Source organism: Rhineura floridana, chromosome 9 (assembly GCF_030035675.1).
Source record: "Rhineura floridana isolate rRhiFlo1 chromosome 9, rRhiFlo1.hap2, whole genome shotgun sequence".
NCBI lineage: Eukaryota > Metazoa > Chordata > Lepidosauria > Squamata > Rhineuridae > Rhineura > Rhineura floridana.
In genome coordinates, this window is record NC_084488.1 from 75637635 (window position 1) to 75709723 (window position 72089).

At 42.5% G+C, this 72089-nt stretch overlaps 1 long non-coding RNA gene across 1 annotated transcript; it reads right to left on the bottom strand.

Moving 5' to 3' along the window:
• Positions 1 to 22257: 22257 nt before the first annotated feature.
• Positions 22258 to 55664, bottom strand: LOC133364354 (uncharacterized). The gene is made up of 3 exons (XR_009757918.1): positions 55585 to 55664; positions 32686 to 32721; positions 22258 to 22482 (listed from the first exon to the last, which is right to left on the bottom strand). It is a non-coding gene; the product is annotated as an uncharacterized LOC133364354 (long non-coding RNA).
• Between the last annotated feature and the right edge of the window lie 16425 nt (positions 55665 to 72089).

A 72089-nucleotide genomic window follows, 5' to 3' on the forward strand; every position in this document is an offset into this window, starting at 1 on the left:
TTACATTTTTATACTGCTCTTCACTAAGCAATTGCATCATGGTTCACAATATGAAATATACAATAGCAAAATAATACTTAAACTTAGAGTTTAGAGGGGGGAACCAGAACATTGACTCATACCTGTTAACAAATCCAAATCCAACGAAATCATTTTAACTCAACCCGAAACATGCTCAATATGGGAGGGCCAGTTAAAACCCTAGATGCTGGGTTCTCATCAGGGAATTTGCATAGTTGCCGGCTGTCAGCAGAATACCCAATCACACAGTATTAGGACAATATACATGGCTTTATAGTTGAGTAAATACAACTTATCTTCCCATTGATGCCACCCAAAGGTTGACATAACCTCTGTAACCTCTAACATGCTTTGCAAGGAGTTTTGGACCATTGGATCCAAGTCCGAAAGGAACTCTGCACATATTTCCTAAGGGCTTCCAAAAACTGCTGTTGCACTCTGCTTTCAAGCTTTTCATAGGCAACTGATTGGCTACTGAGAGAGCAGGATAGTAGACTAGATGGGCCATTGGCCTGATCCAGTAGGCGTCTGTTATTCTTATATATCTGAAAACTTATTATCCATTGCAGTCTTACATCATGCATATATACAGCCTACTGATGACAGGTTTATGGGTTTATGGTCCAGCACTATTTGAGTTACAGCCCCCTCAATCTAGACATTTCTTTCCTAAAGAGGAAAAAATCTCCATCATACCGATTCGTCTCTAACTGCAATCCCAATGAAAATAATTTATGCTTAATTGCATCAAAATCATGTCTGCCTTCCATCATTTCAACAAACTAGTTCAGAATTGCCCATTAGACTGTTTATTTTAAGACCCATTACTCATAATTGTATCAAACTTTGTCCTCTTTTAGTCTTCAAGATAGTAAAAAATTACCCATTAGACCATTTGTTTCAAGAGATATTGCTCTCCATTCTCCTGTTACTACATCACAGTGCATTGTGAACATTGGTGTTGCCCTTGGACTCCTTAATTAAGCTATTAGTTAATTAATTCAGACCTAACCAGAACACAAACTAACATACAATGTTGTTGTAACATTGCACTTCCTTCCACAATAATTAATATCAGTCTATTTCTCTTTGGTAGAAGGATGTGCATGTGTGGGCTTTATGAATGCTTCTTGGTCTACCTCATGCCCCCACACTTTACTTAACAAAACTGAACATTTACACTCTGTACTAAAACAATTATTTAAATATGAATAATTATTTCATTGAAGTATATAGGGAACCCAGAACACAATTTAAAAAATGATACTGAGGCAGCTTTATCTAAATACTTTAGGTTGCTATAATGATGTACCAAGTGGATATTTATTAGATACAGTAGGGCCCTGCTTTGTGGCACTCCGCTTTGCAGTGTTCCACCGATACAGCGGTTGTCAATTGTAGAAAGACCCCACTCCTATGGCACTTGTTCCGGTTTTATGGCATTTTTTGGGCGTCGGGTGCCATTTTTATCAATGTTAGTCAATGCATTCCGCTTTGCAGCAGATTTCGCTTTACGGCAGCGGTCCAGAATGGAACCCGCCATATGAGCGGGGCTCTACTCTATCAGGTTATAGTGGACATTGCCTTTCTGGTGGTAATGTTTGCAAGTATCATGTTGTGAGTGTCTATGCATCAGCTCTCTTCTGGGGGCTCTGTGTGTATGCATGTGTGCATGCATACATGTTGAGGCCATCACACAGTCAGAGCTTGGAAAAGTTAATTTTTTGAATTACAACTTCCATCAGCCCAATCCAGTGGCCATACTGGCTGGGGCTGATGAGAGTTGTAGTTCAAAAAAGTAACTTTTCCAAGCTCTGTACACAGTGAGTACTTGCAAATGTTATGGTTCATACAGAAACTGCTGGCAAGCAACAGGGAGATAATCCACAGAATACTGCACAGCAACTACTAATGTGTGTCTTGGCTTTCAATTCTAACAACAAAAAATAGTTTATTCAAATTTCAAGGTCATCTAAATTATGAGTGTCCCCATGCAACTGTATGTCACGTAGGTATGGACTAAACAGCCCAATTCCATCCTACTTCAATTTTGCTGGCACTCAGTCATAAATCTCTTCTGCCCATTTTGTGCAGATTGTTTTTTTTCCAAAGAACACATGGATAGTCTGCATTTGAATTGTGTGCTTTTTGAATGAATTTTGTACACTTTTTACATAAAATATATAGTTTTATATAAAATACAATTTTCCCAATGCTTGTTAATGCATTTTCCCCATATAATATTAATGTTGTATGCATTTCTAAAAAATATAAAATACATATTTTTCACTTTGTACAGTGAAATTGCACTGTGATTTCTGGAAATGTGTACAATCCAACTGGGAATTGTGTTCCAATCTGCAAGCAAGTTTGAGTGTCAGATTGGGTTGGTCTGCTGTGAAAAGCAGACCAAATAAATTCCTCTACCGTTCCCTAATGGCAAGAGAACACAAAGAGAATTCCCATTTATTCAGAATTGATTTTATCCAAATATTGTGAGTATGTAGCTTACAATTAACACAACTGTATTGTATCATGGACATTATAGTGAACATTAGTAACCTGGTAAATATTGACATTTATTGGCAACACATACCATGTTTATGAGCCTGGGAAATATAAACAAGACTTTTTAAAATACACCACATTGTTGTAAACAGGCTTACATTTCAATTTGGGAGGGAGCATTTGACATTCTCATTGACAAGCTGGAACAGAATGGGATCCCTCTAAGCTTTTAAGGGAATTCTTTCTCTACAGAAGAACGCATGGCAGTATATTATGGCTTTGCCCTATGCTAAAAAAAGCACAAAACCAGATTTTAAAATTAGGCAAAATATGTATGTATGCAAATCAGGTATTTTGTGTGCATATGGCCAGTTAACTATCTGGCTTTTAGCCAGGCAGCTGTATGTAGAAAGAAATTAATGTACTGAGTAGTAATTGTTTAGAGCTACAGCACTGGGGATCTTTCAAGCCTAGAGATGAAATAGCTTCCATATTGTCTCTCAAAATGGTTTTGAAATAATGTGGTAAGTGATCGGCCTAACCCACCATATGTCAGCATGGATGAAGAGTCAATTTGTGCTTAAATCTAGTGTATGGACCCCTATAGACCTGAATCTGAGATTAATGTCCAAAGTGCAAGAAAGCTGAAAACCCTTCAGTTTGTGACAAAACAAAAACATCCCACAAATCTCTCAATGAACAAATCTGCACATTCAAATTTGATTGTTAATCCTTAAAGTTATTGAATGTATGTGGAAGTAAAAGTGCATTTTGAGGGTGAAACTGGGGATTTAGAAAATGGCCTGATATGCACCTCTTGGACTAATGTGCAGATTAGAATTTGGGTATTCAACAGATTTTTTGCACTTCTTTGAATGTTGTGATGCAGTCTAAGCCATTTAATATGTCAAGTTACAATTTAAATAACATTTTGAGAGAAAATACACATGTAAATATTAGGGCTGTGCATCAGATCTAAGGCCCGAAACATCACCACGCTGGCTGGATGTTGCTTCACCAGTGCAATCCCTGTGGGGAATGTGTTGGCGATAGAGCAGGATTGAACCCTCTGCTCACCAGCTGATTAGCAGAAAGTTAACTACTGGTGGGTGCTGTTTTGCCAGCTCTGGTGACCCTGCAGAGGCTGCTAGCCTCTCCTTCTCAACCCGCTCCCACTTGACTGCCCCACCTTCTGACAGCCTGGATCACTCTGGGTAGGCCTACCTGACCAGGGCTGACCTGGGGCTGTCTCAACCAGATCCAGGCACAATCGGATCAGCCTAAATCATACTGATTTGATTTGGGACCTGAGCAGATACAGTGCAAATATGTGTTTGGGGTAGGGGGAATATGCCTTAAATCCTGCAATCCTATGGTTCCTGAGAAGGCATCCCAAGGACCACTGGAAAGACCATGTCCATGTCAATCTCTCTGTCATCAAATGTCCCCTCCCCACTGTCACCCATCTTAGGATGCTAGCTTAAACAAGCATTTTGGAAGGATTTTTTTTAAAAAAATCAGATGGATGTACACAATGAACTGAAAAATATTCATGCAAATGAACCAGCTATTTAGATTTTTTTGTGTGCGGGGGTCCAAACAACAGGCGCTGCCTGGCAGGTGGTGTCTTTAGCCTCCCAAACCTACGAGCATAGCACAACACATACCTAATTGTATAAGTTAGATACTGGCAAGAGGAAGCAAACTATGAAATCCCACAGTGGGCACAGATAGAACTGGATAACCTAGCCCTGCTAGGTAGCACTAGGCTCTAAGCATTTGAGACATTTCATAACATATGCTCCCACTAATGCCAGACAAGCCTCAGCAGCAACAGCAGACCAACTGCACTTCAACCCATTTGCCCATACAGATCTCACCATCTGGGGCCACTCACATCTAACAACAGCCCATAATCCTGCTCTGCAAAAAATGTGGGCAGAGAGGGGTATTATATACCTCTCACAGATCATAACACAGAATAATGAATACAAAATGTTTGGGACACTTCAGGAAGATTTGGTTTTCCCTCTTGCAGCTGCCTGGCAATAATTACAACTCAAACACAGCATAGTAGCAAAATTTGACTCCAATGAGCTGAGTGCAACAGACATGCAAAATCTCCTGCAAACAACACATATTTTCACCTTCTCAAGAAAATTCATTAAATGCCCATATACATTAATATCTAACATGCTAAGCCCCAATTAGCCATAAGTGAAATTAGAAATGTGGGCCAAAAAATTAGAAGCCCACCTAACATCTGCACAATGGGAAAGATCCCTTCATAGGTAGCCACCCATGATATTAGACTGAGATTAATACAACAGAAATATTCTCTGGACCTACCAGGCAGCAGCATGCCTTAAAAATATGGGCATTATATCCGCGGATGACTGCTGGAGATTTAAACAGCCACTAGCAGACCTAACCCATCTGCTATTGAACTGCCTGGTAAACAAACCTTCTGGAAGGAAGCACAGAATAGAATAAAATCTGTTCTTGACAAATCCCTGATAATAGGAGGCACCAACTCAATAATCGGCTACATAACTGCCGGGTGGGGGTTATAAAGAAGACACTGGTTCCATTGAGCCACACTAGCAGCAAGAGAAATAATCCTCCAGCACTGGAAAGCCCAGGCCATGCCAAGCAGAGAAAACTGGATTTTTGTTAGTTTCAAAGAACTCAAATCTGAGTACATATGCTTGTGTGTATGTAATGTTTGTTGGCCAACATGGGCTCATATACAGGCTTATATAAACAGTGACTACCATGCAAATGATAGGGCATGCTTTATAAACATTTCATGAGCACACGCCTAAGACAAATTAATCTTTCATGAGTGATGATGTGTAAGCTGCTTAAGTGATTGTTTAATTTTAGTGGTAAAGAAAACCAGTATTTTCATAGGCAGATGGCACTGTTATTTTGGAAAAGAAAGCTGCAGTCAAAGAGAAAAGAGTGTGATCTATTGTTTGCTGTGCATTCAGAACTACAGGGAAAGAAATATGGGAAATGTCAGCATCTGCAACATCCACACTAGCAGGTATTTATTACATGAAGTCAACGTGCTCAGAGAGACCACTGTCTCTGTATCTTCTCATTTGTACCATGCAATCTTGATACTGTGAGAAAAGCAAAGTTGTCCTTAGGGAGTCAGAGGAGTAATAATAAGAGACAATGGGCTAATTGTCCCATTGGCTGAAGAGCGGGATGCTACTAGATGTGACAGATGAAGTTCACTTCCTAAGAAGCAAATGTGATGCAATTTCTAGTGTTTAGCACACTTATTTAGAAAGAGAGAAAGAGATCAGTTTTTAATAGACATCGTAAATCTATTAAGATGTACTGGGAAGTTCTTTTCACATTCCCATATTTATTGCTAATGCATTTTAGGAGTTTCAAGAAGATAATGGTTTAAAGATGATGGCCCATTCTGTTAGTGTTATATATAACATATATATAATAAATCCCGACTCAAATAATTACGCCCGTGCACAACTCTCATTCATTTCAATAGGTAACTTGCGAAAGACAACTTCCTGGTGGATTGCTCACACAGATCCATAGGACATACCTGGGATGCTGCACACCTTTCTGGCTGCCATATCTCAAAATGGAGATTGTAGAGCTGGGAATGTGCAGAAAATGGAAAACTTTTTTTAAAACAAATTGAAGGGTCTGGAGCAATTCCTCTCTACGACAAAAAAAGTTACAAGGGGATATTTAGTTTATGGGTGGGGAAGATGAATAAAGGGGAACATGATAGAGCTGCATGAAATTATGTATGGTGTGGAGAGAGCTGATAAAGAGCAGTGTTTGTTTTTTTAATCCCTCTCTCATAATACTAGAACCCGGGGTCATTCAATGAAGGTAAATTAGGAGAAATTCAGGACAGACTGAAGGAAGTAGTTCTTCTCACAGGGCAAAATTATGAAGATCACTACCACAAGATGCTGTGATGGTCACTAACTTAAATGACTTTAAAAAGGAATTAGACAAATTCATGGATTATGCTATCAGCACACACTAGTAATCATAATGGTTTTATGTATGTTGTATGCAGTATAATAAGGACACACAGCTCTTTCTCTCCATACCATCTCAATCAGGAGAGGTTGTGCAAGTGTTGGACTGGTTTCTGGAGGAAACTGATGAGTTGGTTGGGGGGCAATAAACTGAGGCTGAATCCTGATAAGATACAGATACAATCGCTGGGAAGGTCCCATAACTGAGAATGATGTGGACAACCTGTTCTGGGACAAGTTGCACTCTCCCTGAAAGAAGAGGCTTGTATGCCATCAATCCATGTCACCTCTTAATATATCTCTGGCAATATTTATGGATGTCATATGTCTTGACATTATGATGTTTAGTTTCTTCACCATAAGAAAGCAGCCACCAAGGAAGTCAAGTGAAAGTGGCAAAACTTGGAAAACGATGTCTATTTTTTATTTTCTTACATTTATATCCCAATTTTTTTCATCAAGGAACCCAAGGAGGCATACATGTGGTTCTCAGGTGATTTCCTTTCCAGACACTGACCAGACCCTGATATGCTTAGCTTCAGCAAGGAGGTAACTTCATGTGCTGTCAGAACATACCCTGGGACCATCTCATGTTTTGTTGAATTAAACATAACTGGGGAGATATTAGGAGGAGATATGTCTGCAAGAGTTCCACATTCTTTCTAAAGTGTAGTTAGAGTCTTACTGAATGTTTACTATGTTGGCATTTTATTATTCTCTCTATGAGGCTCATTTTATTGAACTGTTTGATGATGATGATGATTTTTAAAAAGCCTTCTGAATGTAATATATCTACATGTTTGTAAGCTCTTCTGTGATCTGAACACTTATAGATTCAGCATTGGCTCTTATAATGCTTGATGTACATACTTTATTGAGAAAGAGAGTATGAATGGTTCTTTTTTAGAGTATAAGGATTTTCCAAAGCAGTGTAGCTTGGTTAAGTGCACTGTATAAGACAAATTACTGGCCATGAGGTGTGAAGAAGATTACTGAAGTTAGCTTCAGCTGGAGTGGTGTTAAAAGAAAGATAATTTACAGTGCAGACATGCCAATTATCTCTGTAGAGAGAAGGTAGGCAATTTACTTGCATGTACAGTTGAGCTAGATGCCAACAACTTCAACTCTCACAATTGACTAATGTCTTCAACCTTCTGCGGTGTACTAGAGACATTTGATTCTGAAAGGATTAAAGAAACGTAGGTTATGTTAGGGAAAGCATCTTTGATTTCATTTGCAGGCCTCAGAGTGATCTTTCCATTTTTCATCAGGACCCTATGAAGTGAAAAAAGAAAAGAAAAAGATCAAATCTGGAATGTAAAGGCTGTTTTCAGATTACACACTTTTATAAGCCCTCTTCAGGCATTCAGTTTGTATGTAAAAGCAACATGCACACTGGATGAGAGTACTAAGCTCTAACCGCAGAACGATGTATGGAATACCGATGGACTGAGCTTCTGCAGAGCTTCATTCACATGTTACATGAAGGGAAACCATACATTGAAGAAATGCCCCCCCAGCTTTCTGCTACACTATTTTAACCATCCCACTATTGTGCTTGCCCGTACTCAGACAAATTGTCTTCCAGTGCATACCCCAACAGAGTCTTCCAAATGTGGAATTTTCATCCAGATAGCTGCTGATAAGAACATAACCAAATCCTTGTGGAGAAGCTGTTCTTTAGACCCCATTGTTATAGATAGGAGTGAAAGTGCTCAACTTGGGACTCCATGTTGAGCTGTCATTTCAGAGGTAAAATACCCAAGTGATTGGGATGGGGAAGAAATTCAATTCAGTTTACTGTTAAAGGTGAATCTTCCTAATTTGCATTTTCTGAAACAATATGCAAGCCAAAGAACACCCATCCTTCAAAATTTGCACTTCTCTGAATTTTGCAGGACAGTTCTTCAGCCAAGTATTGCGTGTAAAAATTCACATACTAGGGTAAAATGAGCATATAAATGCATGTCTTTCCCACCACACCCACAAAGATGACTTGTGAGAGAAGAATGTTGGGATAAGGTTATATTTATGAAATACAAAATCTTGGAGAAACTGCAGACAAATTAACCAAATTCAGGAAGCACAGGCAGATGAAGATCCTTGCTAATTCTGATAGGGAAGTATCCCTTCAGACCCCTGGGCATGTGATGCAGTAGCAGGTTGTGGCTACCTGGCAAAGAACAGGGAGGAAATTATTCCCTCCTTGCGAAGTGATCCTTGGGTATACACTGGTATAGTGGCAAATTCAGAAGTGCAGGATCCCTTCATAATAACCTCCTCCACCACACCTCCTCACAGCCACACCCTCAGGACTCACAGTCTCTTCTGCAACTACAGAATTAAAGAAAGAGAACAAAACTTCTGTGTGCATACCCCCCCATCTCTCTCTCTGGGGCTCAGTGTTGCCAGAAACATTTTCATTTCAAGAATTCTGAAACAAAGCCAAGTGTGGGACTAGGATTTGGGAGACCAAGATTCTTTGCCATGAAGCTTACTTTTCACTTACTATAGGAGCCAATCAGCATGCAAGGGAAAGTGTTAGCTACTGAGAAGAGTATTTTCGGTGGCTGACTCACCTTCTTTCACTCTGAGTGGCTTCAACCAACACGAAAAGACAAGGAAACATGTTGTTAGCCAACTAAGACCCTTTCTGGTGACTAACATGCTCCCCTGTCATGTTGACTGGCTTGTACACAGGGACTCTGCTGTGACCCTGCTCCTTACATGTGCAACCCCTCATGACCCTGGATGACTACACCCCTAGGTATGAACCCAACATGTGCGCCCAGGCCCCACAGTCTAGTGTTCACCGAAAATGCACATGTCGGGCCTAAAGAGCACCCCCATATCCCCCAAGGCACAACCAAATCATGCCTCAGTACAGCTAATGTTTTTCTTCCCAAGTTCCTCACTTGACTAGACTCAATGCTCCAAACAGCAACCAACAGCACCACTCCTGAATGCCAATCTAATTCATCCCAGCTATGTGAAGAAAGAAAAAAGCAGGGAACCTAAGGTCAGTCAAGAAATCCTCCCCCCAAATCCTACTTAGGCCCTTCAACAGGTGAGTAGTAAAACCCACATGGCATGTAGGGAATGAGTGAGCAACAAAACAAAAGGAGGAAGAGCTCAGTGGATGCTCCAACTCCCTTCTGATTGGCTAGTCAGGCCACCACGTAGCCTCTTTCTCAACCCCTCCCTTTGGGAGACAAGCTCCTGAGTATTTGAGAAAGAATGATGGGAGCAAACATGCCTCTCTACAAGAATGGGAATAGCATTCTGCGAATTACATACAAAAATGCAGTATATTAGAGAAAATTGCTTCGAAAAATGTGTATATTAGGAAAGAATACATACAGATATGTGTATAGTAGGAGAAAATTGCTAATGAATTTTCTTAAGAACTTTTTTTTTTAAATGCACATTACCATTGTGCAAATGTGGAGATCTGAGCTTCAGACTGGAAAAATGAGGATGTACGAGAAGCTAAGATGGACAGATTTGCCTTTCCCTATCATGAACAAAATCAGAAAGATTTTGCAGTTATGGTGAAATTGTCATCCTTTTGTTGACTCATTTCTTCCAAAACTCCAGATGTTATCATCACTCTACTGCATTTCAGTGTTTTCTGTGTTGTTGACCTCCTGTGTCTTTCCTTTCCTATAGAGAGGATTCCCAGGCTATAACTTGGAAAACAAGCATGTAGTTTGTAATCCCACCAATCAAACAGATGAAGAGGTAGTGGCAGTTCCTGCTTATTCCTAACAGTTGTTTCCTCCACCTGGATACAAGGTGCTGAAAGCAGCGGACCAAAGCAGACAAAAGCACCAGGGAAGGATGGGGTGGGGTGGCAGTCATTACTTTGCTTGCCACTTCATTGGCAGACTGAAAGATAAAACACTCCTCCTGGTTGCAGCCTACTCCTGCCCTCTAATGAACCTGCTTCCAAACTAGTACAACTCAGATGGAACCAGAAACCAGCCATTTCACTCTGCAGCAATAGCTTCAAAGTATTCACAGCACCACACACACACCAGAAGATAAAGAACTATAACATAAATCATTGTGTATATGAGTCATCAATCCCTATGCTTTATTTTAAAATATAACCTACTGGCATAAAGGACACAATAAATGACTCTCCACTTGAAGAATTCATTACTGTTTGTTAGTGCTTTCAGTGTGACTGTGACAATGAATGAGTGTGCATATTTAATGTAGCCACTCTATCTCTTTTTTTCCCCCAATAAAGGATCACATTCAGACAAAATTTGCTGATCTGATTTGATCAATTTTAAACAAAAGATAAGTATTTGCTTTTTGAAATGCCCCATAAACCTTGTCCTGCTCTCTCTCTGGATTCAACTGCAAATCTTGGCAACTTCAATGGCAGATAATAATGAAGCCTTTCTTGCCCTCCAGAAAGCTCTCTCTGTGAATAGATGTCAGAAGGTATATGCAAACCCTTTATTTTTCAAGACACAATAGAATAGCCTGAATTGCTGTTGCTTTCCTGCTTTTCCCAGATCTTAGAGATGCTCACAAGAGACTCAATCATGAAGGTCAACAATCATCAATACTCCCAGTGAAGCAAAGGAATTGTCAAGATTAAGCCATGGAAAGATGAATTGTAGGGAAATTGTGACCAGGGAGGTTAATAATAAGTGGGCCTTTAAAGTGCATAACAGGGAAAAGTCACTGCTAGCGATAAACTGTTCCACAATGTGTTTGCTCCTGTTGATGCCCATATTAGCCCAGAGACTATGGTGGTAGTTGAAATCTCCTAACAAAAGATGCTCTCTGTTCAACTAACTTATCAAAGCAAGTCTTGTCTAGGGCTTTATTCTTGAGCAAAGGCAACAGGGGAAGGGAGGAAATGATCAAAGAGGCTGGAAGCAACAAAAGCACAGTCAGCAACAGTCTAACTGGACATGGTTATGTTGCATCCCCTTATTTTTCTGCAGTACTGCTTTATGTCATCTCTACCAAGTTCAAACACTTTTGTAGCAGTTCTGTAAAGCTTACATACATTCTACTTTGAGACAGTAGTCCTTTGCTGCATCATCATGTGAAGCACACTGGAGTGAGATGGGCCAAAATTGCACCAGTGTTTTTCCACCTGGACCGTCTGATGAGTTTTTGTAAGAAATAGTTCCAAGTTAATTAATGAGGTGCCTCAGATGATCTCTGCTATTCCCACAACATAATACTAAATAACCAAGGTGAAAATGTGTCTTAATTCCTTAGTAAAGTGACTACCTGCTTTCACTATCCTTTTCTTACGAAGTCTTAAAAGAAAAAAAAACCCTGCAAACATGTGATGCTGATAGGTGACCCACACTTTGGATGTGGTCAGTGGGCTTGACAGCTGATTGATATTTGTAAACCAGGGCTGACTAACTTGTTGCCCTCGAGATGTTGTTGACTGTTGGTTTCATCCTCTCTGGCCACTGGCCATACTGGATAAGGCTGATGGGAACTGGAGTCCAGGAACTTCTGGATGGCCACAGATTAGCCAATCCTGCTGTAAAGCCTTAAATTATAGATGAAATTACTTACACCAAGGGAGCTATGGTGGGTGGCTAACAGGCCCTTCTCAATGGTAGCACCCAAAATGTGGAATGTCCTTGTGATGTTCCTATATTAATGTATATATGGTAAGTGTTGTTGTTTTAGAAGATACATGGTAAGTGGAGTGAAAGAGGAGGGGGAGTGAATGGGCAGTAGAATGCGAGATGATTGGCTGAGTGTTTAAAATGGCTGAACGTATAAAAGGAAGAGTGAGAGTGGAATCGGGGGGGAGAAGAGAAAGAGTGGATTGCTTGGTGGGGTTTGAGAGAGTTGTTTGCCAGGAGAGAATGAAGAAGGAGGGAGGTGGAGTTCGGATTAGTATTGAGTAAAACCATATGCTTATGTGCCTTAAGAAGAAATCTTGTTAATCTTGTTAGCTTTGTTATCTTTAATAAATACTTAATTTGGTTTACCAAAGGCCTGATCCTTGGCTGGGGTTTCACAGACCAGAAGGGAGGGTAAGGTAATGACCAAGGCTGAAGGGGAACTGTAACAAATGGTGGCAGCGGTGAAGAGAATAACAATACCAGTATTCAGAGTCTCTGGGAATACTAGTATTGGGACGTTACTGGTGGTTGCCTAGTAGGGGGATCTGTTGAGATCTGTGCTAGAGCGGATAGGTAAACCATAAGAGAGTGTGGTCCGGACTGGTGGAGTCCCTGGTGGTGCCTAGAGACAGGCAGTAACCACGAGCAGGTAGGAACCTGACAGGGAGAGCCAGGGAAGGACGCATCACACGTGGTGGTAGCGGTGGGATACGAACAACAGAGAATCCAGATACGAACCAAAGAGAGTCCCAAAGACACGTGGTGACAAAGGAGACTACGTCACATGTGGTGGCAGTAGCGGTGGGATACGAACAACAGAGAATCCAGATACAGTGGTGTGGCAAACAGAAATAACAAAACAAGATTTCTTGTGAGAGTGACTGGCAAAGAGTGTGTGGCAAAGAGTGTGTGAACTCAAACACCATGGCTGAATACATAAAAATGAAAAGAGAGGAGCTGGTGGAGAAGTGCATAACATTCAATTTACCTCACGAGGTTAAAGGGGTAGATGAATTGAGGGTAGCACTTATAGGATTTGCTACTGTCCAGCAAAAACAACCTGTCAGAGAAGAGACCCCAGAAGGATATTTAAGCAATCCCGCTTATATAGAGTACTTGAGAGAGAAGTTAAGATGGGAGGCTGAGGAAAAAGACAAGCAGAGGGAGTTGGAAGCTGAGAGATTGAGGATGGAAGCTGATGGGAAGGAAAAACAGAGGGAGTTGGAATTTGAGAGAATGAGAGTGGATGCGGAATTACAGGCAGAAAAGTTAAAATTTGAAAGAGAGAAGTTTCATTCTGATGAGACAAGGAAAGACAGAGATGGAGCAAAAATAAAAATTACTCCAAAGGACTTTGCTGTCTATGAGCCTGGTCAAGATCCTCAAATTTACCTCAGCACCTTTGAAAAAGCAGCTCAGTTGTGGGGGCTACCTGAAGATAAATACATGCAGTATTTATCAAACCTGATTAAAGGGGAATTGGCTGAGGTATACCAATATTTCCCCTCAGACAGGCCCGTCACCTATGCTGAATTCAAAGAAGCAGTGTTTAAAAGATTCAGACTGGGGCCTGATTATTTTAGAAAGCTTTTCAGAAACTGCCAGATACAGACAGGGAGGTCTTTCGTGGAGCTGGGGGCAAAACTGATGGACATATTTGGGAAATGGCTGACAAGTGCAAAAGCTCAGTCTGTGGAGGAGGTGAAAAACCTCATGAGATTGGATCAATTATACCATCAGTTACCACCAGAAATAAGGCTCCTGGTCAAAGACCGTTCCCCTACATCGGTGCAGGAGGCCGCAAAGATGGCGGATCACTTCGCCTCTAACAGAACTGGCTGGGTGGGGAAAACATCAAGAGATTTTAAACCCAGACCATATAATGCTTGCAGAAGGGATGTGGTACCACAGAGAGTGAGTCCTCCAGTAAAATCTGAAGTGCACAGGACACCCCAGAGTGGATCTGTGTACCCTAAAAGTGAGGAGAAATTATGCTACAAATGTGGTAGACCGGGGCACCTACATTTTCAATGTGAGGTTGCCAACCCCATTAGTAATCCTGCTCAGACAAGGACAGTGAAAACAGAGCCCAAGGCTTTAGAAACAGCGAAAAAGGTTCAGTTCTGCCAGATAAACTGGACAGAAGTAACAGACCTTGATTCAAGTCTGAGAGAGGAAGTGAGTGTACAAGGGGCAAATTATTGGGCATTGCTTGATACTGGTGCCGCTCAGACATTACTGAGGCCAGATTTAATAAAATCTGAGGTAATATTACCTCAGGAAACTGTGACTATCCAAGGAGTGAGGGGTCAACCAGAAAGTTTGCCTGTGGCCCTGGTGGATATGACTTGGAGAGGCCGAGAGGGCCGATATAAAGTAGGCATTAATGCCCAGCAACAAGAACCAGTAATACTGGGAAGGGATGTAATGGGCGCCCAAGGAAAGATCTATGTAGTGACCAGACAGCAAATTGGCAGAGAAAAAGAAGCCATATTAAGGGGGGCTGAAACAAACAGGGTGGAATCTGTTAACCAGCCTCAGGTCACCATAGCAACCACTAGCAGGCCTGCTGAAGAAGACAAACTGTATCAAGTGGTCTCTGGGGAAGAGGCAGAGCAATTCAGGGAAGAGCTGCAAAAAGATATAAGTTTGAAGCAGATAAAGGAACAAGCTCTGACCCAACAGATTCCTTTCACTGACAAACTGAGGAATCAAGTTGTGTGTGAGAATGGGATTTTATATAGACTGTGGATGCCTGCTGAGAGAAAGGGTGAATGTGAACCAGTGAAGCAATTGGTAGTACCTAGCAAATACAGAACCAGATTGCTAGAGGTAGCCCACGATGTCCCATGTGCAGGACATCTGGGAATGAAAAAGACCAAGAGGAGATTGGCGGCACACTATTATTAGCCAAACATCTCCAAAGATGTAAAACAACATTGTCTATCTTGTGGAATATGCCAAAAGGTGGGGAAAAGTGGAGTAAAGACTAAGGCACCCTTAAAGCCCCTTCCTATAATTGGACAACCCTTTTATAGAGTGGGAATAGATTTGTTGGGCCCTTTTTCCAAACCCACAAGGCATGGCAAGAAATATCTAGTGGTGGTGGTGGATTTTGCCACCAGGTACCCAGACGCAGAAGCACTAAGATCCGTGGAAGCCCCTGTAGTGGCAGAGGCTTTATTAAAAATCTTTATGAGGCTGGGTTTCCCTCATGAAGTGCTGACGGATCAAGCCAGTGTATTCATGGGAGAAGTGATGCAATGTATGTGGAAATGTTGTGGTCTAAAACATCTAAAGACCACTACTTACCATCCCGCCACTACTGGGCTAACTGAGAGATTCAATGGACTTTTGAAGGGCATGATCAGAAGCTATGTTCAAGATCACCCACAAGACTGGGATGAATGTTTGGGATGCTTCTTATTTGCATACAGAGAAGTCCCTCAGCAGTCAACAGGCTTCTCACCCTTTGAACTAATGTTTACTAGAAAAGTGAGGGGACCTTTGGAACTGCTAAAAAATTCATGGGAAGGAACTCTGGGAGAGTACAAAACTTCTGTAGTAGATTTTGTATTGGAATTCCGCAATAAATTAACATCAATGATGGAAGTAGTGAAAGAGAATTTGAGTCATGCACAGGAGAAGCAAAGTTACTGGTATGACAGAACAGCCAGAGAACGTGTGTATGATGTGGGAGATATGGTTATGGCGTTCCTACCCAGGAAACATGACAAATTACAGGCTAACTGGGAAGGACCATATACCATCAGAGAAAGGCTTGACACAGTGACATATGTAATCACCACAGACCAATTAAACAAAAGCAAAGTGGTTCATGTAAATATGTTAAAGCTTTACCATACCAGGGATGCAAAGGTGTTGCAAGTTACCTTATTCCCTGAGGGAAGTGGGCCTGAACTTCCAGATTTGGTACAGGAAAGCAAAGACAAAGGAGGGGTAGATCAAGTGGAATGGTCAGAGGAGGTGAAGGAGGAAGTAAAAGAAGAGATTCTGAGAGTTTTGAAAACCTATGGGAATCTCTTTAGCAACAAACCTGGCCGAACCAGTATAGTTATACATTCCATTGATACTGGAGATCATGCCCCAATCAGATCTGTTCCGTACCGTGTGAATGGGAAAGTTTTGAATGAGATCAAAAAGGAGGTGGAAGAGATGCTGGAATTAGGAGTGATCAGGGAATCCATCAGTCCCTGGGCCTCAAGTATTGTCCTGGTTCCGAAAAAAGGTGGAACGACAAGGTTTTGCATTGATTATCGGCTAATCAATAAAATTATTGTCCCAGATGCGTATCCTATGCCTAGGGTAGACGCAATGTTAGAGTTATTGGGGGCAGCAGCCATTAACTCTACGTTAGACCTCTGTAAAGGATTTTGGCAAATGGAACTAGACGAGCAATCCAGAGCCAAAACTGCCTTCAGTACACCAGATGGGTTATATGAGTTTGTGACCTTACCCATGGGACTAAGGAACTCACCAAGTTCATTTCAGAGGCTAATCAACACTGTGTTGCGAGGCATGTCAGATTTTGCAGTGGCCTATATCGATGACGTGGCCATTTTTAGCAAGTCGGTGCCTGAGCATGTCCAACACCTGACAACAGTATTGGAGGCCTTAAGAAAAGCAGGCCTCACAATAAAAGCTAAGAAATGCCAGTTTGGACTAAAGGAAGTAATCTATTTAGGACATAAGGTGGGGAGTGGGAAAATCACCCCCTTATGGAGCAAGGTGGAGGCAATACAAGCGTGGCCGATCCCCTTAACAAAAAAAACAAGTAAGGGCATTTCTGGGTGTGGCTGGATTTTATAGGAAGTTTGTGAGAAATTTTGGGGAAATAGCAACCCCCTTGCATGAATTAACAAAGAAGAAGTGTTCTGAGCGTGTGGTATGGACGGATGAATGTCAGAAGGCTTTTGATCTACTGAAGCAAGCCTTGTGCCAAGGACCCATATTAATAGCACCAGACTATGAGCAACCATTCATCGTGGCTACAGATGCGTCGGACCTGGCGCTGGGAGTCGTCTTGCTACAGGAGAGAGAAGGCACCAGACATCCAGTGGCGTACCTGAGTTGCAAGCTGACGCCGAGGGAGAAAAACTATTCGTCGGTCCAGAAGGAGTGCCTAGCGGTCGTGTGGGGACTGAACAAGTTGCACCCATACGTGTGGGGATGAAGATTCACAGTGACTACGGATCATCGGGCCTTGTTATGGTTGCAGACTATGAAAAACCATAACACTATGCTGCAGAGGTGGTCCTGGGCCCTACAGGACTATCAAGTGGACTTCCAGTTCATCAAAGGCAAGGACAATGTACTGGCCGATGGACTTTCCAGGCAAGTGGCTGGGACTGCAGTGACGTGACCAGACAGAGGAACAAAGAAAGACATTTCCCCCATAGAGACTTTTATTTGTTAACGCGACGTATAAATCTCTGCCGTTGTTTAAGGGGGGGAAATGTGATGTTCCTATATTAATGTATATATGGTAAGTGTTGTTGTTTTAGAAGATACATGGTAAGTTGAGTGAAAGAGGAGGGGGAGTGAATGGGCAGTAGAATGCGAGATGATTGGCTGAGTGTTTAAAATGGCTGAAGGTATAAAAGGAAGAGTGAGAGTGGAATCGGGGGGAGAAGAGAACTGAGTGGGTTGCTTGGTGGGGTTTAGAGAATTGTTTGCCAGGAGGGAGGTGGAGTTCGGATTAGTATTGAGTAAAACCATATGCTTATGTGCCTTAAGAAGAAATCTTGTTAATCTTGTTAGCTTTGTTATCTGTAATAAATACTTAATTTGGTTTACCAAAGGCCTGATCCTTGGCTGGGGTTTCACAGACCAGAAGGGAGGGTAAGGTAATGACCAAGGCTGAAGGGGAACTGTAACAAATGGTGGCAGCGGTGAAGAGAATAACAATACCAGTATTCAGAGTCTCTGGGAATACTAGTATTGGGATGTTACTGGTGGTTGCCTAGCAGGGGGATCTGTTGAGATCTGTGCTAGAGCGGATAGGTAAACCATAAGAGAGTGCGGTCCGGACTGGTGGAGTCCCTGGTGGTGCCTAGAGACAGGCAGTAACCACGAGCAGGTAGGAACCTGACAGGGAGAGCCAGGGAAGGACGCATCACAGTCCTCTCCAGAGATGCTCATCTGACACCCACTTTGTACTCTTTTCAGACTTAATAAAAAAAGTACAAGGCTTTTTCAAGGCTCTTAATGGCTCTTGAAGATTTTTGTGGCTTCTGAACTTCAAAAGCACTGGGTCTTGTATTGATTGATTTTATTTTCTGCCACCTAATGTTTTTTAAGGAGCTTTTATTTATTTTTTATTGTAAGCCACCCAGTGAAAAATATGCATAAACTTATTTATGCATAAATAAAAGGAAAACACCTGGATAAATCTTCCCAAGCAAGGAAGCCAAACTGAGGCTGAAAAATGAGGCAAATGCATAGCCAAAAAGCCAGCCCAAGGTCAATTCCAAGCTTTGCTAAACAGAAAACAGGAAATGGGTTGGTTTCATTTGGAAGGGTAAAAAAAGTACATGAGCTGATTATGATATTGTTTCATAAGAACTTCAGATGAGCCCTACTGCATCAGGCCAAAGACTTCTCTTGTCCAGCATCTTGTTCTCAAACTGGCCAACCAACCAAACTGGCCAACCAACCAAACTGGCCTAGAAGCAGGGCCCAAATGCAACAGCACTGTGTTCACTTGTGATTCCCAGAAGCTGGTAATTCAGATGCATACTGCTTCCAACAATGGAAGCTGAATATAGCCATTGTGGCTAGTAGCCATTGATGACTCAAACTGAAAAGAAGTGAGGTGTTTCAGATTCACTTGAAAAGAAGTGGGATGATATTCCACCTCATTTTGAAACAGGGCCTGTGCAAACAGGGGGCAAAGGATCAGAGCTGGAAGAGCTAAGGAGCAGAGCGAAGTCTAGCAAAGTACCCAGAAGAAGTTAGGGCCGAGATAATGTGCTGAGTCTTAACTGCACCCTTTGTTCCTTTGTTGCACTGTCAGAATCTTCTTGTAACATAAGAACAACGACTGGTCTTATGCATGTTTCTTGTTTCCTTTGCTTATCTATTTTTTCTAATCCAAACAATTAGGATCAAGTTGTACTAGTGCTACATACAGGGAAGAGACCAATATAGGAAGAATGATCTCATTGGCCTAATTCATCACATTTCAGTTGTCTAGTTATTACTGGTATTCACATTCTCAATATCTATTCTTGTATATTGCTGTTTAGCATCATTTTCTTTTTGAGCATTTATGGCTGAATATGCAATGACATATTCAGTGTATATTAAAACAGTTCTCCACTTTTGGGTCCTTGATTGGTTGGATGGATTACAACAAAAGAAGACGACTGAAGTGCAAGAAACAATTGATGGCATTTATTTTAAAATCTACAGATGCTTTCTGATATAACATTGACTTTAGCTCAGAGAGGTAATTGCAAACAGCAGGAAAAAGTCTCACAAATAAACTTCAGCTCTAGATTTGATTTAGAATGTGCTAATAAATGTGAATGTAGCGGCTGCCATTAAAGAAAATAATCTGGAGGGATTTCTAAAAATACGAGCTTCTGTAAAACAATTTCCTGCAGGGTACATAAAATCATAGCTTCTAGAGGGGCTATTTTCCAGGCAGTTCCAGTTAGTTAATATCCAGTACCTAGCATAGGCTTGTTCTCTGTAGCCAGACATTTGTCTTTAAAGCAATCACAGCTTCTAAATATGCAATTCTGCATGTATTTGGGGTGAAAGGGTGAATAGCTCATCAAACTAGAAGCAAACGAAACAATGCCTGTTGAGAAGAGAAACAAAACTTTAGAATACTTGAAAGAACATGAACAATTCTTACAGGACATCTTCAAAGGGAACTGGTGCTGAGTTGAAACCTGCCCTACACTTTCTCAGATGCTTTCTTCTCCTGTGAGAGAGACTTCTGTTCGTCCCTGGTTCATTCACAGGGCATTTTAGAATGACTTTAGAATTTCAGTGAGTGTGGGGTTGCACTTACCATATAGTTGTGAGATATTCAAGGGTAGTATGTAGATTATTCTTTCCATTAAGCATTTCTCTAGCACTCTGCTGGAGCTATCCCCATTTCCCAATTGAAAAGAAAAAAAAAACCCATGGGAGACATGACCTTGTGATGGGCTTTAACTGAAATACAGGATGCTACTGAGCACCTGATAGCAGTATACTTACTGGTGTTTTTAAGAGAAGTTTTTCCTTTTACCTTTTTTTGTTAAAAAAACTTTAAAATTAAAAGACTTCACTTAAACAACAATACAAATAAACAGCTGTCAGGTGCATGGTCAGCTTTGATTACAGAAAGCCCAGCTGAGGATGTAATGGGATTTTTAGGAAATGTAGATACCTGGGAAGGCTGCAAAATGCAGACCACTGGTGAGATGATTTGTAGAATGAAAAGAAGTACACTTGCAAAACTCCTCAGTCACCTTGAATAAGTGTAACAAAAGCCTCACACCTATGTGTGTTTCACACATAGAATTTCTCCCCTACCCTTTGAAAGTTTTTAAATGCAATTTTTTTCTTATTAACTGATGGAGAATAGCAGGCATAGCATTTACAGGAACTTCTGGTCATGGGATGTGAATTTCTGTAATCCTTCATGATGAAAGGCCACATTTCACATGTTATCCCAATGGTATGGTTCCTGAACCATTTAATTAACAAACACCAGTTGGTTCCTTGTGTGAAGTAGCCCTTATGAGGCTGCCAGTAAGACTGGTTGTAGCTAGCCTATGTCACATAGCCTCCACTTTACCAGAGTGCTTAACTTTGCAGTTCAACACCCTGCTGGCTTGGGATAAAGTGTAAATAGGGCCAAAGAAGCATTCCAAAATGTAACAGGGTACAATTTTATGCAGTATGAGCTGGATTTGAAAGTGAAGAGTGCATGTGATGAATACCTGTCAATCTGTGATTACAGCTTGCAGATCTGTGATCCATCAAGATTGCATGACTAAGCTTCATAAGACTACATCAGGGTGAAGGTGCTATATGTGTATCTTCTGTATGGATTGGTCTCTCTCTCTGTCTGTTGTTTTTTAAGTGGTAATGAAATCTGAACAGAGTTGGTTGCTCAGTTAATTTTGCTAGTCAATTTTATCTCAACTGCTATCATGCTTATGCAATAAACCTTCTCAATAATTCCATCTATCTATAGGAAAAATTCAAACTTGATGAGTCATTAGAAGATGGAGAAATTATTTTGTTTTTTAAAGTTTCTCTTCAATAAATGACACATAGCTGTTTTCAAAGAACGTTTTGTGCCATGGGCAGGAAACTAAGGAAACAGGGATCACGGTTTTACATTGCTATGGAGAAAGAGAAAAATGTACTTAGGAATATTTGGATAATTTTCTTTCACAACTGTAAGTATTTCTTTTCACATATTTGAAATAAATGGCTATCTAGAATCTCCCCACTATCACCTCACCTCATACACCCCATACATATACACACACAAGCCTGCTGGTGAGTGTGTGCATGCATGAATGCAAGGCATCATAGCTTCCTTCAAAGTATTCTGGGAACTATAGTTTTGTGAGATACCAAGAACGTTCTGCTATGAATTCATAGATCTGCCCTCATAGAACTATAATTCCCTGGGTTCCTTGCAAAGATAAATTATTTAACTTAGTTTATGTTTGTTAGTTACAGTCAAAGGTACTCTGTGATCATCATTCAAGGTCTTCTAGTAGCACACTGTTTCACGTACTTCTGGTAAGAAGCTGAGAAATGGTTAAAAATATCTCTCTCTTTCCCCACTCCCTCAATTTAGGTAGCTCTTAAACCATATTTTATGGATATCCTAAGACAGATATAGCTACAAAAAGGGCACTCTAAACAGTATTTTCTCAAAGTTTAGCCATTTAATAAAGTTGCTATGTACTTTTATGGTGACAGCATGAATTACATAGGGGAATGCCATCTAAAACATTGCAAATGTTGTAGGAAGAATAGTAAGTCTGTCCTCTGGGTGGACACAGATATATAAGATGATTAACACTCACCTCATTCCAAACCCACTGGAATCAATAGTTATCTTTCCACTGGAAGTTATATCATGCTCTTGCTGCATACTTTATGTAAATACAGTTGCTCTATTATTCTTTTTTCACATTCTTTCAGCAGGCAGAGGGGAATGCAAATCAGGACGTTATAAGCATTTTGTCTTTTTATTTCTAACCAATGTTCACCAGCTTATGGCATAACTGAGGTAGATGCTCGATTCTTTTGTCTTTCTAATAAAAAGAAATCCAACAGAACATGTTAATTCATGTTCCTTGTTCTTTTTATCATTATTCTTACATTCTGGAAGATCATTAAATCTCTTTCTTTCATGGAAGGCTGACATCAGTTCTAATTATGTGCTTGCTCTAGGGGGAAGGTTTTTATGTAATTGGTTATTTTTTAAAAAAACGTAATTCTATTGTTGACTCTAGTTAGTGTAGTGCCCTTCTTTTCTGAGGAATAAGTTGTCATTATGACACCTGAAGGTACTGCCCTTAAAATAAAACTTGTATTACATATATAAATCTTCCTCACTTGTATTTCATGGATCACACATCTTCCATTTTGACTGTAAAATTCCATCTGTTCTTCAGAAGTCAGAGGACAAAACCCCCAGTATACTAGACACCCCTAGCTTGTTTCTGCTTGCATGCATAGTGTTCACATTCAACATTCACTGCCTTTTGCTTTCAGACTACACAATAATCTGCATATAGTCTCTAACAAATGGAAACCAGTCATTTTGTGGGTGTCCACTTGGTTCTCAACCATCTTGATACAATTTTATTTGAAATTAATCAAATGGTTTAAAACATGAATAATAATAAATACCAGTCTATATCTAGCTAAGTCATACCCTGAATGGACCCAGTAAGATTCATGGACTTAAATTAGTCATAGTCTCATTTATAGGAGCAGCCCTAAAAATTAGACTATGGGTGATTCTTTCACCTGTAACATCTAAGCTATTATTTTTATACATTTATATGTTTATTTTTATAGGCTTTGTTCTGCATCCTCAACCGTTTTCTCCTTTTTCTTATGTTTTATTTTCTTTACCCCACATAGTTGTCTACATGTACAAATCTGAATCATTTTGTTTCCTGTAACACACAGCACAATTGCAAGAAATCAAGGGCAATCAGAAAACAATGTGTATTGTCGGATTATGTCAAAATCCAGTAATAAATCTGATTTAGAGAATATTGTCCCCACCATCCCTAGTGCAAACCTCACCCTTTCTCCCCTGTTGGCTGTACATGTATCTTTTTCAAAACTGTGAGGCCAACACCACTACACCAATGAAGCTCTGTTTGCAGCAAGGTGATGTGAAAATGAATTGGAAGCAAAATGCATTTTGTGCCATTGCCTTTGAATTGGGACTCACAGAACTATTTGGCAATGGCTAAAATGCAGCAGAAGCACTTTGAATTATTCCTTTGGATAACTGATTTAAACATAAACCGACTAAGAAAAAGTGGTAAGTAAAAGTTTTACTTTGTAATTTAGATGGGCATACTACATCTTTTCAGAAAAAAGGCATTATTTTTCCCTTTACTCTTTCCAAAAGATTAAACATTGGTGAATAAGTTAACCAAGTATTTTTATTTATTTATTTATTTATTTCATTAAACTTATAGACCACCCCATAGCCGAAGCTCTCTGGGCGGTTAACAAGAACAAAACAACATAAAAAACACAATAGCATATAACACATTAAAACGCAATTAAAATACAGAATATTAAATTAAAACAATTCCAATACATACATACAAACATGATTAAGATGGTTAAATGATTAAAATGGCTGGGCGAAAAGGAAAGTTTTAACCTGGCGCCGAAAAGATAGTAAAGTTGGCGCCAGGTGTATCTGCTCTGGGAGGTTGTTCCAGAATTCGGGGGCCACCACTGAAAAGGCCCTTTTCCGTGTTGCCGCCCTCCGAGCTTCCCTATAAGTAGGGACTCGGAGAAGGGTCTTCAATGATGAGCGTAGTGTACGGGCAGGTTCATATCGGGAGAAGCGTTCCAACAGGTATTGTGATCCTGTGCTGTGTAAGGCTTTGTAGGTTAAAACCAGCACTTTGAACCGGGCCCGGAAACATAAAGGCAGCCAATGCAGACGGGCCAGAACTGGTCTAATGTGGTCAGACTGTCTAGTCCCTGTTAACAATCTGGTTGCTGCATTCTGCGCAAGCTGCAGTTTCTGAACTGTCTTCAAAGGCAGCCCCACGTAGAGTGCATTGCAGTAATCTAATTTTGAGGTTACCAGCGCATGAACTACGGAGGCGAGGTTCTCTCTGTCCAGATAGGGGTGTAGCTGGGCCACCAACCGGAGTTGGTAAAAAGCACCCCGTGCCACCGAGGAGATCTGAGCCTCAAGCGACAGGGATGGTTCTAAAAGAACTCCCAAGCTATGGATCTGATCATTCAGGGGGAGTGCAACCCCATCCAGAACAGGTTGAACAACCGCCATCTGGTCAGGAGAACCACCCAACAGCAGCATCTCAGTCTTGTCTGGATTAAGCCTCAGTTTGTTAGCTCTCATCCAGTCCATTGTCGCGGCCAGACATCGGTTCAGCACGTCGACAGCCTCACCTGAAAAAGATGAAAGGGAGAAATAGAGCTGCGTGTCATCAGCGTACTGATGGCAACGCACCCCAAAACTCCTGATGACCGCACCCAGCGGCTTCATATAGATATTAAAGAGCATGGGGGACAGGACTGACCCCTGTGGAACCCCATACCGGAGGTCCCAAGGTGCCGAGCAATGCTCCCCAAGCACTACCTTCTGGGGACAGCTCGCCAAATAGGAGCGGAACCACTGCCACACAGTACCGCTCACTCCTAAATCAGCGAGTCGTCCCAGAAGGATACCATGGTCGATGGTATCAAAAGCCACTGAGAGATCAAGGAGAATCAGAAGGGTCACACTCCCCCTATCTGTCTCCCGACAAAGGTCATCATACAGGGCGACCAAGGCTGTCGCTGTGCCAAAACCGGGCCTAAAGCCAGACTGAAATGGATCCAGATAATCGGTTTCATCCAAGAGTGTCTGGAGCTGGTTGGCGACCACTCGTTCCAGGACCTTGCCCAGGAATGGGACATTAGCTACCGGCCGATAGTTGTTAAGATTTTCCGGGTCCAGGGACGGTTTCTTTAGGAGTGGTCTCACTGTCGCCTCTTTCAAGAGTCCAGGAACCACTCCCTCCCGCAAAGAAGCGTTAATCACCGCCCTGGCCCAGCTGGCTGTTCCAGTCCTGCTAGCTTTTATTAGCCACGAAGGGCAAGGATCCAACCTAGAAGTAGTCGCACGCACCAGACCAAGCACCTTGTCAACGTCCTCAAGCTGTACCAACTGAAACTCATCCAAAAAAACAGGACAAGACTGTGCGCTGGACACCTCAATCGATTCAACTGCTATAACATTGGAGTCCAAGTCCTGGCGGATGCAAGAGATCTTATCCTGGAAGTGCCTAGCAAATTCATCACAGCGCGCCTGAGATGACTGCACCATGTCCATAGGGCCAGAATGTAATAGCCCTCGGACAATTTTGAAGAGCTCTGCTGGATGGCAGATCGATGATTTAATGGTGGCAGCAAAATACTGCTTTTTTGCTGCCCTCACCGCCACTAAGTACAACTTAGTATAGGCACTTACCAGTACATAATTGCATCCATCAGGAGTTCGCCTCCATCTGCACTCAAGCCGTCTCCTACACTGTTTCATCGCTCTCAGCTCCAAGGTATACCATGGAGCCGTATGAGCTCTACAGCGAAGAGGGCTCACAGGGGCGATCGTGTCAACTGCCCGGGACATTTCTGCATTCCACAGTTCTACCAGGGCTTCGACAGGGGCACCAGCCCTATCAGCCGGAAAACTTCCCAGAGCCCTTTGAAAATCCTCAGGAATCATTAGTCTCTGGGGGTGGACCATCTTAATGGGTCCCCCACCCTTGCAGAGGGAAGAGGTCGCTGTAAGTCTAAACCTCAGCAAGCGGTGATCTGTCCATGACAAAGGGACTGACGTAAAACCCCCTATATACAGATCACCATCGCGCTGTCCAGTGGCAAAAACTAAATCCAGAGTGTGTCCTGCTACATGTGTTGGGCCAACAACATATTGTGACAGCCCCATGGTTGTCATGGAAGCCATGAAGTCCTGAGCCACCCCAGATAAGGCGGCCTCGGCATGAATGTTGACATCCCCCAAGCACCAACAGTCTAGGGGATCTCAGCAGAACATCCGAGACCACCTCCGTCAGCTCAGTTAAGGAGTCTGTTGGGCAGCTGGGTGGGCGGTACACCAACAGAACGCCTAGTCTGTCACGTTGACCCAACACCAGGTGCAAACACTCAAGACCAGTAGCCACATGGACAGGGTGCTTGGAGAGGGAGATGGAACTCCTATATACCACAGCGACCCCCCCTCCCCGACCCTCAGATCTACCATGATGGTGAACCAAATACCCCGGTGGGCACAGCTGGGAGAGGCCAACTCCTCCCTGCTCACCCACCCAGGTCTCGGTAATGCATGTCAGATCAGCTCCCTCATCCACAATTAAATCGTGGATGAGGGAAATCTTATTTTGTACCCATCTGGCATTTAGTAAGAGCATCCGGAGATCTGAGAGCTGGCTGATAGGACAACCAGAAGACCTGTGGGTGTGAGGGAGACCGGAACAAGGCACAGTCGTCAATTGCCTGGGCCGAGTTCCCCTCACCTGGCTAGTCTTCCTCACAACGCCATATCTCCCTCTGCCCGTCACCACGCCAATTGGGCCCCCCTCAAAACTCCTCACTCTACTCTGAATCCTCTCACCCAGGCACATATTAAAACCTAAAAACTCACACCCAATTAACAAACACACACACTCTTATCAGAAAACAATGCTAGAGGCAGTTCTAGACGTCATTGTAAAGCAGTACAAAGTGGTAATCATGTTAAGCAAACCCTTGTCCTATAGGCAAGACTGAATGGAAGCCATTATGAATGGCCTATACTGAACACAATATTTTCCTTTTACTAAATTGTTCAAATCTGTGATATTGAGGCAAATAAATATAAGAGTATTTTAATTCTTTGCTGTTCCTGCTTAGTTAATCTTCTGGAAAATCTAGTCAGGGTTTGAATCAGAAGACAACCGGGGCAGCTTGTCAATAGGCTATTCTTGGTTTTTTTTTAATGTCTGCTACATGGATTAGGGGCCAAATGAGGTCATCCAAGCCTCTCTACATAGTCCTGAGGACTCTACCCACATCCCACCCCATTTCACAGCTATTCCCTCTTTCTCCATGCAACACCCTTCACTGTTTCCTGTTCTCATTTTTGGCAGCTTCTACTCTGGCACTTTCCTTTGAGCCTATTGGGATAGGTTCTTTGGGAGCTCCCTCTAGTCAATTGGAATGGTAGCTGCTGCTGCTGCAGCAGGTGCTGTTCCCCTTCCTTCTTACTGTTGCCCATTTCCATCCAATTCAGCCAAGGGGTGGGAGGAAGAAGTTGGATGAATGACAGTGGTGGCTCCTGCTGCTTTTCCTGCTCCCTTTTACCACTACCAAACTGGACCCATGGAAGAAGGGTAGTAAGGTAAGAGGGAAATGGCAATGGTGGCAATGAGGAGAATGGGAAGCATAGCAGACACCACTGTGGGAAAGGAGTGAATGTCCAGCTACCCCTATGTGTGTGGGTATGTAATTAAGGGTCCTCAAAAACCTGGAGCCACCTTGAGCTTCATTTTATGGCTCCTGGGATGTCCCACCAGTGCACAAGTAACAAAAAGCATAGCCTGGGATAACCATTTTTACATTGTATCTTTGCTCCTTATTTAGAGAATATGATTAAAAAACTGTAAGACGGAATTGCCAACCATGAAGCTGAATCCATTGTGGGCTGCCAGATGTTTGACATCTCACATATTTTTGCAGTCCCAGACAAGCAGCAAGAACTAGTAGGTTTATCACGTTCCATGAATTTCATGCATGGTTACTGGGCTGTGTTAAACTTGGTAGGCCACAAGTTGTGTAGGCCAAGTTGGAAGATTCAGGACAGACAAAAGGAAGTACTTCTTTACTCAGCGCATAGTTAAACTATGGAATTTGCTCCCACAAGATGCAGTAATGGCCACCAGCTTGGATGGCTTTAAAAGATTAGACAAATTCATGGAGGACAGGGCTATCAATGGCTACTAGCCGTGATGGCTGTGCTGTGCCACCCTAGTCAGAGGCAGCATGCTTCTGAAAACCAGTTGCCAGAAGCCTCAGGAGGGGAAAGTGTTCTTGCTGGTTTGTCGGTCGTTGCTGCGGCCGGGTAACGTCTGTCGCTTGCCAGGACTGCGACTGGCCGTTGCTGGGTGGTCCGCCCGCTCCTGTTTCTGTTGCCGTGGCAGATCAGGCCCTTGTTGCTGCCCCTGCTAGGAGCTTCACTCTGCATTGCAGCCTGTGCCCCGTGGCGGTGGCGGCTTTGTTCCTTGCTACTTCTGGCGTTTTTGCGGCTGTGTTTATGTTTTTCCATCATCGCCGCTGCGGTTGTTGCTTCCTGTTGGTGGCCTATGTCTTTTGTCACCACTGCCATCTGACTGTTTAGGAGAGATCTCGGAGCCTGCTCCTACGCGCACAGAGTGCGGGATTGCGTTGGTGTGTTGATCTGGTTGAGATGAATGGCTATCATAACCCGGTTCCTGTTTTAAATTGGTGTATGTATGGATGTATAGTTGTATGAATGTGTGAATGTGTATGGACTGAATTGTATTGATTTAGTTAATTAATTTAATTTGATGTAATTTAATTAGTTTAATTAATTAATTAATTGGTTTAATTACTTTATTTTAAATTAGTAAATACTGCTGCTATAGGGTACGGAGGCGGGTCTCCGGACTAATTTTATTAGGGTGGGTGGCCTGCTGATAAGCAGATAGGGATTGAGGCATGTGCAAGCCGGAGAGGGAGGTGGGGGGCCAAGTTATAGGAAGTTTGGGCGGCAGGCGCTGGAAGGGTGCTGCTAGCAGACCACGCCGGAATAGGGGAACACGGGACAGATGCATTATATCCATCCCATGTTCCGGGTCTGCTCAGAACCAGACGGAAACTGGGGGACGCAAGGTTCCTACCGACCTTCAACTGCTGTTATGTAATGCCAGGTCTGTGGCTCAGAAAACCTCGCTCATCCATGATATCATCTTGGATGGGCGCGCAGACCTGGCATGTATTACGGAGACTTGGCTGGACGAAGCCTCTGCTCCAATTCTAGAGGCCATGTGTCCGCCAGGTTTCCGTTACGCACAGCAGCCGAGGGTGGGAAGGTGGGGAGGGGGTGTGGCAGTCATCTATCGAGAGTCCTTGGTTTTTGCCAGACCTCCCCTCCATAGGACTCAATTTGTTGATTGTATGTACTGGAGGTTGGGCCCGAAGGGCAGTTTAGGGATCTTGCTGGTGTACCGCCCACCCCGCTGCACGGCAGATTCCCTGGCCGAGGTGCTGGAGGTGGTCTCGGCTGTATGGGCATTGTCCCCAGAGCTGTTAGTTCTGGGTGACTTTAACTTGCATGCCGAGGCCGCTCTCATAGGAGCCCCTCGGGATTTCCTGGAAACCATGGCTTCCTGGGAACTGTACCTAAGTAATACTGGGCCCACCCATGTAGCCGGTCATGCTCTCGACCTAGTATTTGTCCTGGGAGAGGAGAGAAGTGGTCTGAAGTTGGGAGTGATTCTTGCCACTCCTGTGTCATGGTCAGACCACTACCTGGTAAATATGGACTTCTCGTTGCCATGCCCCCTCCGCAGGGGTGAAGGACCTATTAAAATGGTCCGCCCCAGACGCCTGATGGATCCGGATGGATTCCTGACTGTGCTTGGGGAATTGGAACCTGCTGAAGGTCGCCTGGTCGAAACCCTGGTGAAGGAGTGGAACGTGGGGATCATCAGGGCATTAGACCGGGTGGCTCCGAAACGTCCTCTCCCCCTGAATAGAACTCAGCTAGCACCATGGTATACACCGCGGTTGCGTAGTCTGAGACAGGAGGTGAGACGACTAGAGCGCCGGTGGCGGAAATCCCGCTCCGAAGATGTCCGGACACAGGTTAGAGCAGCAGTAGCTGCCTACCAAGTGGCAATAAAGGTAGGAAAGAAGGCTTTCTTTGCTGCCTCTATTGCGTCTGCGGAGTGCTGTCCCAGGAGGCTGTTCCAGGTGGTCCGAAGCCTGGTCGGTCCAGTTGCTCAGGAACCCTTGGAACAGTCAAAGGCCTCCTGTGACTTATTAGCAAAACACTTCGCCGATAAAATCGAACACTTACGGAGCTCGATCCCGTGCGCCATGGACACAGTGGATGAACCAGAGTTGGCCAGTTGCATGCCGGTAAATTGGGATCGGTTTCGGCTTCTCCCTTCTGAGGAAGTGGACAAGGTGCTTTCATCTGTGAAGCCAACCACTTGTCTTACTGATCCTTGCCCTTCGTGGCTCCTTGTGAGCTGCAGAGAGAAATTGGGCGAGGGGATCAAAGCGGTGGTAAACGCATCCTTGAAAGAGGGTGTGATGCCATCAGCCTTCAAGGAGGCAATTGTAAAGCCCATCTTAAAGAAGCCCTCCTTGGATCCCCAAGTATTCGATAACTTCCGCCCAATTTCGAATCTACCATTTCTGGGCAAGGTCATTGAGCGAGTGGTGGCCAACCAGTTGTCAGCACACTTGGATGAAACGGATTATTTGGATCCATACCAATCGGGTTTCAGGACTGGTCACGGAACTGAAACAGCCTTGGTCGCTCTGGTAGATGATTTGAGGAAGGCATTAGATAGGGGAGAATCCACCTTTCTTGTCCTCCTCGATCTCTCAGTGGCTTTTGATACTGTCGACCACAGTATCCTTCTGCTTCGCCTGGAGGGATTGGGAATTGGAGGCACTGTATTACAGTGGTTCCATTCCTTTCTCTCCGACAGGTACCAACAGGTAGCGTTGGGGGAGGAGGTATCACACCCTTGGCCTCTCAATTGTGGTGTGCCACAGGGCTCTATCCTCTCTCCCATGCTATTTAACATCTATATGAAGCCGCTGGGGGCAATCATCAGGAGATTTGGGCTGCAGTGTCATCAATATGCGGATGACACTCAGCTCTATCTCTCGTTTAAATCTTCACCAGAGTTGGCTGTGGAGACCTTGTCCAAGTGCCTGGAATCCGTGAGTGGATGGATGGGAAGGAACAAGCTGAAGTTGAACCCTGATAAGACCGAGGTACTACTTGTGGGGGACAAGAGATGGTTGGGGGACATTGACCTGAAGTTCAATGGGGTGAGTCTACCCCTAAAGGACCAGGTCCGCAGCCTTGGGGTTGTGCTTGATTCCAGGCTGTCCATGGAGGCTCAGATTTCGGCAGTGAGCCAGGCAGCCTGGTACCAACTACACCTCATACGAAGGCTGCAACCCTACCTTCCTGTTCACCAGCTCCCACTAGTGGTACACGCCCTGGTCACCTCTCGTTTGGACTACTGTAATGCGCTCTACGTGGGGTTACCCTTGAAAACGGTCCAGAAATTACAACTGATACAAAATGCGGCGGCTCGACTACTTATGAATAGTCGCCGCCGAGATCACATCACACCAGTGTTGTTCGACCTACACTGGCTACCAGTTGTTTTCCGAGCCCAATTCAAGGTGTTGGTATTGACCTTTAAATCTCTACACGGTTTCGGCCCAGTTTATCTCATGGAGCGCCTTCAACGCCACCAATTATGCCACCCGACAAGAACGGCCACACAGGGTCTTCTCTCAATCCCGCCAACAAAAACAGCCAGATTGGCGGGTACTAGAGAGAGGGCATTCTCAGTGGCGGCCCCCACTCTTTGGAACTCCCTCCCACAAGATCTCCGGCAGGCCTCTTCCCTAAATGTGTTTCGGAAAGCCTTAAAGACCTGGCTCTTTCAGCAGGCCTTCGGGGTATCCGGGGAGGGTTAATTATTATAACTGTAATGCCTCCTGCCCAGTTTTAATATTGTTGCTGCAGATGTATTGTTTTTATATTGTATTATTATATTTTATCAATTGTATTCTAACAAATTTGTAAGTCGCCTAGAGTGGCCATCAGCCAGATAGGCGACGAAGAAATTAAATGTATTATTATTATTACTTGCACTCAGGTCCTGCTTGCGGGCTTCCCCCAGGCACCTGGTTGGCCTCTGTGAGAACAGGATGCTGGACTAGATGGGCCACTGGCCTGATCCAGCAGGTTCTTCTTATGTTCTTACGTTCTTATGATAAGAGCAAATATAAAGATGCTCTAAAGTCCTTGAAATGGAAAGATCCTTGCAGTTGGATTGATCCAGTACAAGAGATCAAGAGTGCCTACAACAGTCCTGCAAGCAAAATAGTTCCCTAAAATATTTAGTACTGTGTTAGCCATTATACCTCAAACCATTTCTTCGTAGAGAAAGGAGAACTTGAAGTTTTACCTTGAATTTCCAATCCTCCTTGATCTCAGATAAGACCTGCAAAGAAAATGGAGAATGACACTGAATATTCTTTGAACCAATAATTTATCAAGGTTTAATAGATATTAAATGTGTCATTTATGTGTCCAAATATCAAGCATTTGTGCTTTTCATTTGAAAGTGATATTTGTTCCCACAGCATAGTTTAGTAATTCACTTAGGGCAGTAGAAGTAAGATTATGAACATTTTCAGCAGCAAAAACTCCTACCTAGCTATGTACTAAAGCTGTTCTGTTTTCTACAAAGATAGTAGCATTTTAAAAAACTTTTAATATTCTGTAATATTTTAAAGCACAGATGCTCTTATGTACTACAGAAGTCTGCCATTTTTAATAAAAGAAAGGCTTTAGTTCTGATGTTTACTCAGGTCAGAAGTTCATTTTTAAAACTGGATTTTCCTTTCAAGTGTTGCATTTGTAATGTTGGCATACATTTCTACAACTCAAAAGAATAATACAAATCACCTGTTCAAAATAGTGTTCAGATTTGATCCATCTTATAACTGCTGTTTCCATCTCTGGTGTTCATGATATGCAGATGTTACCTTAGTATTTTAAACGTTGCTTCTCCATGTGGAAAAAAACCAGATTCTACCAGAAACACTGATTGAGGCCTGTAGAGACTTCTTCTCGCCTTGTACTTTGTTTTCAGAAACCTTAATCTTCTCATCGGAGGACAACTGGACATCACTACTCTGGAATCAATCAGTGCAGCTTATTAATCAATTTGAGTGATTTGCTATGAAACAGCTTCTTTCTCTTCAGTGTGCTGTGCTTAGTTCACAACACCTCCAGATCCCCTCAGATAGTCCACAGAGTGAGACAGCAGAATTCCAATATGAAGGTGGAATAGCATGCCCAAGCCATAGTAAATTATATCCTAATGCCTCCGTAATGAATCCTAAATTTGCAAAAACACAAGCCGCCTACTGTTTGTGAGCTCTGTAGTGATTGAATTGGCTAGCTGGGGATGCATCTCATTTGAAGAATGCTTTGAATAATATAGCCTTGATTTTATGAAGCCTTCTTGAGAGAAATGGCATAAGAGAATGCAATTAATCAAAAGCAAGGTTTTAAGACTTGATGGATTGAGTGGCTGCAGTTTTAAATATAAAAAGAAAGCTCATTTTCAAGATGTTGCTAATTGTAAATCACACCCTGAGATGTTTTGTTGGAAGTACAACTGCAGTTGAGCATCATTGTTGGTACTTGTATTTCATTTTTTTAAAAAACACTATATATTGCTTTGATTGGGGAAGGGGGTAGATCTTATTTTACCCTAGTGTTTATCACCATGTTCCATGTTTTTGATTTTTAAAATGTGAATGTCCTATAAATGATTTCCAGCAAACGTAAAATGATATGCCCTTAATGCCTATCACAATTTGTTACACAGAGATGTGGAGATACAGTGAGTTATTTAAATATTTGCTAAGTAATGCCACTACTCCAAAAAACCCCAAACATCTTTATTCTCCATGCAGTTTCCTGTTAAATGTTCAGTTGAAATTAATGATCTTTAACTGGTGTTAGACTTGGCACAATCTGTTTGGCGCTCTGAAGGGGTGGGTATTTCTGTACTTATTCTGTTAATAAAACCCAACTTCCACTCCAATGGTTTGCCAAACGCATACTACTGCCACCATTTAATATCACTTATACCCTTTAAACCCTTAATTTAGCAATAACCCTTGTAACTGCATGATATAGGTGTGGTACAATGCCAGTCAGATATAACTATATTTAACAAAGATATTAATGTTTATTTACTACAAGAGTATGTAGTGCACAAGCTTATGTAGTTACTTTAATATAGTTCTGTCTCTTTAAATGGGTACACACTTTGTTAACTTGTTACTGTCACTTTACATACCAACAGCTTATTTTAAACTACTATTAAATTAGTAAACCAAGACAGAGGAAGCCATTAGTTGCCCTATTAAACACTTTTGCCAGATTGCCCTTGTACTTACTCCACCCCTGTTATACCTCACCAACACTATAACTGAGGACTTTTGCTGAAGCCTCTGCTGCATCTCTTACTAACCTAAGAAAGCACAGATCTCTTTCTGCTATACTGCCCTGGAATCTTCCTTTAGCTCCCTAACTAGACACCACAGCCTAGCATTCCAAACTGCCTCTCACTTCTCCTCCCTCAGTGCTGTAGACAGGTTCTTCCTCATCTTGTCAGCCCAAGCCCACAAGAGAGTCAGCTACCCCAGCAAGTCTTTAGCCACTAAGCCACTCCGCCTTCCTCTCAAGTCTTCTGTCTTTGCCCTTGATCCCCTTCTGCTGGTGTGGTTGGCTGTCTACCATGAACACCAACCAACGTGGACTGATCCTGACAGACTAGCAACCCAGCCATATATTGACTTCTTCCGGTCCCTCTAGCTTAGACTCAGCCAATCACACTGCCTAACTAAGAATTCCAAACTTGCACCTACCAATCAGAATATGCCTGCTTTCTGCCCTTCATTTGGATACTAAGAGTTATATCTCCAACTCCTTCTCAGCTGTTGGTTAAGATTCCCCAGTGACAGTTAAACCAACTTTCATCTGATCAGACAGGAGCCTTCCCCCATCAAACACATTTCATAGTGGCTTTTATTAAACAAACAAACTACTGTTATTATTTGTTATTCTCTGTGGTGGTCAAACTATTCCTTCACTAGCTTGCTCGGTGAGTGTCCTGTCCGAAGTCGAGAGATCCAGTCTCAGACGTGGCTGTGATTTTTTAAAAGTAAAGTTACAGTTACATCAAAAGCAGTGCACCGTATTAACCTAACTTAGCTTTCTAGGAATTTTTGCCCTGGCTAACTCTGACTAAGGATCACTTCGTAGCACTCCAGTGCTCACTCAGCGACGAACCCCTCCCCTGAGTCAACTGTTGGCTCCTCCTCAACGTCTGAATCTCCTGCTTCAGCCATCGTTGTGCATGGGGTGAAGGGAGCTGGCTCTCAGCTTCCCCCTCTGAGAGTTGTGGGTGGTCAACTTGCTCAACCGTGGGGAGCTGTGGGGCATCTGGCTTGGAAATGTCAGGCAAAGCAGGCAGCACCTTTGACACATGTGAAGGCCCTGTGGGTGAGTCTAACAGAGCAGTCTCCAGTGGGGCAGTCTCGTATATCTCTGGTTGCACTTCAGAGGGGGGGGGCAGAATCTGTGGGAGTCGAGTCAGTGACTGGGATCTGTGCACTCTGTGGAATGCCCCTGCTGCTAGTCCCCTCCTCCAGCTCATCTTCCCAATCTTCCATGTCAGAGTCTGGTGTCTCAAAACCTCCCCTCCCAACTTAGGTCACAACAGTGAGTGGCAAATAGGGAAGCTGGAAGATGAGGCAAGGCTGCTGGCTGGTGCATACTGTAAAGAAAAGTGCTGTACCAGCCATTTCCTCTGAATTTCCAGCTGCCCACCCCAGTTCATTTTAAAAATTGTTAACCCCAGAGTGAGAGTGGCAATGAACTCTACCAATGAGACACTAGCTTTAGGGTCACATGGCCAATGTGAGTGATGGAGTACCAAGGGGAAACTGAAGCCTTCCCCTCTCCCTGTTCTCATTCGCCTTGTGACCCCAAGGGTGTCGGATTGGCAGAGCTCACTGCCACTCTCACCCTGGGGATACCAGTTTTTAAAATGAACATGATGAGGAGCAAGCATCTTGGCTGCTGATGCAGTTATCTGTTCCTTCTGTGCCGCTGCTGTTGCTTTGCCAAGGCATCATTGAGGCATCTTTGAGGTCATTTGGGGGTACCATGATGTGTGCAGAGCACTCTGGGAACCTACATCATCTGTGGGAACCTACATAATCAATCCTTTTTTTGGCCCTAGGTGCACCTTTGCTCTCAGTTTCTGATTTTTCCAGCCTCATGTGATATTTGCCTCATTTCTTTACTAGTTTGTGAGTCCCCTTCCCCCCAAAGTACACAAAAATATTTACTTGTTTGAATGCATATTTCCCTTAATATTGTTGCACACCACCCCAATCTCCAAGCAGTGAGAGTTCTCCAGGGGTCCCTGCACTTGCCCAGGATTTGGTTTCCTTGGAAAGACTGGTGTCTTAGGAAATATGGTTTTTATGTACACACATTCCAACCTGAGCTTAAGATGGAGGGGTTCAAATCATTAGCAGTCCAATAGATCTTGATTTCCCATCAGGCTTACAGGAGGCATCCTAAAGCCATGGTGCAGGAAGCCAGCCTCTCCTGCATCCCAGTTCCTAGCCTTTCCTCAGACTCCACTAAAAACACAAGACACCCTTTCTGGCCCCAGAAGAGTTTCTAACAATAGGATCTCCTTGGCCCATTCGCCAGTTAATGAGCAATTGATAGACTCATTAGCCCACTTGGCCACTCTATTAGATTAACAAAAGAGACTCATCTGACCAGGAGCAGGTTTCTCCGCTGCAGAACCCACTTCCAGGTGCAGGGTTCCAAATCAGAGGCTGGACGGGACTCATAGAAATCATCTATCTCAACCCCCAAACCCATAACAATATGCACATTTTTGCATCTGTGTTTGCTAATATATGAATTTTTGCAAGCATAATGCATTTTGTACACTGTATTCACAAATATACACAATACACCAAAGTTCAAATTTAGAAGAAGAGCTGAGTTTTGGTTCACTATATTGGTTCACAATATTGGTTCAGGAAATGTGATATAGGTGTGAATGTAATGAATTTCTCTCCCAATTCTTCCTAATTCACAGAACATTCATTCTTGTGTATTTTCCATTGGTTCCAATGGCTGGCAAACTACCAACCTCTAAATGTTTAGCATATAAGAAGGCAAAGGAGCACAGCTCTTCATTCAAAAGCAATAATGCAGAAAGCCCACAAACTGTCTTGCTATATTTCTCAGGAGAGTTTTGCCTCAGTTTTTCATTTGCCATAGGGCAGGCTCATGAGGAACGAGGAGATCTAGAAGTATAGTGATCAAGGGAGGCAGGATTAACCTCTTAGTAGGCTCTATAGACCTGGTATCCCTAAGTGACTCCATTCTGGCCAGTGGGAAAATATAGGAATATAGGAAGCTGCCTGACACCAAGAGAGACCATTGGACCATCTAGCTCAGTATTGTCTACACTGACTGTCAGAGGCTCTCCAGGATTTCAGACAGGGTTCTCTCCTAGCTCTACCTGGGAATGCTGGATTGATACAGTGACCTTCTGCATGCAAACAGATGCTCTACCACTGCTATGACCATTCTTCTAATAAACAGACAGGGCTGATATATCTTTCTATGGAAAATGTGTGGGTTGAGGAGGAGGATGTATGGGTTGAGGAAGAGACTTTTTTATATATATACAATTAAATTGTAGTTCATACCACAGCAGTTTGCTTTAATTCCTCTTTATATTGTGAAGCAGCACCTTGTGCAGTGGCCAATATTCAAGCAATCTTATTAAGAACCACGGAAATAGATTCTAATCTTTCAATTAGTAGGTCCACCAAATTCCAAGCATCAACTTCTTTGTGTCTTGCATGGGTAGGTGAATTTTCACAGTATAGCCATTGGTTTCATTGTCTAACACCCTTGCATCATCATTCTACAAACGAGATTTTAATGGATCATATGTTACTTTTTAGTTTATTATTTCAAAATGTGTTAAATCTGTCAGATTCTCCTTTTGCTAAACAGCAGAAAGAAAATGAGACCAGAAACATCAGAACACAGTTGTTTCAACTATAGATTGCCTTCTTCCATACTTTTAATTTGCTTTCTATCAAATGTGCTTTTCTCATAGAGAAGCTTTAGTCTAAAGTATCAATGAACTCATTAGAACAAAACATGGTGTCTTATTTTGGAGTGTCATTTTAAAATGTGTAATCCATCCTTTACAAATTGTAAATGGAGCACCGGGCTTCAAGTCCTCGTGAAATTGGCAAACTTTTGCTTACAAAGTAGGCCTGAAAAGAGTGTTGCCCTCACGTTTGTGGTGTCTGTGTCTACTGTAGAGGTTTTAATCTGTGTCTGTAGACGGCAATCTATAGAAGCTCTAGAGCAGTTTATGCTTTTGTACATTTCACATGTTGCATTCTCTGCACCAGATCTAGAAGATGGTGCCAAGCAGTCATTGAGGCTTTTGAAAAATGACAGGCATATATAAGCTTGTACATATTTGAAAACTGCAGGCATTAGAAACTATATATTAGCCATATTTTTCAAAAGTGTGGCTCCTGTTGACATTACTAGAGCTTCTTGGTGTTCATTGCTTTTGAAACGGAAAACATCACAGTTAGCAAATGTATATATTTAGTTCCTGTGATGCTTCTGTAGTTGAAAAAGGTTAGTAGTGATTGAAGAAAGTTTTTATAAAACTAATCTTAACAATGACACCATATGTGGGTGTTGTTGTTTTTTTGATAGAGAGAACTATCACTCAATTTTTATATTGGAGTTTTGTCAGAATATGGCAGTTGGCATTATCAGAGAGGTTAATGAATCATAGTAGGCTAACTAGGTAGTTGTAGAAGAAAATTAGCTTTTAGAGATCTGGTTTCCTTTCATATAATATGCTATGACAATTTTCACTCACCAAGATCCCAGATGTCCCTTCGGGGAGATCTGATATCACAATGCAGAAATGAGAAATGAGGAGAAGAAAAAGTTTGATATGGAGAGAATACATAAAATCTCTTGTGATTTAGCACTCTTATGACTTAGACTCATTGCGCTCAAGTTATTGTTTATGGAGTGTATGGCTGTTAGGAAATTGCCTGGCCTTCTGTCCAGGCTGCGGCTGCTGCTTCAGCTGCCATGTCACTCACTGGCTCACCCTCCCCGTTGTCATGCTGTGACATCATGATGGTGTGAGGGCTTACATTTATATATATATATAAATATGAACATAATTGTGATTAACCAAACAGAGGTTTTTATTATATTAACAAAACGTTTCAGCTTCCGCCTTCATCAGCTGCCAACATACAAACGCTGTTACCAAGGTGGCAGTTATAGAGCTTTGAGGATGGAATGCTCAGAGGGGCTTCATTTGCAGAAGCTAAGTAGTGGTGGTACTGTCCTCCAGGTTCAGGCCATGTGGGGCCAATGTCTCCAGATAATATATCCAAAAGTTCTCCCTTTTGGTCAATGCTGCTGGACCTGCTGGCATCTCTATCGCTGTAATGGAAAAGTCCAACAAGCTGTGACCCTCGATGTTAAAATGCTTTGCAACTGATTGCTCCACTTTTTTTGTCAAAATTGCCGACTTGTGGTTCCTGAAGCGCGTGCGTAGGTCAGTTGTGGTCTTTCCTACGTATGACATCCTGGTCTTTTGCACTCGATGATGTAAACTATATTGCAGGACCTGCAGGTGATGTTCTGTTTGATGTAATATGTCCTGCCTGTCCTAGTGTTTGTAAAAGTGGCTGTCTCCCTGAGGTACACACAGGTGATACAGCGTTTGGAGTGACAAGGATGAGACCCTGGATATATATAAATTGAAAAAGCCTTTCTACCACTGCAACTGTATTCTCATGGCCACCTCACGCACAATGCCTGGCTCTGGAGAAGGGCACCTTTATGGCCAGTTATATCAGGAAGTGCTGAGGTGGCAACAGAGAAGCCACCAGCAGTTGGAATATATTGTTATTGCTACTGAAGAAAATGATTAAGTAAGGGTGAGGCAGTAGGAATGGAACATAATAATGAAGCTGCAAGAAAGAGGAGAATGGTAGAAGCACTACCACCATGAAAGAAAGAGAGTGAAGGTGTGGGTAGGTGGATATCCAGCAGCAACAAAAGGCACTGTCAGTGGGGGGGGGGATCAGATAGATTGTGATGGGGGCCCCCTGAATTCTGTACTGCAACTTACAGCTTCAAATTTGTATCAAGTCTGAACAGTATTTGATTGTACAAAAAGAGGCAAATTAATTGAAGATAGATAATAAATCAGCTTCTAGGTGGAGACAGCTCACGGTTTTTTTATGTTGTTCACCATCAGAATTACTGTGTTATTTCTAGCACTTTTCAGACAAAATGACATTATTTTAGAAAGGTTCATTCCAAGTCAAGTATCCTGTATTGTACTCATCCCTCTTCCTAGGTTTTTTTTTCTCCTTAAGATTCTTTCCAGTATAGACTGACCTTTGTCAATGATATATTGAAAGAAGGCACCAGTGAGAAACTATGTCAACTGTAAACATATGCCTGCTGTTCCATAGGAAACCCAGGACATTGACAGAGGGTAATGAGTCCATCTTAAAACAATTATGGAAGTCTAATCCGCTTTATTAGATACTTGAGGATGATTATGCTAACTGAACCCACATCCTGACAGAAGAAGAGGAGAGTGAGGATATATGTCAATTATCTAATTATGAAAGTGTTTTTAAGTGTTCCTTTTCTTTAAAAAAAGTTATTGCCACTATGTCACAAAAATCTTTTTGTTCAGACGTAATTCCACAGAGATTCTGGTTAATGGGTTGACTTAGTGCTTATACTTGTTTTTGGTCTCTTACTGTAATCATTGGGAATTGCATTTGCTTTACACACTGTGGAGTTTTGGTGTTGGGTATGATGGGGGTTGTCTTAAGTTAATTGTTATATGAAAATTATTCAATAAAAATATTTTTCAAAAAAAAGTTATCTGCTTGCTGTATATCTCCCAATCACAACCTCAGCTAGCTCCATCAAATGTGCCTCCTGAAGTCTATTCATCACGTCAGTATCACAATATAGAATCTGTTCCTCAGACCATGAACTGTTAGCTTGCAAAGCCTTGGCAACACAGGAAGCCAGAATAGCTAACTGACACCATTGGTATCCTTTTATTACACTTTGCAAAAGTTTCCTGTTAACTCTAGGAACATCCTTAAGCTCTTTAAGTGTCCAATGCAATGGATAATCTTTAGAGATCACAAGGAGACAGAGCAAAGGATGTGGAATTTGTATTATCAGAGTTTAGGTTTTACCACTCAGTAGCAGCAACTTCAGTGTGTGCGCATATGCATGTGTATTCTGCTACTGGATTGTTTTATGATAGGTATTGGTTTTATGTTTTTATGTCTGGTTAATACATTATATTATACAATATTGTATACTATCAAAGGCAACTTACTACTACTAATAGCACTGTAATACTACTGTAGAGACATTAAAGAAAAAATTACAGTGAGTTCTCTCCTCCCCTCCTCATTATCTTGTCTGAGCCTGGCATTGCAAATTGCATCACAGCTAGACACACCAGAAAATTAAACACTGGTTCTGCAGACGGGACACAGACTCAATCAAGGTATAACAGAACCTGCGACCTATCCCCAGCTGTTGTTGGACTACAGTTTCTATCAGCCCTGACCATTTGTCATGGTGGCTGGGGCTGATGCGCATTTAAGGGCCACACATTTTCTGTCTGTTCCATAATATATCTGCTTCCTAACTGAACGTAGAGCCATGTTTCAGGTTTGAGGGGGATCTTGGCAATTCTGAAGGGCTTGCTTCTACATCAGTGGGCAGCAAGAGTGCTTTGATCAGTGCTGGTCACCAAGCACCATTTATATTTCACACAGTTTATCTCTAAGTTGAAACAATGCTGAATCAGGGCATAGTACTAATTAGCACAGCAGCTTACTGCTTGATGCTGATCAGATGGCCCTGAACATGCATTGAGGATAGGTTCTGGTGGACCACAGGCAGCTGTCCAATGATGCCTTGGGCTAATGCCAGACCCGAGCAAACTATTGATCCATTTACCCTTGTACTGTCTACTTTGGTTTGTACCCAGCCAAGTTTTATTCAGAGTAGACCGTTGAATCAATGCTCCTATGTCCGTTCATTTCAGAGGTTCTTCTCTGTGTATGCTTGATACCACCCTCTCACTGAAGGTGGCTTGCAAATGTCTATCTCAGCCCTGATACCTGAGATCCTCTTAACTGGTGGTGCCAGGGATTAAACCTGGGACCTTCTGTAACCAAAGCTTGTGCAGTATCACTGAGGTCTTCTTTCAGACTTAACTCTGAGAGCCAAATTGGAGCAGCAGTGAAGTGGGTGGCGGTGTGTGTGTGGGAGACACACAATAGCATAAGGAGCAGGGCAGCACCAGGCATAACTGGACCCTTGAGCACCAGCCTGCCCTGGACCCATGGCACCTGCCTGCATGTCCCACCTACCTCATCTTGTGTCATGTCACATGAATGCCATGTGCACTGCATGCACATGCCTGCCATCAGCCAAAATGGCAGCAGTGGCGTCAGTCCCTAAGGGAAGACCCCACTGCCACCTTAGTTGATGGAAGTCATGCACACGCAGCTTGCATGGCATTGTCTGGGACGGGAGAGATAGGTGAGGCATGTGTGAGGGCTTGTTGAAGCCCACACTGTCTGTATTGGGGGTTGTGCCTGGGAGCTCCCTCTCCACGTTAGGCTTGAGACCTGATGCTGCTGTGGATCTCAGAATGTAAGCGCTACCCTCCCATCCTAAGAAGGGACCCTTCTTGGGCCCCTCTTGGATGCAGTGGTCCTTGGCTTTGGCCCAACCTGGCTGCCTTCTGGTGCCGGCCCTGATATGGAGACACCTATAGTGCACTTTTGTGCATGTCTAATTAGAAGTGTCATTGAGTTCAATGGGAATTACGCCTAGGTGTAATAGTAGGGTGGCAGCCCTAAAGGCTCATATCTACTGTACCTCAAAAGAAACAATTGGTGTTGTGCTGATAAATGAGATCTTCTGGGGTCATATTTATTTATTTATTATTTGATTTATATCCTGCCCTTCCTCCCAGTAGGGTTTCACACACGAGGTTCATCTCATTACATTTCTCTGTGAAATACTGCCTCTAACAGTACAAAGTAATTCAATAGCATAAGTTAGTGCTGCTATTTTTTTTTAAAAAAAACAGAATATGATTGACTGATCAAAAAGCAGAAACAAGGGCACTACACTGATAAAATTCAAGTCATATGGAAGCAGTGTGCTTCTAATTTTATAGATATACATTTAAATTTTTCATTGAGGAATGGGAGGTGAAAAACAACATTTTGGGCACAACGTTTTGTTAACGTATGAGTGAATGGCAAAGAATGACATTCAGTTAATCCTGCCCCAGGGATAAAAACTTTGGTGATGTTGTGCAATTTGTATTCTTGAGCTACAGATCTCTGAAGTGGGCAGGGCAATGGAAATCAATCTAAGCAATCTGTGCTTGCATTTGGATATTTTCCATGCATACATATTTATTATGTAAATAATAATAATAATAATAAATCACACTGTCTATGAAAAGAGTCCACAATAAGTAAGCATCCCAGTCAATATTAGTTATTAATCAGCACCACTCGGGGAGCTTTTTTATTTACTTTCTAACCATACATCTGAATCTATATTAACTCCTGTGAACTTGTTTCTATCAAACAGGCTCCCAAGTCTCACTTCCATGGTTTGAGAGTTATTTACTCTTAAGTAAAGCCAGCGGTATTTAATGGGATTTTATTGACCAGAATAGCATATGGACAAGTCAGGTAAGCACTATCAAAACCCTCCCTCCAGTCAGGAGACATAAAAGTTTTGATGAACAAATTAACCCCTAAAGCGGGGGGAAATGAAGAGCTACACCATATCAAAGTGGTAGCCAATGAGTGGTTGTATAAAGTAGTCTTTCCTACTGCAATTTATTTATTTACTTACTTATTAAATTTATATCCTGCCTTTCCTCCCAGAAGCAGTGCAGTGTGGCAAGAAGGATGAATTATGCGCACAGGAAATACCATTCTGTTCTCAAACATGTAACTTCTACATAACAAAAAATGGTGGCCAGTACTGAAAGTGCAATTCTATGCACAGGTGCTTTGAAGTAATCTCCATTGTCTTCCTTCAGTGGAACAGGCATGGGAATGTACTATAAGTTTCTTTTTAATGAACAGTATTCATACAAACTTTACCCACTACTATGACTGTTCATGGAATACTTTGTTTCCTGCTCTATTTCACTATAAAAGCTTGAAAAAAAATTAGAGGTCTTCCTGTCTTTCCTAAAGTCCTAAGGCTCACTGAATCTGAACACAGACTTATACATACTTACCTGGGAGTAAGCTCCATCGCATAAGATGGGTTTTAATGTCTCAGTAATCATGCATAGGATTGTGTTGCTTGGCTGTGATCCTAACCACTTTTACTAGAAAGTAAACCCCGCTGAACACAGATGAAGTCATTTATGGGTTAATAATCTTAGCATTTGCCTGCAACAGACATTTTCATTCAGTTTCGAGAATTAAACTAGAGCTAGATGAAATGAAACCGGAAGGATGTATGAGCATCCAAATCTAGTGAGCTCACACTGTTCTCGATCAATAACTTTTCTGTCTTTACGGAGAATCTTGTTAGCTAGATAGCTCTGAGCTGTTTGAATTTTGTTGATCACTCTGCCCTAGACTGTTACTTCATTTAAGAACATAAGAAGAGCCCTGCCAGATCAGGCCAAAGGACCATCTAGTCTAGCATTCTGTTCTCACAGTAGCCAACCAGATGCCATGGTTGGGAAGCCTGCAAGCAGGACCTGAGTGAGTGCAATAACACTATCCTCATTTGTCATTTCCAGAAATTGGTATACAGAGGCATAATGGAACATAGCTATCATGGCTGGTTTGTGACCATAGATGTGGTAGCCTCATGGTAAATATCCTACCCTATAGGAAATGTGGCAGGCAGTTGAGAGTGCAGATGTTCATGATTCAAAGTGGGTTCCTACCAGAAGGCTATGCTTGGTTTGTGCTCTGAATCTACTTTGTAAGTTAGGTCCAGCTTACAACAAAAAACCATGCAAAGTATCTATTTGGGCATGATGCAACAAAGATATATGTATGTACTGCCTTCAAGTCAATTCTGACTTATGGCGACCCTACAAATAGGGTTTTCATGAGGCTGAGAGGCAGTGACTGGCCCAAGGTCACCCAGTGAGTTTCATGGCTATGTGGGGATTCAAACCCTGGTCTCCCAGGTCGTAGTCCAACACCTTAACCACTACACCACACTGGCTCTGCAACAAAGATAAACCCTTTCAAAAATATATAACCCTAGCCAGTAAAAGCCAATGGGGAAATTACAAATCCCATGATCCTCCTATTACTAGTGATCCTTCTCCATCACTAGTTACCCCTCGCCTGCCTCAAAAGCAATTTTGGTTTTATTTTGCCTAAAAAGGGAGTGGGTGGGGAAGAAGCTTCAGATTTTGCCAGTTTGGTAAGTGGTTTCTTTTTCAGATTTTTTAAAAAACTCTTCTTTAAAAACTCTAAAGGAAAGCTCAAGCAAAGGATTGGGAAGGGGAAAGATGGTTTTTAAAGTGTGGTCAGGGGACTATTCTAGCTGTGAGTTATTAATTTTAATTATTTGATTACCCTCCATGCATGCATGCTACTTTTTATAGGTACTACTTGCTTTCTAAGATAGAATTAGGAAGAGAATCAGGTTTTCTTCAAAAATCCAGTTTCAAATAATTACAAAATCTTCCACCACTGTGGATTCCCAAATCGGCATGTTGAGTGCTTTGCTGTATAATGATGTTCTTACTGGAATTTCTCTCACAGCATGGCTTCTTACCCATAAGTGGCATACTAGTACTTCTTCTTCTTTTCCTTTTCATTTTTTTCTGATAAAAATGGTTGTCATCTCAGTGTCCACAGGTTGAAAGTCTTTTACATTTTTTCTATACCCCCAGTCAGCAGTTTTAGATTGCACAACGGAAAAAAATGGCACAGACTTCACACTTCTGAGTCTGCTACAGTGTACCAAGCAGCTGGTTTGAAAAGCATGCTGAGTTTCTATTGCTCTTCCCATGTCTTTTGCCATTAGTGTCTTAGAAAAATTTCTCCAGCACAAGAAACTGTAATTGCAGCTACTTGGTGACCACCTGAGAAAATTACCTTTACTATTAAAAGTGAATAGATGAAAAACGTTCGTTTCATCCTGCCTCTACAAAAAATATATCAAGCAGAGCATGAGAATCAAGGTGAACTGGGAAACTATGAATGGGGTTTTACAGGGCACTTAGATATATTTGTGCATGTCAAGATTTTTCTGGAACAAACAACCTTCCTTGAGAAAAAGAGAAACTTTAATCTGGCTGGAATGTAGATCTTCCCCCTCTCCAAACAGACAGTTTCACCCAACTAAGTTAAGAACATAAAAGCAGCCTGCTGAATCAGGCCAATGGCCCAACTATTCCAGCATAATGATCTCGCAGTGGTCAATCCAATGCCTATTGGAAGCCCACAAGCAAGAGTTGAGTGCAGCAACACTCTCCCTAACTGTAATTCTCAGCAACATGCTGCCTCTGAAGTTCTGCTGAGAGTAGTCCCAATGAAATATATGGACTAGAATCATAGAATAGTAGAGTCGGAAGGGTCATATAAGGCCATCAAGTCCAACCCCCTGCCCAATGCAGGAATCCAAATCAAAGCATTCCCGACAGATGGCTGTCCAGCTGCCTCTTGAATGCCTCCAGTGTCAAACAGCCCACTACCTCTCTAGGTAATTGGTTCCATTGTTGTATGGCTCTAACAGGAAGTTTTTCCTGATGTCCAGTCGAAATCTGGCTTCCTGCAACTTGAGCCCATTATTCCGTGTCCTGCACTCGGGGATGATCGAGAAGAGATCCTGGCCCTCCTCTATGTGACAACTTTTCATGTACTTGAAGAGTGCTATCATATCTCCCCTCAGTCTTCTCTTCTCCAGGCTAAACATGCCCAGTTCTTTCAGTCTCTCCTCATAGGGCTTTGTTTCCAGTCCCCTGATCATCCTTGTTGCCCTCCTCTGAACCTGTTCCAGGGAACATCACTGCTGCTCTGAGTCATGTGGAAAGGGAAACACTGCTATGTCTTGTCATATCACAAGATACTGTAGGGGTCACCAGATGTTTAATCTACCTATGGTGAGAATAATTGTGGCAACTACCTGTGGTTGGAAAATGTTTAACATGAACAGTCTGCTTCTGTGTTTGGAATTTTAATATGCTTTTAAACCCTTTTTAAAAAACAATGTTTTTTAACCTTTTTTTAAAAAAAAAGTATTCAAAGCTTTTTAAAAAATGTTCTTAAAGTTGTTTTGTTTTAATGTATTTTAATGTCTGTTTTTATGATGCTTTAGAGTGTTTTTAGTGCTTTTGTTTGCTGCCCTGGGCTACTGCTGGGAGGAAGGGTGGGATATAAATCAAATAATAAATAAATAAGAATTGTAACCTTTAACATATGTGGCCTTCCCATAGTCTTCTCCATTCCTTGAAGACTACTCTGGAGGACATAGAGTGTTAGGTACCTAGACACCCAACAGGATCCTGTTGCCCTGGTGCCAGTGCTGACAATGAAATCCAGGCAAAAAGAGCGCATCCTGAACAAAGGACTGGGAAAAAGAAACAGAGCCATAGTATCCTGGAGTGTAGTAACCCTGGGCCAGAGAATTAACTTAGAGTGCTGCAGGCTTGTGCAACGTTTGCTGTGAAATCTGCTTTCACAAGTCTAACTTCTCTGCTAAAACAATAGGCATCTTTAGCAACTTTTACATACGGTAGAACAAGTTATGCTTGTGCTTCTCATGCATAGGCTCCCCTTCAGATATTTCAATGTCAGCACAGAAAATGAAGTGATAAGACACTATGACACATCCTTTCGGCAGTATTTCTTGCAATGGCCAAAGCCATCCAGATTGCTAAACCTGTTGGACCTAGCTCCTGTAAAGTCAGCAGGATAAGGTCCTGGGAATTGGATCTTGGGTGCAGTGAAGCCTGCCAAAGACAAGGAACAGTGATCTGGAATATAGCTCAGTACTTACCATATGGCTTATTGCTGCTCAGGATGTTTCTTTGTTCATCTGGCTGGTTACCCTGCAGTTTCTACCTTTGGCTAAAGCCAAAGTTATACAGGGGATGGAAATCCACTGAATTCTCCTTTCTCAGATCCCACTGGTTTAGAGCCGATACAGGCTCAAGACCTAACATTATGAAATATTATCCCAAGTACTGTAACAGAGATTCAGAGGTGTTATCTGGCTTCATCTAAGAACAGCTTCTTATGAACAAATGCTTACTATTTATTTTAGGGGAAAACCAATTGAGCCTAGAGTCTTGAACTATAGCCAGCGATCTTACAGCAGCAATAAGAAACATTATTCTTCTCACACAGTGCCTGGGAGGCAGATGATCCTTTTCTGCTATCCTTGAAGAGTTGAAACCTATGGTAGGAAAGTTCTTTATTGATCCTTTTTAATATTATTCAGCTATAAATGCCAAACTGGTCCTTGGGTACCATAAGGGCAAACTAAAAAGTAGTGTACACAATATTTTTATATATATATTAAAAATGCAATGCTCAGTAACAATTCTTGAGAATGTCGTGTTCACAACAATTAACAAGCCTTTCCTTGGCTCTGGATATACCTTTTTTGAGGTGCTCGTCAAATAGCAGTTAACTTTTAATCTCATCAGTAGGGATGGGGCTTGCTGCTTGTCTGCACTTGTTTAGGATTCCCATTTTTTGTCATGCTGGCTTGGATCACTCTGAAACAAGTATGGCTTGGATTGTTGCAAAAATATTGTTAGTGATCCCAGCTCTGTTGTCAAGCTTTGACCTGCAGACTTCAAAAATGTCATAATTGATCTCTGCTCTCCTGTCCCAAACCAGCTTCCTCAGAACTAAGCTGAATTCAGTGCAAGTTATTCCCAGGAAAATGACATATTTGCTAAACAAATAGACCTATAGCTTTAACAACAGAGCTATTGAAAAGCTTTAGCATGCAGCCAGATTACAGTGGGCAGTGGGGAACACAGAAAGTTCAATTACACATTTAAACACATCAGGTTTGATAGTAACCACAACAATGACAGGGTGACAAGCAGAGTTGTAAGTCTAAGCTTGAGAACAGTGACAAGAATTTCAGCATGAAAAAGGTTTTTTAAAAATTGGTATTTGTAGCCTGATCTAGAGCACTCGTAGGGGAGCTGCCAAATCATTTTGTCTGCAAGTGTGTGAGCTCTATCCAAACTAATTCTTTTATTTGCTTTTAACAAACTTCGTCACCATCCCTACTCATCAGTAACTGAAGCTAAATTCCTTGCTGCCCGCTATTAATACATAGCATAAGTACATTCTCACTTCAAAGAAAGTACTTGCAAAGGAACATAGGAATCTGCCTTATACTGAATCAGATCCATTGGTCCATCTGTATCAATATTGTCTACGCAGACTGTCAGTTGGTCTCCATGATTCTCTCCCAACTTTACCTGGAAATGCTGGGTATTGAACCTGGAATCTTCTGCATGTAAGGCAGATACTCAACCACTGAGCTACAACCATTCCCCAACTCACTTGATCATGGGAGTCTTCCCTTAACACTGGCTAATCTTAAAGTAATGTTTAATTTAGCTCAGCCCTCCCAGAAGCTGACTAGACCAACACCTCAAATAAACTCCTTAAATCTCTGTGTGTGCGTGTTTGGGGGAAAGAGTCCTTTTTTTTCCCTGTGGAAAATATCAAATTTCAGCATTTCTTGGGGATTTGCTGTCTGTCATATTTTCTGCTGTGGGTAAGTGCACATTGATTTTAATCCTAATGTTGCAACTTTTAAGATTAACTGAGTGCCATATATGTAGATCCAGACATTTTAAAAGTACTTTTATATTTTATTTTCTTCCCTACAACTTACGTTGGGCTTCTTCAGAAGGAAGGGTGGGATATATTATTATTGTTGTTGTTGTTGTTGTTATTATAAGAATAATACTATTCTTATTCTTATTATTCATAATATAAGAATTAAGAAGAAGAATAGATCTTTGATGCCTTTCAATCTCTCTGTGTTTTTATCAATAATAATACATTTCTTGTCATAAATGTTCTAGACTGGTGTGTCCACTATAAACCACTATACGTGTCTACCCCTATAACATTACAGATTGAAGATAAACGGTTAAAGGGAAGTCTGAGAGATATTTTGTGCCCAGAAAAACAAAAGAGTCAGGATCCTTGGCCTTGAATATTTCCTGGAAGACTGTCTTCACAATAGGAGCAATTGAGGTCTGGTGGTAAATGATAAAACTCCGAGGTATTGTTTAAGGGTGTACATTTATCAGAATGCAGAAGACCCTGTGAAGAGCAAATGTTCTAAATTCTGTGAGTGAGCCATGCTGTGACATGTGGCCCATGAGCAGTGTGTTGATTTTTTTCTTTCCCTAAGCACGAAAATGCACATATCAAACTGGCTGGTAATGACTCCCAAGGGCAAATGAACTTGAGTCAGATACATATTTCTTTCTGAAATGTTTGGAATTTAGGGGCACATGGAGATTCAGTACCCGACCTAAATGGTAACAAGTACTACTGAACATACTTTTTGCCCATGAGGCCATCTGGCAGCTAAGTGAGCATTTTCTTTCTACTCTGTGGAAGTATTACTATGTAAAGAGGTTGATTCTCCTCAACATCAGCACTAGCAAAATGTAGCTTCAAAGCTGCATTCATCTCTCCAGTGGTATTTAGAAATGACATCACAGTAACACTCTCAACTTTTCTGAATATCATGACTATTCTGTCCAAATCAAACCTACCTCTCATTTCACCATATTTTATCTCACATAAACAAATTGTTGCTTTATGGCAGCATTATGCCTAAGCAATAAATATGATTGCATTTCTATTATTTATTTACTTATTAAATTTATATCCCACCCTTCCTCCCACTAGCAACCCAGGGCAGCAAACAAAAACACTACAAACACTACAAACTATCATAACACAGACATTAAAATATATTAAAACAACTTATTAAAACAAAACATCATAAAAACATTAAAAAAAAGCTTTTAAAACATCTTAAATAGCAATTCCAACACAGACACAGACTGGGATAAGGTCTCTACTTAAAAGGCTTGTTTGAAGAGGAAGGTCTTCACTAGGCACTGAAAAGATAACAGAGATGGCATCTAATATTTAGGGGAAGGGAATTCTAAAGGGTAGGTGCCACTACACTAAAGGTCTGCTTCCTATGTTGTGCAGAATGGACCTCCTGATAAGATGGTATCTGCAGGAGGCCCTCACTCGCAGAGTGTAGTGATCGACTGGGTATATAAGAGGTAAGGCGACTTTCAGGTATCCTGGTCCCAAGCTGTATAGGGCTTTGTACACCAAAACCAGAACCTTAAACTTAGCCCCATAGCTAATGGGCAGCCAGTGCAATTCTTTCAGCAGCGGGGTGACATGTTGGTGATACCCTGCACCGGTGAGCAGTCCCTCCCCCAAAGCACTGGGATTTGAGAGTGTAATCCCCCCTGATTACAAGCTAGACCTATAGTCATAACAGAGCTCTTTCTCCATGCCCTTTCCACACTCTTTCCACACATCTTTGCTCTCTCTTCCCCCATCACCCCACCCTGATGATATGGTAAGCTTAGTGATACTACTTTTACTTTCAGCAGAGACTTGTCTGCACCTTTAAAAAAAATGTTTGGATTGTCAAGGTGCCACAAAAGATTCCATGGTTCCCTGCTTCAGCTTCGCAGATCCTGGTTCGCCTCTGACAAAATACCTGCAAGGCACCCTGATTTGGCTTAGAATTCAGGATTTATCCAAATCCAGTGCACACCTCTAGTACAGGCCACCAGTTATGGGCACACTATATTATCTGATTGTTGTGGGAGTGAAACAGGTCTACTCTTGACTCTAAATTTTCCATTTATCTTGAGTCTGCATAGGATTTCAAAGACACGCCTATTGTCATCTCCTGTGCTTGCTTTGTTTTTCTGATCTACTGAGTAAAACTCAGTTCCCATCTGAACCATGTATATATCTATCCTTCTATACCAATGGTTCCCAAACCTTTTCTCCCATGGACCACTTGAAAATTGCTGATGGCCTTGGCAGACCACTTAATTATTTTTTCTGCCTTCTGGAGCAATCATAATTCCATAAAATTCAAATTATAATACAATAAAATGCAACATAAGAAATAACAGAAACAATAAAAATTCAATTAAAAATCAGTACGAATATTTAATACGATAGATGTGCCATCTCCCATTGTCAACCTCACATCCACAGCCAAACTATGGACAACCTGAATGAAGCTCACAGACCACTGATGGTTCCTGGAACCTCTGGTCTAGACCATTTTATATATCTGATGTAATGTTCCCTCTAATCTTTTTAATCAAATGAAAAGATGTATCACTGAACACCAAAGTCAGGATCCTTCAGACCATGGTATTTCCGATCTCTGTTTATGGATGTGAAAGTTGGACAGTGAAAAAAGAGGATAGGAGAAAAATCAACTCATTTGAAATGTCGTGTTGGAGGAGAGCTTTACGCATACTATGGACTGTGAAAAAGACAAATAATTGGGTGTTAGAACAAATTTAACCAGAACTGTCACTAGAAGCTAAAATGATGAAACTGAGGTTATCATACTTTGGACACATCATGAGAAGACATGATTCACTAGAAAATACAATAATGCTGTGAAAAACAGAAAGTAGAAAAAGAGGAAGGCCGAACAAGAGATGGATTGATTCCATAAAGGAAGCCACAGACCTGAACTTACAAGATCTGAACAGGGTGGCTCATGACAGATGCTCTTGGAGATTACTGATTCATAGGGTTGCCATAAGTCATAATCAACTTGAAGGCACATAACAACAACAAACAAAATCTTTTTAAGGAATGCTGCTTGAATTTAATAGTCTAAAGGTGCCATGGGATTCTGTTGATGTCTTAGTTACAACAAAGCACAGCAACTCTTCTGGAATTAGGATTGTATTCAACTAAGTTTTACTCAAAGTAGACCAATGAAATTCATGAATCTAAGACAGTAATGTCTATTAACTTTAGTGGGTCTACTCTGAGCAGGACTAGCATTGACTATCACCCTTAGTCTTTTCACAAAACTAGTGAACAGGATCTCTCTTTTCTTCCTCAGGTAGTGCATGCCCATACTCTGGATTTAGTGCTAAAGCACCAGACATACCACATGGGAAGTGCTTGGGGATATCTATGCATGATGCATAGATGTATCCTTACTAGAGTATCAACAGGATTGACGGATATAGCGAAGAATTCTTAGCATAGCAATTGTGAATCAAGGGCCAAAGAGGGAGAAAATATCTGCTATAAACCATACACTTTTAAAAGGCATTTTCAAATAAACAGCAAAATTTGGGAATGGAATTGCAAATCTTTTCCCTCCTAATGTGCGTAACATACCATATGAGGACCTCAGCTGCAGTAAATGGGCATGAAGGTATGGCCATTTACACCAGCTGCCCATAAAAAAATTGCACTGTCAAATAATTTAGCATCGTATAATTATTGCACCAAAAATATTAAAACAACAGTCACTTTATCTTCTGTTAGAGGTGAATTTACACTGGCTTAGGCTGCAATCCAATACACACTTACCTGGGAGTAGGTCCCATTGAACTAATGGAGCTTACTTCTGAGTAGACATGTATTGAATTGCAGCCTTAGCTGAGAAGTCTCACTTTATATTAGTGATAGAGAACCATATTGTTAAATACGGTCTCATGGCAGCTAACAGGGGAAAGTCTTCCTTCTTTTGATGTCAGCAATGAGAAAGTTCCCACATACTCCAAAGATTTCACCAAGTACTTTGCTAATGTTTTCAAGAGGGTGTGACTGTGAGAAATGCTCAGAGCATTAAGGTTTCAGCTAATAGTAGCTGCTGGTGCTTATCCAAAACATTTCAGATACATTAAGATAAAATTAGCACCCACAGCTCTTCCCGCCAACACCCAACTAACTACAGTAAATGTAGTAAATTCTTTCCATTCATAATGTTAATATCTTTGCTGGAGAATGTTTACATTTTAATAAGCATATTATGAGTCTGATCCAATATTGTTCTGGCAAATCCTGTACACTAAGAGTGTAAAGTAATTATAGCTGATTATTTAACATGACAAATACTATTTAATACATTTGTTCAGTTTCAACAGGGTGCTAGGGACTTTATTTATTTATTATTAGATTTACATCCTGCCTGTCTTCCCAGATGGAGCCCAGGAATGGAGTCCACCCAGAGACTTTACACTTTATATTTGGTGGAGAAGAGGAACGCAGGAAGCTGCCCTACACTGGATCAAACTAACCTAGCCCAGTATTATCTACTCTAACTGACAGTGGGAATGTCAGCAGAGGTTTCCCTGGTCCTTTTTAACTTGGGCTCTGGGAGTGAAACTAGGATCTTCTTCATTCAAAGGACACGTCATTCTACTGAGCTATAGTCTCCACCAGCAATAAGAGAATGACAATGAAGATGGAGCAGAAGAAAAGAAATGGTAGTGGAAAATGGTGAAATGGGGCCAGTGTGGAAAGACTTTTTTTTAAAAAAGACCCAAAGGATTTAAAGAAGACCAGGGCTGGAAGATGGGGAGCCAGTTTTAATCACAGGGAGTAGTATTGCAGAAAGGATACCCCAATTCCCTTTGGACAGTTTATTCCCTGTCTCTGCAATGAGTGCCTTGACTCTAAGAAGCTCCATTTTGTCTGGGAAACATGCACTAAATGGGGTCTTAGAGAAGCAGGGCAAATATTATCCATTAGCTTCAGGAGTGACTCTTGCCAGTTATGCAAAGAAGCATGAGAACTCCAGAAAATACAAATGCCTTTCCTTTATATCTGGTTTCTAACTCAGTCAACTCACTCAATACATTCTCACTACTTGGCCATTTCAAGAGCCTAGAAGTTCCATACTTGAAGCACTGAGAGCCCCAGTGCCAAACACAATACAAGTACTTAGCCATTAGCAGTCATCAAGGTTAGGAACCTCCACCCAAAACTCGTTTGCACCCCACACTTTAAACTCAAGGCAGGAAAACTTGAATTTTACTGTGTAGCTTCTTAACCCTTTACACAATCCTTCACTTGCACAATCAAACCTTTAAGGAGTGAAAAAATCTACAAGTGGTCTCAGTCCTTCGAGGAGTGCAGTCAGGGTTAATTAGCTCAACCATCTTCCTCTGCCTTGCTTCTTTGGCTGGAACCCTATGATGTCAGGCATGCTCAGTAAGAACCAACTGTCTGTGTTCTAAAAGCCAGACTCACAGATGCTGGGTTTGGCTAATCAGGGGACCACACCCACACCCGACTTTGATTTCATGTGAGACAATCATGGCTTTCCTCAGAGAATCCTGGGAAGTGTAGTTTGTGAAGGGTGCTGAGAGGAGACTGCTATTCTCCTGACAGAGCTCCAGTGGCCAGACTGGTTTAACAGTCAGCCACTCTGATTGAAGGTCTGTGAGGGGAACGGGGCATCTCCTAGCAACTCTTAGCACCAGTCACTAACTACACTTCCCAGGATTCTTTGAGAGAAGCCATGACTGTCCAAAGTGAAATAAAGGCCTGGTGTGGATGTAGTCAGGGACAGCTTTGGTTTAAATTTGGGTGGGAAGCTACATGTGCCTGCTGTAGAATAAAAAGGTGGGGGAAATGCTGAAAAGCAATGATATCGTTCACAATGTTTTCCTTTTGGAAAGGAAAGGGGCTTCTCTTCTGCCCAGTGCCCACCCACCCAATCTCCTCCCCTGCCCCTCCCCTCCCTGTCCCTCCCCCAGGTCAGTGTTGGACTATGACCTGGGAGACCAGGGTTTGAATCCCCACACAGCCGTGAAGCTGACTGGGTGACCTTGGGCCAGTCACTGCCTCTCAGCCTCAGAATAAGGCAATGGTAAAACCACCAAGAGGCACATGTTACCAAATTCTTCCAAGCTACACAGCAAGTGGATTGGACTGTGAAAGACCAACCCAAATTGTGTTTGCATTTTGACCAATTTGTAGGGCAGTCCAATATCTCAGAGAGGAGGTCAGGTCTCCTGCTCCCCTGGTGCATTCACTATAGCTGCCCAATTCCCCTGCTTTTTAAACTTCGATAGAAATATCTGTGGGCTACAGGTATGTTCTTAAACTGCAAGGGTTTTTTTTGCCTATTAGTGAATAATGCAATTGAAGGTGAAGATATTTTCAGAGTGGTTTTATCAATCTATCTCTCTTCCAACAGAACTTTGGGAATTGTAGGTCTGTGAAGGAAAATAGGGGTCTCCTAACAACTCTCAGCACCCCTACCAAACTATGGTTCCCAGGATTCTTTGTCGGATGTCATGACTGTCAAAGTGGTATAATACTGCTTTAAATATAAGATTAAGATGTGGCCATATGTTTGCTTTTAGTAGACACTTGTCTGCAGCATTATTTTGATATCTGGATTACCAAGGCACTATGAAGCACTCCAGGTGTCCCTGTTTCCACTCATGCATTCTCACACAGATCCCAATTCATCTCAGGCAAGCCCCAAACCTCTCTGAAGCATCACACCTCTGTTCATGATTCAGGGGTCTTCTGAGCCTGATGCACAATTCTAGTTTATTCATTTATTACAACCGCAAGTTATGACTTAGATGTGTGAGTTGGACAGCAGAGATGCAACACTGCCAAATGTTCATACCAATTCAGTATAAAATGAGTCATTTCACATTAGTCATCAAGTGTACAAAATTCAAGTGGAGAAAAAAGAAAGTGATATAAGTGTATACACGTAGTACAGTGTGGTGTAGTACAGAAAAGGTACCGCCAGGGCCAAGAAGATGCCAGCATGGTTAACGAGCAAAGTCAAGGAAGCTCTTAGAGGCAGAAAGTCTTCCTTCAGAAAATGGAAGTCTTGTCCGAATGAAGAAAATAAAAAAGAACACAAACTCTGGCAAAAGAAATGCAAGAAGACAATAAGGGATGCTAAAAAGAATTTGAGGAGCACATTGCTACGAACATAAAAACCAACAACAAAAAATTCTATAAATACATTCAAAGCAGGAGACCATCTAGGGAGGCGATTGGACCCTTGGATGATAAGGGAGTCAAAGGTGTACTAAAGAACGATAAGGAGATTGCAGAGAAGCTAAATGAATTCTTTGCATCTGTCTTCACAGTGGAAGATATAGGGCAGATCCCTGAACCTGAACTAACATTTGCAGGAAGGGATTCTGAGGAACTGAGACAAATAGTGGTAATGAGAGAGGAAGTTCTAGGCTTAATGGACAATATAAAAACTGACAAATCACCGGGCCCGGATGGCATCCACCCGAGAGTTCTCAAAGAACTCAAATGTGAAATTGCTGATCTGCTAACTAAAATATGTAACTTGTCCCTCGGGTCCTCCTCCGTGCCTGAGGACTGGAAAGTGGCAAATGTAACGCCAATCTTCAAAAAGGGATCCAGAGGGGATCCCGGAAATTACAGGCCAGTTAGCTTAACTTCTGTCCCTGGAAAACTGGTAGAAAGTATTATTAAAGCTAGATTAACTAAGCACATAGAAGAACAAGCCTTGCTGAAGCAGAGCCAGCATGGCTTCTGCAAGGGAAAGTCCTGTCTCAGTAACCCATTAGAATTCTTTGAGAGTGTCAACAAGCATATAGATAGAGGTGATCCAGTGGACATAGTGTACTTAGACTTTCAAAAAGCGTTTGACAAGGTACCTCACCAAAGACTTCTGAGGAAGCTTAGCAGTCATGGAATAACTTTCTTGTGGATAAGGAATTGGTTAAGAAGCAGAAAGCAGAGAGTAGGAATAAATGGACAGTTCTCTCAATGGAGGGCTGTAGAAAGTGGAGTCCCTCAAGGATCGGTATTGGGACCTGTACTTTTCAACTTGTTCATTAATGACCTAGAATTAGGAGTGAGCAGTGAAGTGGCCAAGTTTGCTGACGACACTAAATTGTTCAGGGTTGTTAAAACAAAAAGGGATTGCGAACCTCGGGGTTGTAGTGGACAGCACGATGAAAATGTCGACCCAGTGTGCGGCAGCTGTGAAAAAGGCAAATTCCATGCTAGGGATAATTAGGAAAGGTATTGAAAATAAAACAGCCGATATCATAATGCCGTTGTATAAATCTATGGTGCGGCCGCATTTGGAATACTGTGTACAGTTCTGGTCGCCTCATCTCAAAAAGGATATTATAGAGTTGGACAAGGTTCAGAAGAGGGCAACCAGAATGATCAAGGGGATGGAGCGACTCCCTTATGAGGAAAGGTTGCAGCATTTGGGGCTTTTTAGTTTAGAGAAAAGGTGGGTCAGAGGAGACATGATAGAAGTGTATAAAATTATGCATGGCATTGAGAAAGTGGATAGAGAAAAGTTCTTCTCCCTCTCTCATAATACTAGAACTCGTGGACATTCAAAGAAGCTGAATGTTGGAAGATTCAGGACAGACAAACGGAAGTACTTCTTTACTCAGCGCATAGTTAAACTATGGAATTTGCTCCCACAAGATGCAGTAATGGCCACCAGCTTGGATGGCTTTAAAAGAAGATTAGACAAATTCATGGAGGACAGGGCTATCAATGGCTACTAGCCATGATGGCTGTGTTGTGCCACCCTAGTCAGAGGCAGCATGCTTCTGAAAACCAGTTGCCGGAAGCCTCAGGAGGGGAGAGTGTTCTTGCACTCGGGTCCTGCTTGCGGGCTTCCGCCAGGCACCTGGTTGGCCACTGTGAGAACAGGATGCTGGACTAGATGGGCCACTGGCCTGATCCAGCAGGCTCTTATGTTCTTATGTTCTTCAGTAAAGAACAAGATTTGAAAAGACGGCCTAATGATAGAAAATCTTTGTGTACTTCTCTTTTGCTAACAGACTGAATATTGAGCAACTTAATCTAGTAAACATCTATATATATATTTACTAACCACAGTGAATATTAAACTCTAGTAAACTCATGTGTCTAATTATTTATAGTTCCTTAGTAACAAAGTGTTCTCTTTCTTTCTTTCTTTCTTTCTTTCTTTCTTTCTTTCTTTCTTTCTTTCTTTCTTTCTTTCTTTCTTTCTTTCTTTCTTTCTTTGCCACCACACCAAAGAAGACTCATGACACAGTTATGGATTAATGTTATATTTATTTAAAATATAACAATTATAGATTAAAGCCAATTCTTCCAATCAAAATAAACCTACTTCGGGCAGGTGAGGATACCTAGCTGTGAAAGTTTTATCCCTCCTGTTCTCTGGGCATGTCAGTCTCTAAAGACAAGGACTCCCTAGCAAAGTATGTGGGTGAAATTATCCCTCCTTGCCAGTAGAGTCAATGATGTGTTTCCAACCTCCGCATCCCAGCCCCCCATACAGGCATTCACCCTGATGCGCAAGTTGGTCCCACAAGGGCACCCCCAAGATTCCCACCAGCCACGCTTGACTGGCAATTCCCTAGTGAGTGCCCTTTAATACAATGCCTCAGTCACCTATTTTGTACCCCATTTTCCTCACCTGCCCAAATTCCATGCCAGCCAAAGCGAAACACTCAGATCCTCCGCCAGATAGCCAATTGAATCAAATCCCAGCAGTATGGAGTAGGCAAAATGAAAGAGATTCTGAAATCAGAATCCCCCCCCCAAATTCCTACTCAGCCCCAACTGGTGACTAGCGAAGCCCATACTGACCAGGGAGGAGGGGTGTCGCAAGGCAAAGAAAGGCGCGATTCAAGGGAGGAGATGGCTTATATGCCCTGCTCCTCCCTTACTCACATTGGCCCAGAGGCCCCACGTGGACTAAATTGGAATCCTTCAGGAATGTTCCCGAGTCTTCCTGAAAGGTGGGGCGGCGGCAAACACACTCCCGCTTTGGCGAGAACACCTTTCTTTCTTTCTTTCTTTCTTTCTTTCTTTCTTTCTTTCTTTCTTTCTTTCTTTCTTTCTTTCTTTCTTTCTTTCTTTTTCTTTCTTTCTTTTTTTCTTTCGAGGACATTTCAAATTGTCAGATGAAATTTCATTCAGTTACTCTATTAAAAAAATTATTGCATTGTATCATTTCATCCTCCTTATATTACTGTGCTATAAAGTGAGCCACCCCATTCCTTTGTTTCACCATAATTCAGCCTCTTTCTCCAAATATTATCTATCTGCTCCCCTGATGTTTTGCTAACTTTGTTTATAAAAATGGCATTTGTAATAAAAATATATATTTTGAAATAGCAAGAACTCCATCTGTTCTAATGGAGTGTGTGTAAGAAAAATGCATGGTATTGAACACCTCCACCATTTGTTTTAAAAGGTCATTTAAAAAAAATCTGTGATAAACATTAGACCAATTAACACTGGTTCTGAAATATTTTCTGGTCTTATATTCTTACACCTGCAGATTTATGAAGAGAGAACATACTGTTTATAAACTTCATGTATACATAATTGTATAGAATTCTGCTACCTCATCAAGTTATGTAAGATTACTCAGGCATAGTTCAGCCTATAAATTTTTAATGTATTATAAATTATTATTATTAAATTATTTATACCCCGCCTTTTGGCCAAAGGCCCTCAAGGCGGCTTACAAAGAAAAATAAACACAAGTATAAAAATACATCAGTGAAAACAATACAATTCACAAAAATCAAACTAACCAACAAAGAATGTTATTAAGGAACAAAAAATGTCCAGGAAAGAAACTCAGAAGCCAGTTCAATCTCCCTTGACTCCAAAGTGGCACCCTCGATCCCAATTAAAGTTCTGGTTTCAACCGAAAAAGCCCCCCTGGTCCCTCAGCTTGGACTCCACTCATCTGCCTCCTCTCTCCAGACAGGATCCCAGGGGTGTCGATGATGCTGATGCCGTCCAGGACAGGGCTTGGCAGCTGGGCACACATGAATCTGCTGAGGAAGGTGTTTCCGAAGGCTTTGAGCTTGTGGAAGGGCCAGCAGGGGAGGTCCCATTTTGTAACATGTTGTTACTTATTTGTCTGAGGAGAATTATGCTGTATAACTAGAAACAAAATAATCTCCAATAAATCCTTCCATTTTACAGAATGAGATTTATGTTTAAATTTATGTGAATGTTTAAATGTTGCACCAGGCATTCTGCCTATATGATGAGATAATTTCCAACTGTCCATTGATAGAATTGTTAGCAGACAACATTACCTCATCACTAGGGCAGCTTTCAGACATGGGGCTTATTGGGTTAGTCTAAATGGTAGCGCTTCTGTCCTGATTTCCAAAATTCCTTTCACACTGCAGTAACTTGGTGCATTAAGAAACTGTAGCTTTTTCAGCCAATATACCAGCATTTCGTGCAAATGTCTTTCACACAGCGGCAACACCTTGTTTTCATTCCTCACCCATTATACACATGCACCCTGTAGTTCCCCACTGTGTATGAGGTCTAAGATCTCATCCCATCACCATGCAACCCCTGTCCCTTTACCATTTGTTTTTTTAATTGTATAGACACAGGGATGTGTGTGGGAAATGCTGCTACTACCTGCGCCTATGCCAGAATACTGGTACAATTTTCATCAGGTAAAAAAAGTGTGCCAGGGCAGGAACACACTGCACGCTGGAATGCCTGTCACATTCGCAGCTGCAGCTAGTGAACAACTCCTGCGATCTTCCGGATTCCCAAGCTTGCAAATGGATTATTTCTGGTATGATGTACCACAAAAATTAGCACTAAACTTGCACTATATTCCACAAGATTTCTAGAACTAGCTTGTACATCAAATATAATGCACAAATTACCAGGTAAGAAATAGTCAGGATAATGGAATAAAGTGCAGTGTAAAAGCAGCCTAGAAGAATAATGTGATTTACTGGGTGGGATTTGTCATTGGATTGTCTAAAGAAATGCACTTTATATTCTAAGCAAAGCCACAGTCATTGGCAATGGGGAAAGAAAGTGAAGCTATTTATTTATTTATTTTTGAAGAATAAAGGTGATTAGGAAGTCCAACTTCCCTGTCCCCTGAAACAGCTCTTGGAAGTCACTGATTCATAGTTGTAATTGACTTGAAGGCATATAATAACAAGAATGCCCAGATAAGATAATGAGAGCTCAGAACTCAGGCTAGCACAGCACACGGGGTGTGTGTGTCATGATTTGAAGCAGTTCTTTCACACAGGTTTCTGTTTTGTATTACCAAAAGCCTTGCAAGATCTAACCAAAGACCTTTCTAGTTCACCATCCTGTTTCCCACAGTAATCATCAACCAGAAGCCTATACGAAACTTGCAAGCAAGACAGGAGAGCAATGAAACTCTTCCCCACTGTTGTTCCCCAGTGATTGGTATTCAGTGGCATGCTCCCTCTGAACACTAAAGTTCCATATAAACATCATACCAGTGACCACTGCTACCCTTGTCCTACCTGAGTTTTAATCCCCCTTTCAAGCCATCTAAGCTAGTGACCATCATCATATCTCATGGCAGCAAATTCTATAAATTAACTATGTGCTATATGAAGAAGTACCTCCTTTTGTTTTCACTGAATCTCCTGCTAACCAGCTTCATTGGATGACTTCAGATTCTAGGGTTTGGAGTATCCAGGGCAACAGTGGAGTGGCAAATTCAGAAGTACAGGGTCTCTTCATGATAGTCACATCACACCCCACCACAGCCATGCTCCCCTTTCCACTTTCTCTTGCCTCCTTGCTCTCCCTGTTGTTTTGTGAGTCCACACTCCACTATAATAGATATCCCTATGAGTAAATGAGCATGAAAGGGGAGGCTGTGTGTTAGCTACTGACAAGAGTCTTCTCCGTGGCTGACTCACCTTTCACGCCAGTTGGCTCCAATCAGCATGATAGGACAAGGACTCTTCACAATGGCTAATACATTCCCTTTTCATGCTCAAACATAGCGTGAAACAGGTCCTGGCTGGGATTCTGCTGCCAAGAAAGTAACGGATCTATGTCCCCCACGATCCTGGATGACTACATCCCTATCCAGGGGATGAGTATGCTGGTGGTAAGAACTGTTGATAAATAGTTCTTGACAGCAGACTAGGGCTCTGAAAGTGCTTGGACTGAATGTTTACCCAAGCATGATACAGTCAAAGGAGAGGGGGTGTCTTAAAAGGCAATAGAATCCCCTACTCTTTGCATAGCTCCAAAGCTTTTTTGTCAGGACAATTATTCAAATATGATATGAATATGTTTTTCATTAATTCATCTCACAAACATCATCATTCACACTTCCCTTAGAGGTAAGCTTGTAAATTTAGCTCCTTTCCAGCCTTTCCCCCCCACCATACATAATGCTAACTTTAACCTTTTATTGAGCAAAAATGAAAGTCCCCTCTGAATTCCATCCTTTGACAACTCACAAACACAGATGGTCTATTATCCTAACCCAATTGTTATTTATCAAGGTCCGTTGGGCTTTATAGAGGCCCTGCACATTATTCCAAGAATAAAGAATATTGTTTCCAGTCAACTCTTTATTCTGTAAAGTGTGAACGTATTTGTACACTATTATTATACAGCCACTCTTGTGGCTATATACTATAGCCAGCATGGTTTTTCACATTCTGCAATGTTAAATTGAAAATACCACCTCCATGCCATTCTGCTACTTCCCAGAAGCTCATTTCAAAACAACACAGGGAGTGGATTGGACTGTGAAAGACCAACCAAAATTGTGTTTGCATTTTTAAAAACTTGGGGGGCAGTACAATATTTCAGAGAGAAGGTCAGGTCTCCTGCTCCCCTAGTGCATTCACTACAGCTGCCCAATTTCCCTGCCTTTTAAAGTTTGATAGAAATATCTGTGGGCTATAGGTATGTTCTTAAACCGCAAGGTTTTTTACCTATTAGTGCAGCCTTTCCCAACCAGTGTGCCTCCAGTTGTTGTTGGACCACAATTCCCATCTTTTCTGACCATTGGCAATGCTGGCTGAGGCTGATGGGAGTTGTGGTCCAGCAACAGCTGGAGGCACCCTGGTTGGGAAAGGCTGTATTAGTGAATCAGATTATGGATTATCATGATGAGCATTCCAAAGAATAATGCACATTTCCACAGACTAATCCATATTTATAGATATCTTTGATAATACCTCTTCATTTTTAAATAACTTTTTGTTGCATTAAGAATCTACTCAGGATAGCCCAGAAACACTAAAATTATCAGTAGTTGTCAAAGGTGGATGTGGGCAATGTTTAGGGCAGATCCGCACCATACACTTAAAGCACACACAATGCACATTTAAAGCACATGGCTTCCCCCTAAGAATCTTTGGAATGGTAGCCCCCCCCCCGAGTTACAGTTTCCAGCATCCTTAACAAACTACAGTTCCCAGCATTCTTTGTGGGAAGTCATGTGCATTAAATGTGTGTTGAATGTGTTTTAAATGTAGGGTGTGGATCTGTTTTTGCATCTTGACTGGGGCCTCATCTGCCCTATACATTTAAAGCAGTATCACACCACTTTAAACAGCCATGGCTTCCCCAAATAATCCTGGGAAGTATAGTTTGTTAAGGGTACTGAGAACTGTAGCATCACAGAACTACAATTTCCAGAGAAGTTTAACAACCAATCCCTCTTCCCAGGGAACACTGGGAATTGTAGCTCTGTGTGGGGGATAGGGGTCTCCTCTCAGCACCTTTAACAAACTACAGTTCCCAGGATTCTTTGGGGGAAGCCATGACTGCTTAGCATGATACTGCTTTAAATGTATAGGGCAGATGGGGCCTGAGTTATTATGATTATTACATAATCTAATGTTGTGCTAGGTACTGTACAATGAAAATATAACAAGTCCCTGCCAATGGCTTACAACTTAAGCTGTGCTGTTTTTAAAATTGGCAGCATTCTCTTCTGCTTTATTTACTTTACTGAACCTGAAAATATGACCTACTGACTAACAGGAAGTAACTTCCATACAGACAGATGTTTTTCTTCTGCTTGGTAGATTAGCAATTTATGTGTTAAGCTTAGTATCCCTTTGAGAACTTCACTGAGAACTTTTGTCATTGCTTAATTTTTAGCTTATTTGTTTAATGAAGTTTGACGCTGAATACTTCAGTTACTGCACAATAGATTTTTTGATGGGTCATTAAGAAGAATTAAGGAAGTGATTTAAGCAACTTATAACATTCCAGTCAGCTAGGCAATTTAAATACCATTGTCAGTTTATATAATTTGACTGTGAGTTTACTGCAGCATCTAAATGTTGTTTATCTCCTGCTAGTTATAATGAAGAAGAAAACAGTAGCTGAGAATGGAATGGAAAGTTAGCATGGTTTTGGAATCAACGGATAATAAATTGTTGATACATTAAAATAATAATTATTGAAACCTCTCTCTCTCTCTCTCTCTCTCTCTCTCTCTCTTTCTCTCTCTGTGTGTGTGTGTGTGTGTGTGTGTGTGTGTGTGTGTGTGTGTGAGAGAGAGAGAGAGAGAGAGAGAGAGAGAGAGAATTATGTTAAAAATTGAGCATGCAACCCTTCTATTCTTCACCAAGGAATCATTGCTGGAGGGAATGGAATCCTTTAACACCTCCTTCTTCACATATGCTTCACTAGAAAATACAATAATGCTGGGGAAACAGCAGGGAGTAGAAAAAGAGGAAGGCCAAACAAGAGATGGATTGATTCTATAAAGGAAGCCACAGACCTGAACTTGCAGGATCTGAGCAGGGTGGTTCATGACAGATGCTCTTGGAGGTCACTGATTCATAGGGTCGCCATAAGTCGTAATCGACTTGAAGGCACATAACAACAACATTGTCACATCCCCTGCTGTACCAATTGAGTCTGCTATACCAATCCCACATGGCAAAAACAACCTGAAACCAATAAAATAGCAACATGAAACAGATACATCAGGCTTGGGATTCAAATATATTACAGAGGGTCCAATCTTATGAGCTAGGGAAAGACTGGGCAAAAAGATTAGTCTTTGCCCCCACACCCGCCAAAGAAGACTCGTGAGACGTGGCATTGGTTTAAATGTTATATTTAATAAATATAACATAATCCGAATTCAACATATCCAGTCGTAATTAATAACTGCTTATAACCCACGTGCAGGTGAGGAATTGCACTATTCTGGTGGGGATGGAATCCCCCCAGTCTCCTGGGCATGTATCACAGCTGATTTAGCTGTGGGCTCTGATGCAAGGATCTGGGCCAAGACTCCCTCCTTGCCCAGTGAACCTTGGGAGCGGTCTGCCATGCGCATCCTGGCCCCGCTGTACATGTGTTCACCCCAAGGCGCATGACAATCCACAGGGGCACCCACCAGTTATCCGCAGACCGGAGTCCTGCACGATTCCTGAGGGGCGTCCTTACCCAATAATGCCTCAGAATAACTAACTCTCCCTCCAACAAATTCCTCACCTGCCCAAACTCAATGCCAAAACTGACCATCACCACACCACTCCCCTAAAAGCCAAACAAATTGTCCCCACAGTATAAAGCAGGCAAAACATGAAGGGCTTCTAAAAGTGAGGCCCAACCAAAAAATTCCGACTTGGCCCCATTGGCGACCGGCAAAGCCCATACTACCAGAGGGAGGGAGGGAAGGCACGAACAAACACAAGGAGAAGAGTTAGGGAGGCGGAGCTGTACTAAATACTACCACTCCCCTCCCCCTCCCCACTGAGGCATGACGTGGCTTCACCCTACTCCCTCACCCTATCGGGAGTAGACCTCCCGAGCCTTCTCTACCCATATGGGGTGAAGGCAAACTCGCCCCCACTCTATGGTGGGAACAGATTGCCCTCACACCTGCTAAAGAAGACTCATGAGATGTGGCATTGGTTTAAATGTTATATTTAATAAATATAACATAATCCGAATTCAGTATATCCATTCATAATTAATAACTGCTTATAACCCACGTGCAGGTGATGAATTGCACTATTCTGGTAGGGATGGAATCCCCCCAGTCTCCTGGGCATGTCTCACAGCTGATAGCTGTGGGCTCTGATGCAAGGATCTGGGCCAAGACTCCCTCCTTGCCCAGTGAACCTTGGGAGCGGTCTGCCATTCGCATCCTGGCCCCGCTGTACATGTGTTCACCCCAATGCGCATGACAATCCACAGGGGCACCCGCCAGTTATCTGCAGACCGGAGTCCTGCAAGATTCCTGAGGGGTGTCCTTACCCAAAAATGCATCAGAATACCTAACTCTCTCTCCACCAAATTCATCAACTGCCCAAACTCAGTGCCTCAAGAGGTGTATAGCTCATGCTTATACATCTCGCCCCACAAACCCCAACAACTCCGCCAACCCCTTATGTAAATCCTCTAAAAACATGTCACACCCCAGTTCAGAAAGGTGAACGCCATCCTCCCTAAAGAGATGAGGATAGTTGACACCAACCCTTGGATGCGGAATGTAGCCCCACCCATTCCTCAGTACAAACTTCTTAATTCTCCAGTTCACCCCACGCCTAGCCCTATCAATTTTATTGGGGTGAAATGCCCCCCTCCAAACTCGCCGCTCCAATAGGGCAGACCAAACAACTAGAAGATGGGGGAAAGTACTTCTGACCCACTCTAAATCTCTCGCTACTCTATAAAATAGATCCAAACCAGGGCGCTGGACGAGCTCATTCTCGCCCAAGTGAACTATTAGGATGTGGGCAGGAGGGCCAACTGAAAATTCCCAGCATAGGGTAGGAAGAAGTTCACCCCATAACATGCCCCTCCTAGCCCACCAACGCAAAGTGGCTCTGGTAGGTAGACGGAGCTGTGTCCCCATGTTGGTGGAAGATGCTCTCTTCAGCGCTGAAAACAGGATGGAATGCCCGCACAGCAAGATGCTTGCTGGTTCTGGCCACATTCCGATACCTGGGGAAGGGAAGAAGAAACAATTAATAATGGATCAACTGGAACTAGAACTAACAATCAGCGCAACCATGGAGATTGCTATCTGCCCTAATGTGCCGTATATGCACTCCAACTGCAAACTATGTAAGCAACTGCAGATCGCCATCTGCCCTTGGATGCCTTATATGTACTCCAACTATCAATCCGTGCCAACAATCGCAGATCGCCATCTGGCCTTGGGTGCCATATAAGCACTCCAACTATCAAACTGTGCAGACAAGCGCAGATTGCTATCTGCCCTTGGGTGCCGTATATGCACTCCAAAGAGGGTACAACACCATCAGTACAGTATGTATGCTTTGAACACTTCAGATCGCCATCTGCCAATAGCCTGTATATCAGGTGATGAGAGGCCCATCCGTGCTGCCGCAGTAGCAGCCCCTATTCAGAAAGAATGAAGGCCAAAGAATAAAATAAAGCCCTCTTGAGCACTGCCCAGAATTGAAACCGAGGGAGGGATGACCCATCAGCATAAATAAAGAGGTAGCTAAACCCTTCTGGGTGGAGTGCCAAATACACCCGTAACGCAGAAACAGGGCATAAATGAAGAATAGGGCAAGAGCCCAACACAACCTGTTTTCCCTTGGCCTTCTGATCCATCTTAGAGATTCATAGAGTAATACAGGCTGCTAAGTCTGATAGAACACAGTCCATGAACTGCAGGGCCCTGGCAGAGCAGTCTCCCTTCGATGCAACCAACAGCTCACTAGGGTGAAATGCACCGTAAAAGGCGACCAGAACAACAGCAGTGAATAGAGTCACCTCAAATGAAGAGGAACAAAGGCTCCGAAACTGCAGGAGCAACTGACCAATCAGATCTGGCGTAAATGGCTGCCTCCTATCAGATATCGTAGGGGAGATTCTGGCCCAACCCTCTAGCATCTTCTGTATTTGGAAGTCCACTGTGAACTCAGGAAGGCCCCTCGCTTTGGACTGAAAGGCCAGAGCCGACAATTGACCAGCAAGAGTGCTGACCGCGTTACCCGCAGCCCGCAAATCAACCAATATTGTATGAGGTGGCTAACAGAAATGGGCCACAGATGCAGTAGGTTGGCATACACTCAAAATCTCCAGAAATCAGTACAAGCGCGCTAGTATGCCTTCCGGGTGCTGGGTGCCAATGCCGAAGCCATAGCAACACTTGCTTCTGCCAAGGCTCCAAAGACCGGCAGGCATCTGTGTCAGCACTGGTGAATCGCAGGGAACAAACCTCTAGAAACGCTCCATCTGGAAGCAAGAAAGCGCATCAGCAATGCTATTCTGCAGGCCAGGAATATCCCTGGCCACAAAAAGAATGTTAAAGCGTAAGCACTGCAAAACAAAGACCCACACCAGACACATCACCCGTGCCGACCGAGAAGTCTGAGAGTTAATAACCTGCACGGTGGCCTGATTGTCACACCAAAACCACACTGTGAGGCCCCAGAATGCAAGAGGCCACAAGTGCACTGCCACTACAATGGGGAAAAATTCCAAGAAAGTTAAATCAGAAGTAACCCCTTTTTCATGCCAGTCTAGGCCACCTCTCTGCACACCAGTCATTGCGGAATATGAGCCCAAATCCTGAGCCACCAGCTGCATCAGAACAGACCTGGAGCTCTGCTTCCAACAGCATCTCCTGACACCAAAATGAGACCCCGTTGAAATCTTCAAGGAAGGACAACCAAGTCCGGAGGTCCACCCTCATGCCGGCAGACACCCTGATGTAATGGAATCTATGCTTAATGCCCTTCATGGCATCACAGAGGCGCCTAAGGAACACCCTGCCGGGCGAAATTACCTTAGATGCAAAAACCAAATGATCTACAATCTCCTGTACTTGAAGCAATGTGAGTTTCTTCAGACTTACAGCTGCATGCAGCCTGTCCCTCAATGACAGGATTTTTTGTAGAGGGAGCCTGGAACACTGGGCCTCAGTGTCTAGTTCAATACCTAAAAAAGTAAGGGAAGCAGCGGGGGCCTCAAACTTCTCAGGGGCCAAAGGGACCCCAAATAATCCGACAAAGCTGTGAAAGCTGACACTAAATGGGCACAGCACCCGGAATCCAGAGGGCCCATGAACAGAAAATCATCCAAGTAATGGGCCGTCAAAGAAGAACCAGCCCAGTCCCTAACGGCCCACTCCAAGAACGTACTGAATACTTCAAAAGTGGAACACGATATGGAACAGCCAGTAGGCATGGTCCGATCAACATAGAATTGACTGCGAAACTGAAATCCCCAAAGGTCAATGTCCCTGGGGTTAACAGGCAGGAGATGAAACGCTGACTTGATGTCACACTTTGCCATCAAGGCCCCCTTTCTAGCTTTTCTCACCACCCCGACAGCCTCATCGAAAGAAGTGTATCGAACCGAGGCAATGTACGGGGGGATGCCATCATTCACAGAAATCCCCTTTGGAAAAGATAGGCTATGAATGAGCCAGTATTCCCCCTGCTGTTTTTTGGGCACTATGCCCAGGGGCGAAATGTGTAGGTCTGGCAAAGGGGGGGGGAAGCAAATGGGCCGGAAATTCTGCCTGCAGCTATCTCCTTATCAAGCTTCTTGGTGACCACCTCATCTGAGAGCCGTACCGAAGCCTGATTAGGTGCCCACGTGGAAACCCTGGGTCCCTCATAAGGGATCCTAAATCCCTCCATAAAACCTGCAAAGAGGTAAGCAGCAGCAGCCCTGTTTGGATATCTATCCAAAAGGTGTGCCAATGGGGCAACACAGACCGGGCTATTGGCCTTGCGGCGCACTGTGTCCGCCACCTACTGACCTACGGGGCTGTTGCTGATCCTGGCTATTGGGCTTGCCCTGTCAAACTCTGGAACAGGGTGAGCTGGGATGCCCAACACCACATGTCCCACAGCGTCTGGAGCTGTTATAGCCCCAACACACCTGGTGGGAATGAACCCACTGTGGCCCCTGGCCACTGCCAGAAGCCGTTGCCTGCACCTTGGACAAAAGGTGGCCACTATGTGACCTTTCTCCCTGAAGTGGCCGAGCAGGAGTCATATAGCAGAGCCACATGCCTTGATGCTCCACATCCCAACACATGGTGGGGATCGAGGGCTGCCCTTTGGCAAAAATTTTCATCATATCTCAGCCACACAGTTCAAGCAAAATCCCTAAAGACCCTATGTATGATGTCCTGATACTTAATCATGGATATTGCCTATGCAGGGTAGGTCTGCGTCATCACTCCCATTTACACCGTATGGGCGTTTAACCAATTAGGCCAAACCCTATCCACCTTTTTCTTTTTTGCGGCTTCTGTATCCCTCACCGCATCACCATTTTTGTCCTTGGCCTCGGGTTCCCGAAACAAAAGAGTGAAGATATCCACGTATTCACCCTTCCAAATCCGCTGCTTAGTAGTCTGGAGGAGATGATCCCCGAGAGAGAGAGAACCATCACCCTGGGGATAAACACCCTGGGGGAGAGGCAAGGAATCCATAGAAGAGGGATTAGGACCTGATGGCTGCCAGGGGGCGATAGTTGCTGCTGGCCAAGGAAGTTGTGGCTGGGTTGGCACCAAAACTCCCCCCATATAAATACATGGTGGTACTAGTGGTGATGGTGATGCTCCTGCAGTACTGCTGACAAACTAATTTGAGAATAGTGAATAGGGAAAGGGAGGGGAATCATTAAGAAGTCTGAGACTTCAAAGGTGATTATTTGCCTCACTGATATATAAATAGGAAAAAACCCATGTGAAACACTGTGATCATTCACATAAGCTACCTAAAAATTACACAATTTTTTTCCTGCTGCCAAAAAACCACGTCGAATACTTTCATCATTTACATAAGTATTTATA